The following is a 72089-nucleotide window of genomic DNA, read 5'->3' as shown; positions in this document are numbered from 1 at the left end:
TTGGCCGTAAGATGTAGGTGTGTGTGTGTGTGTTTTGAGTGTATAGAGATTATGGAAAGATGGAAATGAGGATCTAGGGTTTTAGGGAGGTTTAAGGGAGTATCTATACTCTCTTAAGCCCATGGACCTAAGGCCCATCCCATCCTTTATTCCATTTTTAACTATCCAAGTGCATACACTTTTCTTTTATTTAATCTTAATTAAATAGTAACACGCGCTTCAGATCATCAACTTTCTTTATTTATTATTACGAAATTTAGGGTGTTACAAGTCTTCCCTCCTTAAACAGTTTTCGTCTCGACACCTAACTATTACTTAAACAGATTAGGGTAGAACTTGCGCATCTCATCCTCAGCTTCCCAAGTAGCATCTGATCCCTTGCGATGCTTCCATATCACTTTCACCAAAGGTATAACCTTGCGACGAAGTTGCTTCTCCTTGCGATCAACAATCTCTGTCGGTTGCTCAATGTAGTTTAATCGTTCATCAACCTCGATGTCCATCAATGGCACGTGAGACGTGTCATCAGCTAGACATTTTCTCAGATGAGAAACATGGATGTTTGAATGAATTCCCTCTAACTCCTCGGGTAAATCCAGCTTGTAAGCCACTTCACCCACGCGATCTATAATCTTAAAAGGTCCAATGTACCTTGGACTCAACTTTCCCCTTTTCCTAAAACGGATAATTCCCTTCCAAGGAGAGAAATTGAGCATCACATTGTCACCAACGTTAAACTCGATCGGTCGTCGCCACATATCAGCATACGACTTCTGTCTGTCTTGAGCAGCTTTCATTCTTGCCTTAATCTGATCGAACTTTGAAGAGGTTTCTTGAACAACCTCTAGGCTCCCCATTTCTTTCTGACCAATCTCTCCCCAACAAACCGGAGTTCTACATAATCTAGCATAAAGAATTTCAAACAGTGTCATACCAATACTTGAATAGTAACTACTGTTATAGGAGAACTCTGCCAGATGCAGATGATCATCCCAACTTCCTCCAAAGTCTAGAACGCAAGCATGTAGCATATCCTCAAGGGTTTGGATCGTCCTTTCATACTGTCCATCTGTTTGAGGATGATACGCCCGACTGATGTTCAATCTGGTCCCCATGGCTTCATGGAACTGCTTCCAAAACCTCGAAGTAAACCGAGTATCTCTACCGGACACGATTGATAACGGTACTCTATGCTTAGACACAACCTCCTTAATGAACAAACTTGCTAACGTTTCTGACGAGATGGCCTCTCGTATAGGCAGAAATTAAGCACTTTTGGTCAAACGGTCCACATTCACCTAGATTGTATCATGATGCTTTGCTGTAAGAGGTAGCTTAGTTATGAAATCCTTGGTGATGTGTTCCCATTTCCATTCAGGTATCTCTAGCGGTTGCATCTTTCCATAAGTTTTCTGGTGTACGGCTTTGACTTGTAAACAAGTTAAGCACTTAATAACATAATCCACCACATCATTTTTCATTCCTGGCCACCGGTAATCTCTTTTCAAATCCTGGTACATTTTGTTGGATCTTGGATTGATTGAATATCTCGATTATGAGCTTCGTCTAAGATTCGACCTCTAAGACCTCCATGGCGTGGGATCCATATACGGTCAAACCTAGTTTTCACACCATGCGTGTTTTCCATCAACTAATCTTGCTGACCGAAAATTCTCTCTTTCTTTACTAGTCTCCCGTATACCAGCACTTCTGACTGCACTTTGATGATTTCTTCAAAAAAGACTTGAGTTCATAATTAGCTGGTATGACTTTACTGTTGCAATGACTTCCTCATTCTTACGGCTTAGCGTATCGGCAACCACATTAGCTTTAACATGATAGTATTTAATGATGTAGTCATAATCCTTTATCAATTCTAACCACCTTCTCTGCCTCATATTCAATTCCTTCTATTCGAAGAAGTACTTTAAATTTTTATGATTCGTATAAATGGTGCACTTAGTACCATACAGATAATGCCTCCATATCTTGAGAGCATGCACTACTGCTGCTTGTTCTAAATCATGCGTCAGATAATTATTCTCATGGACTTTCAGCTGTCTAGACGCGTAAGCTATCACTTTTCCTCGTTGCATCAACACGCAACCTAACCCACGATGCGAAGCATCAGTACAAACAACCAGATCCTCGTCACCATTGGGTAAAGAAAGGATTGGAGCTTGCGTGAGTCTTTTCTTTAATTCCTCAAAGACTTCTTCTTGAAACTTTCCCCAACTGAATACTACTGACTTTCGGGTTATACCGGTCAACGGCCGGCTGTCTTGGAGAACCCAGCTAACCCTAAGAAGCTTCGTATATCAGTCAGATTCTATGGAGTCTTCCAATTCGTTATCGCCTCTATCTTAGCTGGGTCCATGGTAATCCCTTCAGAAATAATCACGTGATCTAGAAATTGCACTTCTCGTAACCAGAACGTGCATTTCGAAAACTTAGCGTACAACTTTTCTTTCTTCAGAGTCTCCAACACCTCTCTCAGATGCTCGGCATGATCAGACTCGCTTCTGGAATAAATTAATATATCATCGATGAAGACGATAACTGACTTATCCAACATTGGCCGACACACCCTATTCATCATATTCATAAATGTTGTAGGAGCATTCGTTAGACCAAATGACATCACGAGGAACTCGTAGTGTCCATATCGTGTCCGGAACGCTGTTTTAGGGATATCTGCCTCTTTCACTTTCAGCTGATGATTGCCTGATCTGAGAAATATCCTTGAGAACCAACTTAAACCTTACAGATGGTCAAACTGATCATTTTTCCTTGGCAAATGATATCTATTCTTTATCGTAAGCTTATTCAGCTTGCGATAGTCTATGCACATTCTCATACTTCTATCCTTCTTCTTCACAAACAACATTGGTGAAATCAATGTGTTGTTTCGTCATTGTGTCTTTCAACTGATCATTGTGTTTTTTTTAAATAGTAATAACGTTGTTGTGTAATAATATGTAAATATAATGAAAAATACCAACAAATTATCTAATATATTAAACACAATGATGAATACATATTACACAATAACCTGAAACGTAAGCCACAATAATGTATACATATAACACAATGGCTTGAAACGCAAGACACAATGGTAAATACATATAATACAATGATCTGAAACGTAAAACACAATGGATATTACACAATGACTTGAACTTAATACACAACGAACATAATATTATTTTTCTCAACTTAAGTGGATGTTGAGCACAATGACTAAAAGAGAATAATAAGTAGAAAGACAAATGTTGAGCATAAAGACACAATGACGAACAAAAAGACACAATGATTTAATCTTTGTTTTAATTTTTATCTTTAATATGATTACCAATTGAAAAACATAATGACCAAAATCTATAACACAATGCGTAGGAAAACCTAATTAAAAACACAATTGACAACCAAATAACACAATATAAAAAACTAACTAACTTTTTTTTATTTTTATATAACAATATGATATTCATATTAAAGATAAAAAACGATTGTTATTATGGTAAAAAAATTTCTAAAAATAATGTCGTGTGAAAAAGTTATAGACGTTTTAAAATGATGGAAAAATTGACATGTGCCTTGCATGTGGAGAGAGAAAGTCATCATAAGTGGTTTATTACCTTCATGTCTTTCAAATCAATTCTTATTCTTAAATTAATCTCCACCATCCAAATTTAAAATCAATGGATTAGATTCATTCTCACCATTCTCATATTTGTTGTACTTTGTATTGTAACTTTACCCTTGAGTTTATATATATTTGTTAATATAAAACGGAATCTTAGATATATGTAAACAAAACCTTTCTATATTCTTTCAAGGCACCATATTGCTTTATTTGTAAATGAAGACTTCTCATGTATTTGATCGAATTCATGGGTGTGGGTCTCATCAAATCCAGACTGCTCTTAAATGGGTTATAACATCTCATTAAATTAAAATTAATCTCATCAAATATTTGATATAAAAATCATATAAAATAGAGATATACTAAAAATTAATATCCATTTAAAAAAAGATATTATTTGTAATTAAAAAACAGTTTTATTGTAAACAAATAAGCGGGTCATGGATCTTACCAAACACATAGCTTTTAAACCTGGTTATAACATCTCATTTATTTGTGAAACCCTTTTAACTAAAAATCCTAAATATATTATTAAATTTCTTATAATAAATAAAATTAAAAATCAAAAAATATATATAAATATTAGATCGAATAATGTAAAACAATCCCCGTAATATGGTCGATAAAAACTAGTAATATATATAAACGAACCCTCTTAAAACCTAGGTGACGCCATGTGGTTGCTCCCCACCCCCTCTCAAGCCACCAGATTGTTTTATTTGTAAATCAAGGTTTTTCATGTGTTTGACCCTCTTTGTCCGGTATGGGGCTTCTAATGAAATTGGATAACCCTCGGGTCATAGCAACTCCTCTTAACCTTGTCCCCTTTCCTTTGTCTATGAGACCTTCCTCAAAACTCACCTTATCGCTGGTGTGCATTGTAACAGGGAGAAGATGGAGCCAAGGTTATGGTGGATTGGAAGTCTTTCTCTATTTTCACAATTGCAAAACCTTACCTTTCAATCAACGATCGATTTCATAGCTTCAACATCACATTAATTGTGCCCTAATTTTGAGTCCTTCTTTCTTTTTTTTGCACGCGTCAGTTTTTTATTATGTTGATTTCAAATCAAATTCACTAGGTAAGTTTTATCATTGCCGCTAATCTGTGTAATCTAAAAATTGATTGGTTGTTACTATATTGATGATCGGCCTTTGTTAACTATTAAATATCGATAGTTCTTTGTTCAATTTGGTTTTTTTGTGAAGTTTTAATGGTTTTGGATATATATACAATTTTTACCATTGCCTATTCGTTCAATTTCAAAAGGTTTTGTCTATTAGTGTTCTGATTAGGGTTGTTTTTCGTTATGCCTATGTTTGCTATTAAAAATTGTAAGGCCACGGTCCCGGTACCCTACTTTGGCGTTGGATTTACTTATAAACACAGTTCTGAATATCAGAGTTAATTAAGTGTAAAACTTAAACATTCATTACAAAACATTCAAAACTTGTCTTTAAAACATAACTTAAAACATGTCTTTTAGTTCAAACATTAACAGCTGAGTCTTCAGATGGCAGCTTCTTTTTTCATCTGCCATGTGTCCCCCTTCAAGCCAGCTGTCTCATCCTACTCTCCTGTGTGCATACTAAAAGTCAGCTACGCTGAGTGAGTTCTAGTTAATTAGGCAACATACATTACATTCACATACTTACATATATACATATCCGTAGATACATATTACATACTTAGTCTGTTACCTTTATTTCATTCGTGCATACATACTTTCTTTCTTTCTTTCATACTTTCATACATTCATTATACATACATAACTATCTTTACCATCTCATATATTTTTAGGGTCTGGTCTATTTCTTCTCTATCTCAGATATTATTAGGGTCTGGTCCCTTCCTTCTCTATCTCAGATATTATTAGCGTCTGGTCCCTTCTATCTAATCAACCATCCCTACGCATCTTCATACATGCATTCTATTATATAATTTCATATGTATTCTTACTCATTCATACATCATTCATGCATCTTATATAAGACAAACCATTCCTGGCGATACGTGCAATACCCGAAGATTGTTCACGTACCGGCAAGCATACATTCATAACATTCATACATACCATCACATCATCATCAAGGCATACACTTACCATTCACATTGAGTATGCACACATCCCCGAAAACGTAACAAGGAAATGGGGCTAGAAACTCACATGCGTTCTGGTTACGTTCACCGTTAATGGTTATTCCTTTCTTTAGCTGTGCGCGACTAATTTTATAACAATTACATGTATCAATTAACTATCGCTACCCATATCATGTTTCTAGTTTAATTATAACCCTCAACGAACGGAGTTCTGGTAGCAACGCCCCTGGCAGCAGGTTTCTAGGGGCGACAGCCCCTAGCGAGGTCCAAGGGGCAGAGCCTCTGGCTGGGGTTAAGCTGCCAGGTCAGCTTGGAAAAATTTTATTTTCATTAACTGTCTTAACACAATTTCCATTAGAATTCTTTAATAATATTTCATTGCTAACTCATTAATCCTTTAAGGTTTCTTTCATCAATTAATAAAGTCCAAGGGCTATTATGTAATTAAATCATTCTTTTCTAAGTCCAGGGACCTTTCTGTCATTCTTTCAAATTCTAATTCGTTATACTGTTCTCAAACGAATGGGGGCTATTTCGTTGAAACTGTCTTTCATAACGAATGGTCTTATTCGTTACTTCATAACTAATTGAACTTTATAACGAATTAGCCTTTATAACGAATTGGTCTTTATAACGAATGATCATAACGAATTGTTTAACGAATTAAGCTAATTCGTTATTCTTCCTTAACGAATTGACATAGCGAATGATCCTAACGAATGAGGGCACATTCGTTAGTCTTCCGTAACGAATTACATAACGAATTTGTTACACGCGCCTAGGGTTAGGTCAGAGAATGTCAAAAACATTCTCTGACATACTTAACCTCGTACGCCGCCTTTCCGGGGCCGCCGTGCCGGAAAACGGGAGGTGGCCGGAAAAACGTATTTTCGCATCGTTTTCCGTCCCCTTCTATCTCCATCCGAGCTAGGGTGACCCCTAAGCTCGTATTTTGACCGGTTTATACCCGATTCCATCCAGATCTCGTGACTTTAATGGATGAGGGTGTCGGCTCGTCGTTTCACGACTAGATCTAGTGGGTTCGGATCCATAAGATATCATAACATCATTACCTCGGATCGATGCTTGGTTTTTCTTCTTGGTTTCGGTTAGAGAAAAAGTAGAGAAATGGAGCTTAAGTGTGTGTTTTGGATGGTGTATGGATTGGATGAGAATTAGGGAATTAATGGATAATTAAGGTATTTATATCATAAGTCACTGGCTTAAGCCAATGGTGTTTCTTCTTTCCTTAATATTCCAAGTCCATTACCCATTTTTATTTAACTCGACACTAGCCCAACTCATAATAACACATATTTTATTCTATTAATCAAAGCGGGAAACGGGATGTTACAAAGATCGTTTGAGGATCATGATGCTGATAACAACATCATGACCGGATAAGATGCTGGAACTTTATACCCTTCTAAATCATGTACATTTATTATTATTATTATTATTATTATTATTATTATTATTATTATTATTATTATTATGATTCGAGTGGTTTGTTACAAAGAAACTCTAATCTATCTTGAAGAAAGCCATCGCTGCTATTCATCGATGTTAAAAAAGTCCGCTTGTTACAAGTACTATATTTTACATCTATTAATCTTTGTTTCTATAGGTTTGACCACATCATGATCCGTCTTGATTTTAAGTTAGATGCTTTACCGATCAACTCCAAAATTATGATCTACAAATTTTTGTTTAATTTTAATCAGACGCTTCAAGCTGAAGTGAATTAGGTTTTGTTTATTTTCAAAGTTTAAGTATCATATTATTAAATGTGGTAGCTTTAATGTTTGGGCTAAGCACTTCAATATGGTATTCTTGTGTAGTTTGACTTTGGTGATCAACCACGTTATTTTTAAAATCTTATTTCATACTGATTGCTTTTAATGTATTTTAGTACTTCAATACTCCAGTGAACTTTGCGTTTAATTGTCAAATAGTTTAATTGATGCTGATTGGATACAGATTATTTTAAGGATTTACGAAATTTTTTTTTATCTCCTGATGCTTATTTTGCAACGTTTTTTTACATCCATTTGTTTGACTTTTAGATTTACGTGGTTTTGTTTGATAATAATTTCTTAGATAATGACACTGTTGGTGTCTGAGTCCAATATTACTACATGTTTTACTTATTTTTAAGTTTAAGTATCTAAATTGAACGAGGGTGTGATTTGCAGTTCTACAAATATATGAAGAGATAATATAATTTCACATATTACAAATGAAGAATTGTTCTTGCTACTTGCGTTGCGTGATATTTCTTTGAAGTAACAATCTTATGAGAGTTTCTTGGTAATACACTCAAGGTCAACTGTTTATACTCTATATGTATTACGTTTTTTATGATGTGCTCTTGGGTATATGAGTACCTTTGTATTTTGGTAATATGTAGTTTAAAATCTTTGTTTACATTAGTCTTTTGATAATTGTAGTGTCAAACGTGTGTTTTGTCTTCGGCAAAGATCGCCAAAAAATGAACAACGAATACATTTTTTTGTGAGAAAAGACATGCTTTTATAAGACAGGAATAAAGTCTCTATAATCAGGTAAAAAAATAGGTATGCAACTTTGTTTTAGCTTTGGATATTTACTTTTTCTTTGCAACAATAGTATGATCATAACCATAATTTGTTTATAAAAAAATTACAAAAAAAAAATAATCAGTTGCAGGTAATACCAACTTTCTATCGCAAAAGGATCCCAAATGTAACAACTCGGGTTTTCGAACTTATACTTTTACCCGACTCGGTTCAGTGATCAGGTTATTTTTATAAAATATATTAAGTTTATCGAGTTAAATTAATTATTTTATTGATATTTAATTATTTATAATTTAATCTTTTTTGCTTTTACATAATTAGCCCAAAATGTAAAGTTTCTCTCCTCTTGTGTCCATACTCAAACCCCAGGGTCCAAATTGTAATTTTTATTATAACCCATATCACCAAACGGATACCCATGATCCAGACCCGTACCCACTTTTGTTTTCTTGAACCCGAATTCAACAATCAGTTAACTTGGACCTTAATATTCGCGATATATATGTTAATTGATCTCGTTAATATATTGTTTACTTTGTTTTCGGCCTAACCAATGATTCTAACATGTTAATTATATAAACATCGATTCGTTTTTCCTAAATACGTGACCGACATATTATAAATCTTGTTGAACACGATAATAGACGAGATAATTTAATTAAATCACAATATACGATCTTTAACCCTTGGCCGACATTAACCCCCTATTTAATTAAGTTATTTTGGCCATTTACCTACTCGTTCGTCACCTCTCATCGCCGGCACTGTTGCGTCTAATTAAACCCTTCTCTGATCATTAATCAAGGTAACTGTTAAGTGTTTACGAATCGCGATCACTTAAAGATCAAAAGCACTAGAGTTTAATTGATTAACTATATCAGATTTAACCAAATTGAATTCGTTAGGGTTTGTTTATGATCCTGTTCAGGTCGCCTTAATTTTTAAATTTGGTTTCTAAGCTATAACGCATGTGCTGGTTAGACCAGCTGGTTAATATGCTGGTTACGGAGTGGCATGTCGCGGGTTTGAGTCCCTGCCACCCCGTTATGCCTATTTTTTTTGTTTGTATATTTTTGTTTTTAAACAATTATATTAAGTTTTAATAATAATAATTATTATTAAATAAATTATTTTATTAAAAACCGACTATTATACTTGTGTTTCTCGTATCTCTCACCCGTGTATGAACGTATATGTGTAATTAGTTATACATATATGTATATATACGTATATATAATATCACGTAAACTAATATTTTTGGTTTAATATAGGGAAAATGTCATAAAAAACCAACCAACTTTCTTAATTTTCTCACAAAAGTCCTTCTACTTATTTTTGCTTGTTAAAGTCCCCGCACTTGTTATTTTTAAACAAAAATGTGAAGTTACCTGTGATAACAGGTTAATGACCCACAACTCATTTTTTATATAATAAATAAAAAAAAATTACACTGTATAATTATTTCTTCTTCTACCTCCGACACCTACACCACCGTGAATCCACCGTCTCCACCATACTGCTCGTCACCTACCACGTTCATGTCATGTCCACCATCTTTGTTCACCAGAGTATATACGTATCTCTCACTCTCTTAAACACACACAAATGCCATTCTAATTTTATGTGGTCATAAATCTTACAAGGCTCTCGGTCACCAAAACCTTTCATCTCTTCTTTTATTACTTATTCCATATACATTGTCCCCAAATTTGCTTTAACTGAGCACCTTTAAGAATCCAATTTAGAGAATGATTCAATCAACGGCTCGATTCCGTTGTCGTTTTACAGTGCGCCGGAACTAGAGTAGCTTAACATTTCACATAATAATATTTCCGGCAAAATTTTTTCGGGAATTGCAAACAAAATTCTAGTAAATGTGACAATTGATTTGTCATCTAATAATATGACAGGAGCAATCCCAGAACCCGGCGTGTACTTCAACCACAATGAGAGTTCAATCGTCGGAAACCGCGAGCTTTGCGGGAAGTCGTTAAAAAAATCTCTGTGCAGACCCGTCCTCGGTTTCCACTCCACCCAAAGTCTCTTCCGATTCCAGATATCCGCCGCCATCTCCGGTTTCCCAAGAACGATCCCCTTATCTCCTTCAACCATTGCATCATCAAAATCCAAGTTTAGAAACGGACACAATTGTTGGAATTGTAGCCGGCGTCACTATGAAAATGATATTAAATTGACATAGGTAATCCCTTATCTTTTAAAGCCATGAGATGTGTGACGGGTAGTATGGTGGAGACGGTGGATTCATGGTGGTGTAGGTGTCGGAGGTAGAAGAAGATATAATTGTACAGTGTAATTTTTTTTATTTATTATATAAAAAATGAGTTGTGAGTCATTAACCTGTTATCACAGGTAACTTCACATTTTTGTTTAAAAATAACAAGTGCAGGGACTTTAACATGCAAAAATAAGTAGAAGGACTTTTGTGAGAAAATTAAGAAAGTTGGTTGGTTTTTTATGACATTTTCCCTTTAATATATATATATAAATATATATATATATATATAATAGGCAAACTTTGTATATATTTATATACTTTAAATATATTATTAATTATGATTAAAAAGAATATAATATGACTTAATAATAATTATAATTATCGAGCTTCTTAATCGATCTAGTTCATTAACTTAGCGTATCCGCATTCTATTGTTCTTATTAGGCCTTATCGTCAACACGTGATTTTCGTGAATCGTCGTTCTTATTGTTATCTATTTTCCATGTTCGCCTATTGAGGTGAGTACCACATTCCCCCTTTTAAAACTCATTTTATACTGTTTTGGAGACGTATGCATTTAATATTTATTTCCCTACTATTTAATACACAAACTGCAACTATTATTCATTTCACGCCCCGGCATTTCCGCCGTAGGTTGGGGTGTGACATCAAACGCAGAAAAATATTCTTGATGTTGTTTTTAGTAGAGGGAAACAACTTAGGATCGTATACTATGGCATTTTATCATCAGATCTCATAAATGTTTTAAAAGAAGATCAATTTTGGAACAAATATCTTCCTTCATCAATACAACAAGTTCGGAAAGTTAAACATTAAGGTGTTGGTTCTCACTTAACTGATGCAGGTCATAAATCATAAACGTTCCAGTTTTAACAAGAAGCGTATTTGGTTGTTGATTGAGATTTGGTCATAGTGCACGTTCTGGATTTGGTTTAAATTTAGACCATAATATTTAGCTTTGTCTTTCAGAATCAGGGAACATAAGGTGGCATAATGGGATCCTTGGTATTTCAAGGTATCTTCACGTTACTTTGTTCATGTTTGCTCATAAAAAAGGGCATGTTCGTGTGCATTCATGCCCGTTCATTTAAAATCTAAATGAACAACTAAAATTGAAATGAAGAAGTCTAATATATCACAATTCATCCAGAAAACACATCAAATTAGTGGCTTAAATTTACCTTATTCATTCAGACGAGCCCTTTTTATGTTGATATTTATATAAATATAACTACTTAGGTGTTTATGAAACATAATCGGACAAAAATATATCAACGTAAATAAACGAACATAACCGGATGCTTACGAACGTAAATGAATGAACAAAATACATGTTCATGTTTGCTTGTTTTTTTAAGTAAATGAAGATAAGCAAACTTCCAGCCGAAAAGTTCATGAATGTTCGATTCGTTATATGTAAACTGGTTGGAAATTCATATAGAATGTATAATAAATAGCATATATCTTTAGAATAGTAACTATAGATATATTTATATAAACACTTTTAGAAAAAGTGCTGGCTTTCCAAGCTTTTAACAATACTAGAAGAAAGAATAAAACAAAATCATAAACGGATCAACTGGGTCACATGGGTTAAAAGTCATCTAGGATTTATTCCATTGTGTTTTTGTAATCATGCTATCGGGTCTGCCCAGTCTGACCTAACCTTGATATAAATTTATGAATACATTGATAAAAGATGAATGCTATTTTAGAAAAATTTATCCTTATATATATAGTAGCTTCATTGTATCATCAAAATATAATTCTTTTGATAGAGAAGATACATCGGGTATACACAATTTCTTTGTGATCATGCTTTGTAATTGATTGTTTATAAATGAATCATAACTTGGATTATATTAAGGGGCATTTACATATATCCCCTCAATAAGTTTCCTTATTACATATTTACCTAACCCTTAAAAAGCAATTACATATTTTCCCTCCTTAAATCACATATATTATATATTCCTTCATTTCATTAAAATTAACTTAAAAATGACTATTTTACCCTTAATGAACTAATTAAAGACTTTGTTACATATTTCTCCTTCTTAATAGCTAAATTACATATATCCCCAATTTAAAACCAAATCAAGTCGGTGTTAAGACTAACATATCGAAGCTAATCAAATCAGTTGGAGACGATTTTTTTTACTCATTTCCAAATACAAAAAAATATTTTTCACATAGTTTATAGGTAGAATATTTCTAACATAGGTGGCATACCAACAAATTTTATCACATAATATTGTATAACAAACACATTCATTCACGAAATCAAAAGAAGAAAACTAAAAAAGATGTCAAATGTTTACATCATTCCAATAGTAGCTTCCAAACATATCAAAATGATTAAACCAACATTCAAAATTGGTCAAGCCAACATTACAAAACAAAAGAAAATTATGCATTTTATGCTCGTTTCATTTTACTTGTTGAAGGTTGATCTTGACTTTCCGTATTTTTGCATGTCTTTGCGCGGTGTCCATACTCACCACAACACTTGCATTTTTATCTCTTTTTAGTCTCGTCATTTGGTTTGATTCTATTCTTTCTTGGTCTTCCTAGTGGACATTTAATTGCAGGTGGGTGTATCTTCTCCTTGGTATCTATATGCACCCATTGATCCTTTGTAGGCATTGGAGTAACACTTGAAGCATAAGTGAAATTGCACTTCTCAATAGTAAAATCAGAATCAGCATCTATCTCCTAGAGTGCATCCCTTGTGAAAATGATAAAAACTGCTGCATGCGAACATGGAATACATTTAATCTGTCAACGCCGACAAGTACATGTTCTTTCATCAAGTGAAACCTCCCAACTTGACCCATGTGTTGTACTTCAGCTCGGTTTTCATCACATCTACAAATCTCATACTTACCCAAATCCTACACAAAACATTCAAAATATATTAAAAAAAGTTCACTTAAAACATTCAAAAAAATAGAAAAACATTACACTAACCTTAAAGATTTTTTTGAGATAATTCTTAGTATTAGGTACTAAGGTACCCTTCCATTTTCTAAGAAACGTCATTTTCTTATCAAGTCTTACCATAATCATCTCTCTAATGGAATAAAGTAGGTCAACTACCCAGTTGATAACGCACCTCACCTATCCAAGAATTACATGCCTCCGAAATATTATTGGTAATATAATCACACTTTGATGCTGTACCAAAATTGCCACGACACTAAATCCTATTGTAATTCTCATTAGGATAAGTAAGTGCGTCCTTATTTGCTCCATCAATTTCATTTAACAATCGTTCATGCTCGGTTAAACGATAGGTCCTTGCAGCATGCCATAAGTTTCTAGTAAAGAATTCACCACGAAAATGACGCTTAAAATTACAATATATGTGCCTCATGCATTCTCTATGCTCAATAGTAGGATATACTTGTGTAATTGCAATGTATAGACCTTTTTACATATCAAATGATATAACTAGTCCATTAGGCGTACCAATTGCTTTCTTAAGTAACTCCAGAAACCATATCCATGAATTTTTATTTTTTGATTCTAGCACGCCATAAGCCACGAGAAAGATAGAATTGTTACCGTCAATACCTGTTGCAGCGACTAGTACCCCATTAAACCTCCCTTTTAGTTAATCGGAAAAAAATAAAAAGTCAAAACTCAGAAATTTTTGCTTATGTTAATGCAACATTGTAAATGGAGCAATATTTAGTTTTATTTATGGTCATTGCCTTTTCCAAAATGGAAGCATAGTTAGGTGAAAGTCAAAACTTTTAACTTATGATTTTGCATGATCTAGTAAGCTAGTTTTCAGAATGTTTTTTAATCTTTAGAAAGTCATCCTGGATGTTTAAATGAGTGTTAATATTGGTGATGTTAATAGAAGTTAGATGATAGTATATTGTTTCAATTTGCAGAATACAAGATCCAATGTGTAGATTGATTGACATTGTTTGGTAAGTGAATTTACCTTCAGCTACCCAAAAAGGCAAGTGCAGTACTCTTCGGGTAATTCATGCCCTCTTCTTCAAGAGGCGATTGATTATCTGTATTTTGTGATAGGATTAGTGCTAGTGTTGCTTGTGGAAAATATGAGTTATGTTGATGTGCGGTTACCTGTGTTGTCCGGGTATGCCCTCTTCTTCGATTCTTTGACAATACTTGTTGCGAATTTCCTACCTAAATAAGGACACAATATAAAGAAAAAAACAATCTTACTTTGAAATTAAAAAGAAGTTTGCGATGGACTAACTAGGATTGGCAATATTTAAAAAGAATAATTCAAAATTAGTTATTGATGTGGTAGCTGGTTTACATTCACTTATATTTGCATGTTGTAAGATATCACTAATATATTTTGTTTGAGATAGGAAGAGACCTTGAGAATGTTGTAGAATCTCGACACCTAGGAAGTAGGATAGGTTACCGAGGTTCTTAAGAGAGAATTTGATCGCAAGATTTTGAATGAAGTTGTTAATTTTTTGTGGGTTTGGTCCAGTAATGATAATATCATCCACATAGACGAGGATGGATATAAGAGAAGAGTCGAAGTTATGGATGAATAAAGAGGGGTCAGATATGGTGTATTTAAAGTTTTTAGAGAGAAGATATGTTTTGAGTTCTTCGTATTAAGCGCGGGATGCTTGACGAAGACCATAAAGAAATTTATTCAATTTGCAAACATGAGATAGGAATGTTGGATCAATAAATCCAGGAGATTGGGCCATGTAAAGGTCCTCGGTCAATGTACCTTGAAGAAAAGCATTATTGATATCAAGTTGACAAAGATTCCATTAAAGTGACACGGCTTGAGATAAGATTAATCGAAGAGTAGCGGGTTTCACGACCGGACTAAAGGTTTCAGAAAAGTCGGATAGGTTACCGAGGTTCTTAAGAGAGAATTTGATCGCAAGATTTTGAATGAAGTTGTTAATTTTTTGTGGGTTTGGTCCAGTAATGATAATATCATCCACATAGACGAGGATGGATATAAGAGAAGAGTCGAAGTTATGGATGAATAAAGAGGGGTCAGATATGGTGTATTTAAAGTTTTTAGAGAGAAGATATGTTTTGAGTTCTTCGTATTAAGCGCGGGATGCTTGACGAAGACCATAAAGAAATTTATTCAATTTGCAAACATGAGATAGGAATGTTGGATCAATAAATCCAGGAGATTGGGCCATGTAAAGGTCCTCGGTCAATGTACCTTGAAGAAAAGCATTATTGATATCAAGTTGACAAAGATTCCATTAAAGTGACACGACTTGAGATAAGATTAATCGAAGAGTAGCGGGTTTCACGACCGGACTAAAGGTTTCAGAAAAGTCGATGCCTGGTCTTTGATGGAAACCTTTTGCTACTAGACGGGCTTTAAGTCGTTCAAATGATAAATCGGGTTTATATTTCGTACGAAATACCCATTTTCTTACGACGAGATTTGGGGCCGAATTTGTAGGAACAAGCATCCAAGTTTTGTTGTTCTGTAATGCTTGAAATTCTTCCGTCATGGCATTGCGCCAAGATGGATGTTTTAGAGATTGTGTTATAGTTGATGGTTTGCTTAGAAGACCATTTATGGCATAATAAAATTGAAAATCTGCATTGTAGTAGCGTGGATTTGGTTTACGTGGTCGGGGAAAGTGATGGGTTGATTGGAAGAGACACGTTGAGTGGGAGGAAAGGGTTGGGTTTAAGGAGAAAAAGAGGTTGAGGATTGGTTTGGAGTTTGAAGTGGACTTGAAGTAATTTTCGGCTGGGATGTGGAGTTTGATGGTTGTTATTCATGATTTGGTGAGATGTTAAGATTGATTGGAGTGTTGGAAGATGTGGTGGGTATAGTTGTGGTGTGTTTAGTTGGTAATAATGAGGATATCTGGATTGTTTCTGTCGAAGAATTTGAGTTGGTGGTGGAGATGATAGGTAAAGATATAGGTAACCAAGATGTGAGGCTAGGAGGTAACGATGTTGTAGTGTTTGTGATGAGGTTATAAGGGAACTCATTTTCAACAAATTTAACATGCCTAGATGTATATATTTTGTTTGTGAGAGGATCTAGAGCATAATATGCACTTTAGGAAGGAGAGTAGCCAATAAAAATACAAGGTTTTTATTTTGGATTGAGTTTATGTGTATGGTAAGGATGAAGCCATGGGTAAAAAAGGCAACCAAAACTTCGTAATTGATTATAATTTGGGTACTTGTTAAAGAGACGGTGGTATGGTGAGGTATTTTGGATAGTTGGTGTGAGAAGGCGGTTAATAAGATAGGTGGAGGTGGTGAAAGCAAATGGCCAAAATTTTAAGGGTAATTTGGCATGACATAGAAGGGATAATCCGGTTTAAACAATGTCTCGGTGTCGCCGTTCAGCATAACCATTGTGTTTGGGTGTATGAGGAGGCGATGTGAGGTGTTATATACCTCGAGATTGAAGATGGGAAGAGAGTTTTATGTATTCTCCGCCATTGTCAGAGAAAAATTGTTTGATAGTGGTTTGAAAATAGTTTTCTACTAGGTTTGAAAACGAATAAAAGTTGAGAGAGAATCAAATTTATTTTTCGTGGGTTCATCCACATATATTCTGTGAAATGGTCTACAAATATGATGTAATAATTGTATCCATCGAAAAAAGTAATTGGTGAGGACCAACCATCATAAAATATTAACTCAAGAGAAGCATTAGATTGATAATGGTGATTAAGGGGAGTTTATGACTCTTGTTAATGTCACAAGAGTTACAATTGTTATTGGGAATAGAAATACTAGAAATAAAGGACGACAAAAGTTTCAAAGTTTTAACATTTGGATAACCCAAAATATGATGCCATTGTTTTGATGTTTAAAGAGAGAACACCGTGGGCTGAGGTGAGGATCTGAGTTCATATACAACGTTGCTTGTGATTCCTTTTAGGAGGCGGAGTTTGGAAGCCCTGTTCTTTATGACACAAAAACTATCAAAAAAATTTAATTGAAAAAGGCATAAGCAAGAAATTGAAATAATGTTTGGAGATACAGATGGGACGCAAAGAACGTGTTTTAGTATGCGAGGGGTTGATTTTGTGTGAATAATTAGTGAACCGATATGAATTATCGTGAGGGACGAACCATCACCAATGACGAGATCTTCAGTGCCATCATACAGTGCATGGAAGGATAATACACTTAGGTCATTGGTCACATGGTGTGACAGCCCACTATAAAGTAGCCAATTCATTGAGCCGTTGTTTTGAACTCTCTAACATGTAAGCATCCAGTGATTGCTTTACCATTCTATGGAACTCTGAAGAGGAAGATGAAGTATAAGGGATGGATGTAAGGTTTAGTAATGGTGTAATTGAAAGGAGGGGAAAAAAAGAAATAATGGAAGAATTTTAATTTGTTGTAGAAATAAAAATTGTATTGGAAAGCTCGGATGAGCACTTTTAGGCTTTTGATACCATGATAAGAATTGAATATTATTGTTTATTGCATGATTCACAACTACAAATATTATATATATATATATATATATATATATATATATATATATAATGGTCAAAGACTTAAATCAAGGAATACAATAAATATAAAAGATGGTTACAATATTGAAATAAATGAGTTGAGAGAATTGAGCACTTGCTATAGATGAGGAGATCTTTGACCAAGGTTATTCATAATTCAAATAATTTGAATTATTATTTACTTTTAATAAGCAATAACACATCACTTATCTCATAACACATGATCATATACATTTTTTAAAAATTGCAATATCAAGAAAGCACCAAGGTTAGTTCAAACCCGTTTCTTCATTGGGTACAGTGACGTAGATCGATGTCAAAATGTTAATAAAAAACATTTATAAAATACCTTTACTAGCAAGGGAATCAGTGGAAAGTGCTAATCAAACTCATAATTTATTAATTATTAACCTAAGTGGACAGACGATGTCAAACGGTTTGAATGATTAGTTAAGTGAAAACACTGTTTCTTTTATTTGTAAACAATTATGAGAGAAGTAACCAACACCATGTTTCAGGTTGTAAAACAAACTATACCGATTGATTATATCTATTTGGAAAACTCATTTGATTATACCTATAATCAAATTACTAGATATTTGACATTGCTGATCATCAAAACTTAATCTGAACAATTGGCTTAGTTGAATAATAACCTAACTGATTACTAGTTATACGGTTTGATAAATGTAATTGATTTAATGGATAGATATAAACAAGTCAATGACTCCAAGAATCTAATCCTAAAAGTTGATGACCAAAAATCAATTAACTGATAAAATCACAAAACAATCAAATACAAAAAGTTGTTGAATGCACAGACACACGCAAAAGATTAATCAGCCTAATGATTAGTCAACTCTAGTTTCAATGTAAAGATTCAAAATACAAAATGTATTGCTTACAAACACAACCCTACTCTCGGAGATGGTCACAAGTGTTTTAGCCTTGTATCTTCATCTTGATAAGCTTGATTATGGAGTAGAAGGATGAAAGCATGGATGATTATGGTGATTCAAAGGTGTTAGGATGGTGGAGAATGGCCTCAAAATCACCCAACTATGTTGGGGTATGGAGAATAATCGACTTAGGTGTTTGTTCCGGGTTATATATGGAATGAAATAATGAAAAACTAAAAATACCCGCTAGACCAACCGTAGCCTATGGTTGGCCACCAAGCCTATAGTGGGGCCGTAGGCTATGACTTTGAGCCACTTCCTTACGGTTCCCATCTCCACCGTAGCCGGCTACAGTACCAAAACATCATTTTCTTTCTAAAGTATTCATTTCAACTTCGTTTTCCTTCCTATTTGCGGCCACGTCTTCGTATTTCAACTCTATCATATGATACATCATTACATTCATTTCCACTAAATCCTTAAAGCTCCAAATTAGTTTCTTTAAGATTTGATCACCTAAAATTATTAGAACAGTAAAAGTATTTGTATTCGATACATATCGACAAGTAAAACATAGGACATTAAACACTATAAACACGTGATTTTAACCACCCATAAGACGTGAATAATTATAATTGGTACGTTGTTTTGATTTGAAGCGTTCATTCTTATACTAGTGCTACGATAGCTCTACGTTTTGCTACATGAAGTAATTCACATAAAATGAATTCAATATAAAATCAAATGACAACCTTAGAAATTAATTGGGGGGAGAATACTGAGATAAGGGGTAACTAAACTAAACTCGTAATAACATTCAAGCCAAAACAAAATATAAATAAACAATAATTACCTAATTTCAAAGAACCATATAATACAAATTTCAGTTAAAAAAAACTTTGTTGCTATGATGCTTGACGATGTTTAGGAAATCAATTGGGTTACAAAGAAGCAAGAACGATTTAGGGTTTATATGAATACCGGTTTGAGTCGTTCAATTAGGGTGAACTGATTAGTTTTCTGAAGAACGGATTGTATAACATCGGGATTTAGGGTTTTTAGAAAATCGGTTCAGGTGACTTGAAACGTGGCTGTGAAGATGAAGCTGTAGAGGGACAATGATAAATGCCTAAATGAATGGTCCAATAGGATTTATGTGGCGCCAAACTTCTTGTATACATAATTTAGATAATATGTGGTGTCTATTGCTTTAGCTTATTAGAGCGTGTTGTAACATCCCCAAAATTTCAGTCCAAGTTTGACAAATTAATAAAGATAAAGGACCAAAAATATTTTCAATATGAATAATAAGAAAATAAAATAAGGAAATAAAAATATTTTATATTAAGAAAACATGGAAATAAAAATAATTCCTATGGTAAGTCTTCCCACATGAAGGAAATAAGAAAAAGAAACTCCATCCTACATGAAAGGATGTAAGAAAGTGGAAACATTACACTTAGGTATAAATAAAGAAAATGGAATCCATCCCATATGGAAAGTAGTAAAGAAATTGAAGCAATTTATAAGTAAGAAAGTTTCCATAGTAATATTCTTTTACATGCGCCTAGTGCTCCTAACGAAGGGTGCGGAGCACCCGACGCGCAAGGGCTCGGGCGAGGACGAGGATGATGGCGATGGCTACGGCGAAGGGCGCAATGTGGCGCACTTTGCACTTCGTACGCTCGCATTGCCGCGAGCCGCTTTAGAGCTGCCTTAGTATTTTTGAACAATGAGACATAGACCCAGACGAGACAAGCTACAAAAATATAAGGGACTAAAAATGAAAAATTGTATCCAGGAACCCATCACGATACGTGATGAGTCCAAGAACAAGGCCATCGAGGTACGCGATGGTCCGTTATGACTCAGCGACACGTGTCGCATCCGGGTGACACGTGGAAGATGTGTCAGGCCACGTGGCGACACGTGGCACTCTCTGACCTAAATGAGTCATCGCGATACGCGATGACCATAAAAAGGGTCCATCGCGTATCGCGATGGATCCCAATTTCATATTATAAATAGAGGGGTCACGACTCATTCCACACACACACCTCTCACTCTCTCTCTAAGTTACTTTCTCTCTCTACATTGTTTTGCATGTTGAGCATCGTTTAGCGTGCCGAACCTCATAATCCGGGCCAAATACCCGATATTTCCTCAAAGTGTGTGCCACCCAAAAGTAACCGACATTCTGCCTCGAAGTACGTGCACGACCTGGAAACCACCGAACGTCGCCTCGTTTTACGTGCCAGTCTCGTTGTATGTGCCAAGCTCCGAAGTTCTGACGATTTAAGCTCGATACGCGATATAGAGTAGAAGTGCTGCTCGATAGATTTTAAATATCTAAATCCAAATACCCGTGTGAGGTAAGGGTTTTTTCTAAGTTTTGTCTAACCTTTATTACAATTAAGCAAATGTTATAGTCAAAATGTTGTTTCTTTATGATTAAGAAATATAATATTCATATAAAAGGATATAGTTAAATTAATGTTTCTTCTTTAAGAAGAAACTCAGTATAGATATTTTTTCCTGAAGAAGAAACATAACATATAATTGGTAAATAAAGAAAATGACGAAAGGTCCAAAAGTTTTATAAGCAAATGATTTTATTATGGTTAAAGCTATACAAAACAGACTAAAAGTCTAAAGCTAGATCATTGATCTAGTTATTTATACAAAGGTTATTCTCGTACTATAGTTCAGAGGTAACAAATCAAGAAGTAGAAATCAGAAAACATGAATCAGTATCAGAAACTGATTATAAACAGAAAAGGTGAATATGCCCTAAACTTCTTTTAAAGTCAGAATATTTCCATAGGATTTACGAATCCTTAAAACTTTGTGTTACAATAATAAGAAAAGAACACTCTGATTAAAAGTATACATGTGTCTGGATCCATTCATACATGGTGACTCGGAGTTCCCCGAGGCCATGCATATAATCAACATGCCTCTGAAAGTCTACGGGACTGTTTAGAGAAATGATAATGTGTATATAATTAATTGTACATGTACTTAGGGTAATTTTATCTCAATTGAGTTGGGTGGCTAATAAGTAGTCACAAAGGTATTATTATTGATTTCACAAAGGTATTGAAAAGATTTTTACAAAGAGTCAGCGTCATTCACCAGCTGTTTGCTGACGTATTTTCTAAACATTTTACACGAAAACAGAGATGTTAGAACAAACATGTAAGAAAGAATAGAAGATTGGAGATATTGTAATTAAATGCTATCTAGTGGCTCAGAAATTTTGTATTAAAATATTATAAAAATTATGTTTTCTAAAGAAAGGTATTTAAAATATCAAACGGGTATTTAAACCCAATTTTCCAGATATAATAATATTTTATTCAAGACTTCCGCTGAAAAGAATATATTTTTTTAAATAAAGCTTTGTAAACATTAAATGGGTATTTTAACCTGATATTTTACAAATGAATATTTTATATTAAAGACTGTTGCTAAAACAAACCCGCAACTCTGATATATTTACAAAACAGGTACCCACTATTGGTTACACGCTTAGGACCTAAGTCGGGGCGTGACACGTGTGTAATGGATGGAGCCCATATGAGAGATTTTTGTCTCATGTGGTTCCACGCCATCATAGGGGCGTTTTGACAAAAATGAGTGAGTGGATGGAGCACCAACCAATCGTTATCTCATTATTATTTTTTTATTATTATTTATAAAAAAATCAAATAAATTACCCACCAATCATCTTCCACCAATTCCCTAATGGCGCCCATAGATCGCCGGGGGTGGTGTTCCCGATGCTATATATAGGCTCTGATGCGTGTTGTGCGTGTGGTGAAATATAAAATATGGTAGATGGAATGATTTGCTTTTGCACAAGATCGTGTTTTAAATTTATAAAGTGATTTCTACAATGACTAAACACACACAAAATAGGTAAGTTTACCTATCGTATATGTAGAATAGTATTGGTAAGAACCAAGTATCGATCAGTGGACACAAATGTTTCTAATAATAAATCGTTGTTTTACTTTAATCAGAGGTTTTAATCATTTTAGGGTTAATTTTTTTGAACTTTTTATAGAATATGAATACTTATATATAATATATAGGTGACCAAGGCGAGAGATTCTAAACGAGTAATTCAATTATATGAAGGTTACCATCTAATATCAAGAATCCACTCCATTTTAGCATTGATAATTAATATTCAAACATGTGGTAAACTTGTCGTAGCACTATATGATAGATAGCTCCTTAAGCCTTAAGTGAGCATCTTTGGCACTAAGGAGGTAACATGCGCATTTTAAAGTCCACCCTTTCCTAATGTCATGCTACCTCAATGATGTCAATTTAAGTTGGCAGGTAGTTTCGTAAAGTAGAATGATTAGGATTGACTTCGATTTCTTAAATACCAATTCTAACAACTTCGGGTGGTTGTAGTTTAGTCACAAAACCTCCCCTTGGTTGATTTATGTAGGTTATAATTACACATTCCGTTAACATATGATTTCTTTAACTAGCGTGATATCCTAAGAAAAGCCATTTTCGGATTACCAAGACTCAGAAAAATACATCATAACTTATATCTCATCATTTCTAAGTACAATATAAGGATCCATGTTTAGATAATGTATCAAAGTATTTCTATCTTTTAAGAACATGAATCGATCATGAACGATTGCCAATATAATTGACAATCACCAACTTTGAATTAGTATTTTAAGATGGTGAAACATTTCCCATCAAAAGATAATTGTAAGATAACCATGTACTTTACTAGACTACACCACATGTTTTAAATAATCATCTTGTAAAACAAAGCTTCTTTATAGATTTTAGATGGTAAATGGAGTTTAACTCATAATGAGCATGGTGATTAACATTAGGATGGATGATGATAACAAACACATGATTAAACTAGAACAATCTAACCAAATGTAGATGAATCTTCCTTCTTAATGATGATGATGACGGTTGATGGTGATGACCTCCAAGCCTTCAAACTCTTCACTAGATCTTCAATATGAGTGTTAGTGTGTGTTTTTATAAGAGAAAACTGGATAGAACTCTTTTCAAGGCACACCAAATGAGTGCAACATGAGCCACTATTTATAGGCAATCTGGAGTGTGAAGCACGACCCCGTGCTTACGTGGGCACGCCCCCGTGCATTTTAGTGACATGTGCTAAATTCATTTTGTCTTTTCTGGTAGATGACCACGACTCCGTGGTTGTAGGCACGGCCCCGTGCTTTTGTTCCCAGTTTTTGTCTTTTTTTGTAGATTTTTGTTTTTTCTGGTGTTCAGAAGCATGGGGGCGTGTTTCTTGATGCATGAGGGCGTGTTTCTTTGCTTTTCTTGTGTTTTCTTCTGTTTTTCTTCGTCTTTTCGCTTGTTTCTTTGTTTGGGGCTTGGTTTCACCTGAAATTACATTTTATTATGATAAGTAGCCTTTTGTGCTATGTTATAATTGGTTTATTGGATTTTGATAATACAAACTTTGGTCTATTGGCCGATATTAATCCCAACTTAATAAATTCCCTAGATTAATCCCAAATTTCACTCTATTGGCCTCCACTGAGCCTTTTCTTAACAAGAACTAACCCTGTTAGTTTTAGGGTAAAATATGTCATTTCTACAAATTAAGGGGGACAAACGAAAAATGTAAATTAACTTAATAACTCAACGACACGGGCGCCACCGACACCACGACCCTCGACACCGCCGCCACCACGATCGCCGCCGTCGACACCGCCATTACCATCGCGACCTCCGCCATTGCCTCCACCCTTACCACCGGTGGCGGAGGCCGTAATGGTGGTGGTGACGGTGTCGACGAAGGGGTCGTGGTGGTGGTGGTGGCAGTGTTGAGGGTTGTGGTGTCGGTGGCGGTGACCGCGGTGGTGGTGGCGCCCATTTCGTTGAGTTTTTAAGTTAATTTGTATTTTTCGTGTATCCCCTTCAATTTGTAGAAATGACATATTTTTCCCTAAAACTAACTGGTTTAGTTCCTGTTGAGAAAAGGCTCAGTGGAGGCCAACAGAGTGAAAGCTGGGATTATTCTAGGGAATTTCTTAAGTTGGGATTAATATCGGCCAATAGGCCAAAGTTTGGATTATTAAAATCCAATAAACCTTATTTAATTGAAATTGCGGTTTTTAGAGATTATTTAATGCCGAAAAGATGTATAATTTTATGTACATCAAAGATCCCCACACTTGAACATTTTTTATCCTCAAGCAATCTTTTTATAAATATTCTCTAAAACCAGCAAACTTGGATTAAAGCCATCCCTTAAGCGAGCTCCAAGAAAATGGAAACAAGATAACCAATCTTAATTCGTATTAGTGATAAATAAAAAGGAAATTTTGTTTTTATGAGTTTCCGTTTATGCAAAACGTCACGTTCTCACAATGTTCACTCACACTCGGTTTTATATCTGATCATACTTGTGATGTATGTATGTGAACACTCTTAGTCAGAATGCAACCTGTGATAAATAAGTTTGTAACAAGTTCAAATCTCCACATTTGTGAAGGGTGGCAGTGTTGAGGGTTGTGGTGTCGGTGGCGGCGACCGCGGTGGTGGTGGCGCCCATTTCGTTGAGTTTTTAAGTTAATTTGTATTTTTCGTTTATCCCCTTCAATTTGTAGAAATGACATATTTTTCCCTAAAACTAACTGGGTTAGTTCCTGTTAAGAAAAGGCTCAGTGGAGGCCAACAGAGTGAAAGCTGGGATTATTCTAGGGAATTTCTTAAGTTGGGATTAATATCGGCCAATAGGCCAAAGTTTGGATTATTAAAATCCAATAAACCTTATTTAATTGAAATTGCGGTTTTTAGAGATTATTTAATGCCGAAAAAATGTATAATTTTATGTACATCAAAGATCCCCACACTTGAACATTTCTTATCCTCAAGCAATCTTTTTATAAATATTCCCTAAAACCAGCAAACTTGGATTAAAGCCATCCCTTAAGCGAGCTCCAAGAAAATGGAAACAAGATAACCAATCTTAATTCGTATTAGTGATAAATAAAAAGGAAATTTTGTTTTTATGAGTTTCCGTTTATGCAAAACGTCACGTTCTCACAATGTTCACTCACACTCGGTTTTATATCTGATCATACTTGTGATGTATGTATGTGAACACTCTTAGTCAGAATGCAACCTGTGATAAATAAGTTTATAACAAGTTCAAATCTCCACATTTGTGAAGGGTGGTATAAATAAGAAGGTAATATGGGTTGGCTCTTGGTTGAGGATGGTAAATACAACGTTTTCTGATTTTCGGAAATTCTGAGATGTATTTGATGGTTAGCTCTTTCTCCAATTTTTTTTAGAGACCTAATGACTCTTTTAAGGTCAGATCATCAAGACCAGTTTTATCGAGGATGTGGATCAGTTCTTCCTCAATCCTGTTCTGAACATAACTTCCAACTCTAGTGGATCGTTCGGCTTTGAGCCTAATAGCCCCCACCCTCATTAGTTCGGTATATTCATGCTGAGACTGAGTTTGAGTTTTTCTACATCTTCCTTCGTTGGACCAGTTTCCGCAACTTAAGCATCGTTCGTATCTTTTTGCTCTTCTCTTCATTGCGTTTTTGGAAATTCCACAAAATGGTGGCCTTTGTTCGTCTTGGCGCCACTTTTTCCTCACCTCATTGCTAAAGAGATAGATTCTCTCCCTAAGTTCTGGAGGCAACCTGGGTTTTGTGAAGTGTATGCAGCAAAGGAAATTGAAATCGAAAGAATGCATTTCTAGTTCTTTAGGGTCTGCCGGTAAAAGACCAGTGTTGTATTTTACCGGTGAGATGGATAAAGTGGTAGCGTTTTGGTTAAGGTTTTTAGGTTTTGTAATTTGGCGAATGGTTTGATGGGATTATGACAATATTACCTTCTTCCTTATACAACGCTTCGTGTGGTCTTGAAATGAATAATTGCAACAAGTTCTAAATCACATGAAACATGTGACTCACTCAAAGCTTCCGAAAAAAAAATATTTATATGGCATGAGGTTTATCTCACAGTAACGGAGGAATTGGGTATTAACGTCATATTTTGCATAAATTTATTCTCAACATTACAAAACTTCTTTTTACTTTTTCACTTTCCTTTGGTTACTGGAGTAGTAATTGGTTATTTGCGGAAAAATTTTCTTAGATTTCTCTTCAGGTTTTATAAACATAATCTTTGTTTGCTGCAAAAATATTTGTTTATTAGAGAATTTTTATAATTATTTGAACAAACAATTGGTCAAGTAATTGCCCTCCCCACACTTGAATCTCACATTATCCTCAATGTGGAAAGATTCATGAAAATATAAAATTCTAATTGAGTATAGTGGGTTAAAATGGAGAGTTAGTTCCCTACGGGTTAACAAAATTTTGACAGAGCGTCCCCTGTTTATCGACCGTTTTCCTGTTTTTGTACATGTATAAAATAAAACTGCAAACAACCACAAACAACCAAGCATAATTTGCTGAAAATTGGGTATGGAACCATCCATCCTTGCCCTATCGGGCTAAATTAGTACCTACCATAACGTCTTGGCACCTACGGCCATAAAAGTGTCCAACCAAACCAACAAATAAACAAGTACGACAGAAAGTAAATTGTTTAAAACACACACAATAATAATGTCATAAAGATACTACCAAACATGCCCATGCCCGTACCAAACCTACCAGTGCCGCCAGTCATCAGTTACTCGTTTCCGGGTCAAATGGTCCCCACTGCCTATCCATGCGATAGCCCAACCGATCAATCTCTCTCCTCGTCTCCTCATACTCTGATGTTCTCTGTGCATCCGAGGCTGCAATCTGGCTTGTGATCCTGTCAAATGAGGTGGTAGTGTTAGCTGAGAATTGATAGATGAGTCCATTCAGACCCTCGAAAGAGTATCTGCTATCGTGTGACGAGCTGGGACCGGCCCCTGATGAAGATGGGCCTCCTCGCTGATGGTAAGTGCGGCGTCGGTACTGTCTGGGCAGTGATCCTCTCCTCTCGTGCACGTCCTGAAGCATCATTTCTGCAGGGTCTTCAGGGTCCCAAACCTGGTTATATTTGTCACAAAATCTCCACACATCTGGGTTCTACCCAATTTGCTTAATCATCTGCATGCTTTCACAATAGTCGAGGCTGAGGGCTATCGGATCTGGCCTTCAGGTCCCTTCTCTGTCCACATTGTAGGCTGTATAAATGTTATAGATCCACGGGCCACGAAAGATGGGGGTATTTCCTTTGGCAGCTGCATTTGTCGTGAAAAGTTTGCAGAATAACATCGTGATGTTGCAATGTATGTCATTCTTCATGCAGTACAGTACCCAAAGATCTCTCAGGTTAACAACCCCCTCACTTTGGCCTCGAGCCGTGGCAGTGTGACTAAGCAGACGGTGAATGTATCTCATAAGCGGGTCACGTAGTGCTATTCTCTTCGAGACTCTTGCATTGTATTCTTCAGTACCATAACTCAGTTGTTCCCAAGCCTCTAATCGTGTGTTTCCTGCTTCAGCTTCATCATCAGCATCTTCATCTGCAAAGTTTGTTTTAGCATTAAACCAAATGTCTGAGTCAGTTTCCTCAGTCGTGTAGATTCCCAGATCAACTCCCAGTTGGGTGACAGAAGTTGTGTGCCATTCACCCTCACATCTAAACTCGGTTGCATCTTCATCCCACATATCAAATTTCTTCTTCTTTATGCTGAAAGAGGCCAAAAACTCCTTTGTCAGTTCTGTCACTGCCTCTCCCGTTCGTTCAAAGACCCTTCTCCACGGTCCTTTAACAAAAGTCTTGTATCGGGCCCATTGATTAACTTGGCGCAACGTGTTTCTGCAAGCGTAGAAGTTAGGTTCTGGAAATCGTCTGTTTAGGTAGCTTAGTCTTGCATTAGCCTGTCTGTCCCTTGCACTTCATCCGGTAAAGACTAAAAATGCATGAACATCGTCTCCATACTCGTCCATCTGCAATTTATGCCCAAATTAGTCAAAATTCATCAAAAAAACTTTCAATGTGCTGGAACAGAGAGCAAAGTACGGCGGCGTTCTTTCAAAAGCACGGTACCGTGCGGTTGCTGCTGTTCATCTCCTTTTTATTTTGACTTTTGGTTGACTAATGGTTGACCACGATTCGTGTTGTTTTGGGCACGGCTCGTGTTTTTAACACTAATTTTTTTACCCTATTCAGATTCGAACCTTCGTTTCTAACCGGTTATAACAATTGGGTTTTTTAATTTGTTGGATATTCATATCAAGATCCAAAACCCGAATTGTTCCTTTCAATTAAACCTTAACAATCAAACATTCAACAACCTATTCATCCTATACTAATAGAATAGCCCATATTACTTTCGGGTCTAGACCCGATTTGGTCAATTTGAGAGATTTTAGGGTTAAACTAAACCTATAATGATGAATTTGAACAATATAATCGTTAAATTAACATACCTTTGGTTCGGAATTAAGATTTGATGAAGGAACTAGTGCAATAGGGTTTGGTCGGCGGTTTATCGTTCAAAAACAAATTTGGTGTTAGGGTTGATGGTTGGAAAAAGTTATTTTAATAATTTTAAAATCGTAACTGCTCTGGTGTTAAAAGCACGGCGCCGTGCTTTTGGAAGCACGGTACCGTGCTGCATGATGCAATCAGTATTTCTTTTGATTTTGTTTATTTGTCGAGCTGGTTCGTTTTTGATTGATTTTCTTTGCTGGTTAGTTTAAGATAGTAATTAAAAGTCCTAAATTTCATTAACACATAAAACATAAAGGCATAATTAAACATAATAGAAATGAAAAGTACAACAACAATCCTAGATTCTAACACATAAAACTAGCGGGAGAAACTTCAACGTGAAACAAAGTCGGGACTTCAACGACCACCATTCCCGAACAAGTCTTGAATGTGTGGCGGTGCTTGTTTGGCTTCCAAGAGCTCGGCAAGCTTTTTGTGGAGCTTAACGATTTCTCGGTTGAGAAAGTTGAGCTTGGAAGCCACATCTTTGTGGCGGCTATCCATAACATGGAAGTTTTCGAACCTAAGCAGTTCGACTTTGTTGATTAGCTCGACTACGCGAGCTTCGGTTTGAATGTTGCTTTCAACTTGGTCTCTCATGATGCATTGTAGCCTCATGACCTCCTCCTCAAGGTATGAGGAAGATTCATGTTGCTTGCCTTTCCTCACTGGCCTCCATTCAACCTTCTTGCTTTCCATTTCAGTAATGTTGTGTTTGGTGTGAATGGAATTGTGAGTTTATGCATGCATTATATAGAGACTGGAAGTCGAACACGACCCCGTGCTTTTGGAAGCACGGCCCTGTGCTGCTAGGGGAATAAATGTTTCTGAGTCAGAGAATTATACGGAGTCGGCGCTTATCATGCTGAAGATTCTAGGGTGACCACGGCCTCGTGCTTTTGGAAGCACGGCCCGTGCTTTTTGTCACAAATAATTTTCTTTTATTTTTCAGCAAAATGCAAGAGTTGGAATTCTTAGAGTGATGTTTAGTATTCTAATTTAGAAGTTTAGGCATCCTAAAAATTACTTTTTATTAAAATTAAAAGGTCCTAAAACAAATACGGGATAAGCCCGGTTTTCCTAGAAAAAAGAAAATGTTTGGGTTAAGCCCGAAGTTCCTAGCACATTGTGTGTAATGCACTTGTTTACACATAAAAAAAGAAAATTAAGTTTCCTAGATGTCCCCGAAAGGCTCTCCTCCTCCGAATGGTCCTGGTGGTGGATAGTACGTGAAACCGAGAACTTGAAACTGGAGTTGTTCATTGACGTTTCGAAGTTCCATTTTCATGTTTTCCACTGGTTCGTTGAGTTGAACGAGGCGCATTTCAGCAAGGAGATTCATTTCGGTGAGTTCCTTGACGAGTTCTTGAAGTTTCAATAGAAGCTCGGTTTTGGAAACATGGCGCCCATCGTTTCTCGGGTGTCGAGGAACGGGAATTGCTTCACTCATTTCAGTAGGCATGTTGAATTTTTAGAGAGAATTGTTTTGGTTTTGATTGGTGCATGGAATGCAATAGCAAGAGGTGCATTTTATAGACAACCAGATACCTAAACATGGCCCCATGCTTTTGGGAGCACAGCCCGTGTTTTTGTTCTGACAATTCTGTTACAAGCCAGTCTGACTGAGATTTTTGCAGCGAAGATTCCGGTCCGCAATTTTTGGCACAGGACCGTGCTTTTGGAGGCACGCCCCGTGTTTTTGGAGTTTTATATATTTTTTTTAAATGTATTTACAAGGTCTAGTTTTGTGAAGGTCCTGGCCAGACCTCGTTTCCTTAATTTCCTATTCAGGGAGTTGGAGGGTTACCGCCTCCAGAATTTCTTCAAATGGTCCATCGATATATGGTTTTAACCAACGCCCATTTGCTTTGAACTTTTGGCCGTTTGAATTTGTAATCTCGATTATCCCATAATCAAAGACTGATTCAACTATGTATGGGCCTGTCCATCGTGATTTCAATTTTCCCGGAAAAAGACATAAACGTATGTTGATAACAGTACGCGATAGCCAACTTGGAATTTTTTGTTCCTTTTTAAATGAGCTTCGTGCAGGAGTTTAGTCTTTTCTTTGTAGACCGGGAATTTTCATAGGCTAATGTTCTTAGTTCCTCGAGCTCGTGAATTTGATCTTCCCGGTTTATGCCGGCGGAAGTTAGATCAAAGTTTACTGCTCTGAGAGCCCAATAGGCTTTGTGTTTTAATTCTACTGGTAAATGACATGCGTTCCCGAAAACGAGCTTGAAGGGTGTCGTTCCTATGGGGGTTTTGTAAGCCGTCCTGAGGGCCCACAAAGCGTCATCTAACTTTTATGTCCAATTTTTGCGATTCATTCCTATAGTTCTTTCTAAAATCTTTTTAATTCCTCGATTTGAGACCTCCACTTGCCCACTATTCTGAGGGTGATATGGTGTTGCCAGTCGGTGGTGAACCCCATATTGTGCTAAGATTTTGTCCATCAGAGCGTTACAGAAGTGGGTACCTCTGTCGCTGATTAGGGTTTTGGGAGTGCCAAATCGTGAAAATAACTTTTTCAGAAATCTTACAACTACTCGAGCATCGTTAGTGGGAAGCCCTTGTGCTTCTACCCATTTAGATACGTAGTCGACTGCTACAAGGATGTATTTATTTCCAAACGAGTTAGGAAATGGGCCCATGAAATCTATTCCCCATACATCAAAGATTTCACAAATTTGAATGCCTTTTTGAGTCATCTCATTTTTGGATAAGATGTTCCAGGCTCTTTGACAAGCATTGCATGCTTGGATCAAAGTATGTGTATCTTTGTATATGGTGGGCCAGAAGAATCTTGCATCGAACACTTTTCCGATCGTAGTGGCGGTACCGTGGTGTCCACCAGTTGGTCCTTCATGGCAGTGTTTGAGAATATCTAGGGCTTCATTTCCTGCTACACACCTACGCACAACCTGATCAGCGCCTATCCTAAACAAGTATGGATCTTCCCAGAAGTAGAACTTAAGGTCGGAGAAGAATATCTTCCGCTGTTGATGAGTAAGTCCTTTTCTTAGGAGTTTACAAGCTAGGTAATTTGAGAAGTCGGCATACCAAGGACTTTCGTATTTCTCCTCTATGACTGCTTGGATACGCATGAGAATTTCATGTGGTAAATTATCGTTGATAATTTTCTTGTGAAATTCTTCTGAAGCTGGGCATTCTAAACGTGAGAGGTGGTCTGCGGCGACATTCTCTGCTCCCCTTTTGTCTTTGACTTCTATGTCGAATTCTTGTAGTAGTAGGATCCTTTTGATAAGTCTTGGTTTGGCATCTTGCTTATTGAAGAGGTAACGTGTTGCGGCATGATCGGTGTAAACTATGGTTTTGGAAAGAACGAGGTATGATCTAAATTTTTCAAAGGCAAAAACTACTGATAGTAACTCTTTTTCTGTTGTGGTGTAATTTTTGTGTGCATCGTTAAGAGTTTTACTAGCATAGTAAATTGGGTGAAACTGTTTTTCCTTGCGTTGTCCGAGTACGACTCCAACTGCAAAGTCACTTGCGTCGCAATGATTTCGAATGGAAGGGTCCAATCGGGTGTAGTCATGATTGGTGCGTTGACAAGTTTGTCTTTTAATATGTTGAATGATTCAACACATTCCTCCGAAAATTTGAATGGTGCGTCTTTCTCCAGAAGTTTGGTCATAGGTCTAGCAATTTTGGAGAAGTCTTTTATGAAGCGGTGGTAGAAGCCTGCGTGACCTAGAAAACATCTAATGGCTCTGATTGAAGTTGGTGGTGGAAGTTTGGATATGGTTTCTATTTTGGCTCTATCAACTTCTAGTCCGTCTTGAGAAATCTTGTGACCGAGAACAATGCCTTCCTAGACCATAAAGTGGCATTTTTCCCAGTTGAGCACTAGATTTACCTCCTCACATCTGGTTAATGTTTTTTCGAGGTTGTTTAAACAATGATCGAAGGAATCTCCAAATACTGAGAAGTCGTCCATTAAGACTTCCATAGAGTTTTCGATCATTTCATGAAAGATGGCCACCATGCAACGTTGGAAGGTGGCTGGAGCATTACATAATCCAAATGGCATTCTTCGGTAGGCGAAGGTTCTATATGGACATGTAAATGTGGTTTTCTCCTGATCTTCAGGAGCAATGCGAATTTGGAAATATCCGGAGAATCCGTCAAGAAAACAGTAGAACATTTTTCCAGATAATCGCTCAAGCATTTGATCGATGAAAGGAAGTGGAAAATGATCTTTTCTTGTGGCGTCATTAAGCTTCCGGTAGTCAATGTAAACTCGCCAGCCTGTGATGGTTCTCATTCGTATCAGCTCATCCTTCTCGTTCATTACGACCGCCATTCCTCCTTTTTTGGGTACTACTTGAACGGGACTAACCCAAGGTGAATATGAGATCGGGTAGATCAATCCGGCATCAAGTAGTTTGATTACTTCCTTCTTCACCACATCTTGCATGTTGGGATTGAGACATCTTTGATGTTGGACCACGGGTTTGTATTCTTCCTCCATGAGAATTTTGTGAGTACAAAAGGAGGGACTGATGCCCTTTATATCCATGATCTTCCATGCTATAGCTTTCTTATGGTTTTTAAGAACCTTAAGAAGTTCTTCTTTCTCTTCTTTAGAAAGGCGAGATGAAATAATTACTGGGAGTTGAGAGTCTTTTTCTAAAAAGGCGTATTCGATATGGTTTGGTAGTTCTTTTAACTCTAAGGCTGGTGGTTCTTCGGTTGATGGTTTTGATTTTTCATTGCATTTGGTGATTTCATATACAACTTCTGATGCTTCCAGATAATCATCATTGATATTCTCGTTTTCTAACATGGGTATGTTGAGTTTTTTGTCTAAGACTTGTGTTTCTAGCGGTGTATTAATGGAGGAATCTCACATATAGCAACTTACGATGGAATCTATAATGTCAACACAGTATAATGTGTCATCGTGATGTTGCGGATATTGCATAGATTTTCCTATGTCAAAAGTGATTGCCTCGTTAATGACCCTGAAAGTGAGTTTGCCGGTGCAAACATCAATAATAGCGTTTGAGGTGGCTAAAAAGGGTCTTCCTAAAATCAGAGGTACACTTTTGTCTTCCTCCATGTCTAGGATTACAAAATCTACTGGGAAAACAAACTTGTCAATTTTGTTTAGAATGTTTTTAACAATGCCCCGTGGGTATTTAACATATCGGTCAGCTAATTGAACGCTCATGCGAGTGGGCTTTGGTTCTCCTATCTCTAGTTTTGCAAAAACCGCATAAGGCATTAAATTAATACTAGCTCTTAGGTCAGCCAGGGCATTGCTAACAGACAAATTTCCTATGAGACAAGGGATAGTAAAGCTCCCTGGATCGGTCATTTTCGTTGGCAGCTTGCTTTGGAGGACTGTTGAATATTCTTCACTTAAAGTGACATGAGAGAGTTCCTCCAGCTTCCTTTTGTTTGTCAGCACTTCTTTGAGAAACTTGGCATATTTTAGCATTTGAGCGATGTCTTCGACAAAAGGGATGTTGATATGGAATTGTTTGAAGAGTTCTAAAAACTTCCCGTATTGAGCTTCCAATCGTTCCTGCTTCAGACTTCCAGGGTATGGAATAGGTGGAACATAAGTTCGGATTGGCTCTTGGGTTGTACGGTGCCTGTTGGGGTCAGTCTTTCCTGCGTTTCATTAGGGGACTCCTTTTCCGTAACTGGTCCTGAAGTTGGTGAGGTAATAGTAGTTGTACCGCTTCTGAGTTTAACAACGTTAGCTGTTGCATTCGGGTTGGTGATTGTGTTGCTTGGAAGAGTGTCGGGTGGTCTTTCGGATAATTTTCGGGCAATTTGTCCAATTTGAGTTTCGAGATTCTGTAGTGATGCTTGTTGACTTTTGAGATCGGATTCATGTTTTAATAATACTCCGCTGATATCAACAGCTCGTGATTCGGCCTTCTTTTCTGCTTCATTTGTTTTTGTCATGAGTTGGATTAGCATTTCTTCGATTTTCGAGTAATTTGGGTTTTGATGGCTACTAGAACTTTGATCTGGAAATTGGGGTTTTGGTTGGAAGGGTTGATTTATCGGTCTTTTCTCGAATCCGGGTAGGGGTTGAGTGTTACCTCCGTCTTTCCAGCTGAAATTCGGGTGGTTCCTCCATCCTGGATTGTAGTTATTGCTGAAAGCGTTGTTCTGTAGAGCAATGAAATCGACTTCTTCCATGGCCATAATGACTTGTTTACAGTCATTCGTCTTATGATTTCCTCCACAGGTGTCACAGGTGAGTCTGGTTTTTGATAGCTCGGCTTGAAGTTGTTCGAATTTTTTTAGAAAGGGCTTCGATTTGTGCTGTGACAAGAGTGTTGGAATCAACGTGGTGTATGCCTTTATGGGTTGGTGTAGATCTTGGTGGGTTGTAAGCGAAACTATTCTTTACGGCTTTCTCCAGGACTTCAAATGCTTTGTTAGGTGATTTGGATCCCAGGTCTCCACCAACGATTTGGTCGATGGCTTGTTTGTTTTGACTGGATTGTGCGTCAAAGAAAGTTTGTACTTGTAACCATACGCTCAGTCCATGGTGTGGGCATCTTCTCAGAAGACTTTTGTATCTTTCCCATGCTGCATATAACGATTCATCATCAGCGGTCCGGTATCCGGTAATGCTAGCTCGGTATTTGGCAGTTTTATCAGGCGAAAAATATTTAAAGAGAAACTGTTCAACCATCTGGTCCCAAATGGTGATGGAACCATAGGAAATAGATTCTATCAATTCTAGGGCTTGGCCCCTTAGATAGAAAGGAAAGAGTTTATCTTGATTTGATCGTCTGAACAGTTTTGTATTTTAAAGGTTCCGCATATTCGTAGGAATCGAGATGTGTGAGAAAGAGGGTCTTCGTCGAGGAGACCATGAAATTGAACTGAATTTTCCACCATATGAATGGTGCTTGATTTGATTTCGAAATTTTCGGTGATTTCGGGTGGAGCCACTCCATTACCGTAACCTTCGAGAGTTGGCTTGGCATACTGGCTCATATTCGGCTCATTGTTCTGGGCCGCCATCATTTCTTCGGTTTGATTTTCTCCTGATGTGGTGGCGTCTACTGATTCGTCTTTGATTGCTTCGACGGTTTCTGCAGTCCGTTTACGTGCTCGTCGACGAAAGAGTCGTTCCGGTTCAGAAATTGGAGAAACAAGCTCAGGCTCAAGAGTAGATGGCATACATGGGACTAAATCAAAATGAACACTAAAGTAAAAGTTAGCTAAAGTTAAACTAAAGGTTAGTCTAAGTTAATCTACGAGTTAGGCTAAGCTATTTTAAACTAAACTAAGGTCTAAGTTAATTAAGCTAAAGTAAAGGTAAGGTAAATAAAGGTTAAAATTAGGCTAGCTGCAAAATTATATAGTTAGTAATTAATAAAAACAATGAAAGTTAAAGTTTTTTTTTTCAATTATAAACAATGATTAAATTAAAACTTGGATTGTTCTTATAAACGTACTGTGTCCCCGGCAATGGCGCCAAAAACTTGATGGGTGTTGTGCGTGTGGTGAAATATAAAAGATGGTAGATGGAATGATTTACTTTTGCACAAGATCGTGTTTTAAATTTATAAAGTGATTTCTAGAAAGACTAAACACAAACAAAATAGGCAAAGTGTACATATCGTATATGGAGAATAGTATTGTTAAGAATCCAGTATCGATCAGTGGACACAAATGTTTCTAATAATAAATCGTTTTTTTACTTTAATCGGAGGTTTTAATCATTTTGGGATTAATTTTTTTGAACTTTTTATAGAATATGAATAATTATATATAATATATAGGTGACCAAGGCGAGAGATTCTAAACGAGTAATTCAGTTATATGAAGGTTACCATCTAATATCAAGAATACACTCCATTTTAGCATTGATAATTAATATTCAAACATGTGGTAAACTTGCCGTAGAAATATATCATAGATAGCTACTTAAGCCTTAAGTGAGCATCTTTGGCACTAAGGAGGTAACATGCGCATTTTAAAGTCCACCCTTTCCTAATGTCATGCTACCTCAATGATGTCAATTTAAGTTGGCAGGTAGTTTCGTAAAGTAGAAAGATTAGGATTGACTTCGATTTCTCAAATACCAATTCTAACAACTTCGGGTGGTTGTAGTTTAGTCACAAAACCTCCCCTTGGTTGATTTATGTAGGTTATAATTACACATTCCGTTAACATATGATTTCTTTAACTAGCGAGATATCCTAAGCAAAGCCATTTTCGGATTACCAAGACTTAGAAAAATACATCATAACTTATATCTCATCATTTCTAAGTACAATATAAGGATCCATGTTTCGATAATGTATCAAAGTATTTCTATCTTTCAAGAACATGAATCGATCATGAACGATTGTCAATATAATTGACAATCACCAACTTTGAATTAGTATTTTAAGATGGTGAAACATTTCTCATCAAAAGATAATTGTAAGATAACCATGTACGTTACTAGACTACACCACATGTTTTAAATAATCATCAAGTAAAACAAAGATTCTTCATAGATTTTAGATGGTAAATGGAGTTTAGCTCATAGTGAGCATGGTGATTAACATTAGGATGGATAATGATAACAAACACATGATTAAACTAGAACAATCTAACCAAATGTAGATGAATCTTCCTTCTTAATGATGATGATGACGGTTGATGATGATGGTTGATGGTGATGACCTCCAAGCCTTCAAACTCTTCACTAGATCTTCAATATGAGTGTTAGTGTGTGTTTTTATAAGAGAAAACCGGATAGAACTCTTTTCAAGGAACACCAAATGAGTGCAACATGAGCCACTATTTATAGGCAATCTGGAGTGTGAAGCACGGCCCCGTGCTTACGTGGGCACGCCCCCGTGCTTTTTAGTGACATGTGCTAAATTCATTTTTTCTTTTCTGGTAGATGACCACGGCCCCATGGTTGAGAGGCACGGCCCCGTGCTTTTGTTCCCAGTTTTAGTCTTTTCTTGTAGATTTTTGTCTTTTCTGGTGTTCAGAAGCATGGGGCGTGTTTCTTGAGGCATGGGGGCGTGTTTCTTTGCTTTTCTTGTGTTTTCTTCTGTTTTTCTTCGTCTTTTCGCTTGTTTCTTTCTTTGGGGCTTGGTTTCACCTGAAAATGCATTTTATTATGATAAGTAGCCTTTTGTGCTATGTTATTTAATAGAAATTGTAGTTTTTAGAGATAATTTGATGCCGAAAAGATGTATAATTTTATGTACATCAGGCTCCTTGGTTTGGGATGACGCCCCACTACAGGTGATCTTATGTCATGTTCGTAGCTTTATGTTGATATTCATGCTAGTAATGAAAAACAAAGTACATAGTTTTTTTGGTATTTTTTAATTCAAGTTAAGTCTGTTAAAGTGGGTAGAATTTTATTATATCTAACTAGGCTTTTACCCGGCGCGTTGCGCTGGTGTAGGTTGGTAAAATCCGAACAATGGTAAAATCGGAGTATTTCAGTCTTAAGCTTTGAGGCGGTAAGTCGATGCGACTTCGATTGGTTTCGGTTACGTGCATTATTGTAGCGAAACTAAAAGAAAAAAAAACAAAAAATTATAAAAATTAAGGTGGACCAATTGGGCGTCGTCTGTCGGTAAAACTCAAGTGTTGGTAAAACCAATCCTAGTCAATCCCGGGTGTTGAGGCGTCTAGTCTACGTAAATTCGGCAGGTTTCCGTCAAATTAATTACGCTACCGGAACTAAAACAAGAAGAAAAAAACAAAATCGAAATTCTATCGATTTTCGTTGCGTTCATTATGTTATGGTACTAAAACTAAAACAAAACGCAGTGAGTCTACACGAATTTGGTCGGTTGATGGGTGTCGAATCTAGAAAATAAAATAACCCAACCTAACACACTAAAAATAGTATGAGCCGAAGTAAGATTTGTATCCTTAGAGATACGATTAAATTTATGATACCAAAACGTTCTTAGGTGCTGATACAACTGATTTAAAAAGGGGGTTTTGGTTTAAACTTAAACTTAATGAAAGGCTTATTTTATAAAAAATGTGAACTCAAATATTTAAAACTAATTCCAACACTAAGGAAACTCTTGATTCAGTTCTAGCTTATGATCATTAACAATTATGATGCAATGAGTTTTAGTTGAACGGTTTGTATCAATACTAGACTCCACGATGTTCGGACATCCACTCTATCTAATGTCTAGCACACGTTGTTTGGTGAGTAGAGCCAACCCGCTACTCCATGCTCACGTCGTTCGAATCTTAGTGTGCGGGTCGCGTGATAGAAGTATTGATTAAAATCAAACTCTCACGCCATTCAGAATGTTTAATTAGATTGTATGATTCTATAACGAGTTTAAACTCCTAGACAAACGTAAACCGTTATGTGTTCCTTTTATCAAAACTTAAAATCTGATTAGGGTTTTAATCTTAATGAACTTTATTAGAAAAATTAATAAGTTAATCAGGTTTGTTAAAATTTTAATATATACCGGAATGAACCATCTATAAGATCAAGAATCACACAAACAAACCATAAAAATAAATCACACAATTGTTTCACATAAATTTCGAATCAAATCAAACCCTAGTATCAAAACTAAAATTGATTTAGTCGGACATATTGGCCAGGCCAATCAAACCAAATACAAAGCAAAACACAAAAATAAAGCTTACGAAACCAAAATAACCAAATATTGTTCTTGTTCTTCGATATTGCTGCCGTCCAAGATTCTTACACACCAGAGCCCTCATGCGTTGATTTATTTAAGTTCACCAAATGATGCAAGTCTTGGGCCCGCTAATTCTATGGCCCATCAATAAATTAAAATCGCCTTTTGTGCCCATCGTCACACATTCCGTAAATCCAAAACAGATTTCTTTTATTAGAGTTGGTATTTGTGTTTCTTTTCCAACAATTATTGTTTTAACTCCAATTTGCATTTAGGCGTCTTTCTTATGGGTATAGAGGTAGGGCATCAAAAAGACCCGAATATTCTTAAGAATCGCCCGCGGGTGAAAGAGGACTCCCTCAGAAGTTACCCGCGGAGCATATAAACCACCCGTATAACTCAAAATAGAGGAAGAACTATAACAAACTCTAGAGACTATGTGCGGCTGGATTCAGACACCCTCAGAAGTCATCCGCAGGGTACTATTCCCACCGCAAAGATGACTAGAAGGTGACGTCAGAGGACAGCATTAATTAACCAACTCCGTTCTAGAAGATTTACCAAGATCCTTTCTTGGAAAGCACGAGACGTAACAGCCAATAGAAGAAGGACAGCTGGCGAGGTTGTTACAACCATGCACATGGCCAAAATAGCTCGTCCTATCATGTGTGGACACGTGTCCAGGTTGTTACAACCATGCATATGGCCAATATAGCTCGTCCTATCATATGCGGACACGTGTCCAGGCAGTTACGAAAGCATCTTCTGGAAAGGGAGAGCTGGACCAATCACATTCCCTTATCCTTCGACTATAAATACCCTCTATCATCTCCATGAGGTATTCATTCACTCCCCACTATCTACTCTATATACATAAGTACTTTCTATCCATCAGAATTGTACTTATTCTCACGCCGGATGGTGGTTACGGGAAGACCCCCTCTTGTCCTTCCCGTAACGAGCTCACAGTGGTTGTTATGCAGTTTTTCGTCATTAGACTTGAGAGATCGGACTCGTATCGTTAGTTTGGTAATTGTTTGACCCGTACCATGTGGACTCATTGATCTAACTTCGAAAGGATTAGATCTGTGTTTCTTCATTGGCGTCATCCGTGGGACATGTGACGACTATGATTCGTCGAACTCGTACAGAACCAGATCTGGTAATTCCGCTCCGACGAGGTTTCTCTGTCATAATCTCATATCTGAAGGAGTCCAATCTCCTGAGGAATGGTTGCGCTTGCAATAAGAGAATGCTCTGGCTAAATATGAACGCATGATTCGTGAAGAGCGAATTCATGCTCGAACTTTAGTTTATGATGATTCTCTTTCGAGATCTCCATCACCTCCTACAACAGTTCGAAGGAGCCAGATGCGGGATAGCCTTCAGACGAAAAGATTCTCTTATGGTGATTATGAAAGAAGTAGACGTGATCGTCCTCGCACAGTCATGCGCGAGCCTTCCTACAGAGTCGAGTATGAAAGCTACGACCCAACATATCGTCCGAGTTAAGTTCGTTATTTCAGTGGCGATAGCAGAATCCATGGAAGATAGGGAACTAGTCGCTCGCGTGTGATAGTTCGCCATACTGAGTATCACGGTGATGCGAAAGAAGATTTCACAAAACCATATCGTCCCGCAGCATTTGCCGAGAATTCAAAGTTCACTCCACGCATCGCTACCGCTCCATTCCCTGTCAACGTGAAGATTCCTACTACCTTAGGGAAGTACAACGGAATGTCGGATCCAAGCGATCACCTGTTCAATTTTGTGGTAGTAGGATGATTCAGTGGTTGGACTCTTCCTTACTGGTGTCACATGTTTGCATTAACGCTGACGAGAGCGGCCCGCGAATGGTTTGAAAAATTGCCAGATGGGCAAATCAAGAGAGGGAATGATATGGTGGCTAAATTCTCTCAACATTTCAGTCAGCAAAAGAAGCACACTCGTGATCCCTCAGAGATTTTGGACGTCGTTAGACGCGACAATGAGTCTACTGAAGACTTCATTTCGCGATTTAATAATGAAAGTTTAAACATTAGGGGAATTAGTGAAGACATGTGGAGTAATGCTTTGATTCGTTGCTTGACAGGCAAAGATGGAATGCCCAAAGCATGGGACGAGATTATGTCTGCCGCAAAACTATTTGCAAGGACTGAAAAAACCTTAGGGTCTGAAAGTCCTAAACAGACGCCCAATGTAGAATTTCATAATCTGCGGCCGTATAGACAAGCCAAGGGAACAATCTGGTCAAGACTCCAACCCTCTGCGGATACATCTAAACAGTTCGATGCAAGATCATTGAATGGTAACAAAAACAAAGCAAGTGCTTCAACGCAGAATTCCAACAATTGGACTCCGCTAACAAAGACTCCCTCAAAAATTTTGACCACTGAGAACGTGAAATTCAATAAGCCTCAGCCGATCATGAAAAGAACATTCCTCAATCCCAAAAGGCATTATATGTTCCATGACGACATCGGTCACAACACAGATGAGTGTGTGTCCTTGAGGAACGAGATCGAAGCAGCAGTCAAGTCCGAAAAGTTAGAACACTTGGTGAAGAATGTAAGACAAGGGTCTAACAAAACTTCCGCACAAGAGAATCAAGGCCCGCCTAAAAAGCAGGTCAGAGATTTGAATGTTCATATGATTCAAGAAGGGCGAATATGTGGTAATAAAAGTCAAGAAATTGATGAGAAGAATGGAAGAGCGAGCCCGTAATTTTTCCACGGATTAAAGGAGGTATATGCAACAAGAATCCGCTGATAATCACTGCGCTGATAGGGAACTACCGCTTTCAGTACGACTTCTTTGACACTGGAAGCACGTCAGATATAATGTATGAGAAGTGTTTTGAGCAGCTGGATGAAGAAGATAAGGCAAGGTTAAAGCCAATTCATGAACCAGTGTCAAGCTTTGGATATGAAGTAATGGATCCGCGAGGACTAATCTCTTTTCCAGTCACACTTAGTGAGGAATTCATTCACGCACTAAGGATGTGGAATTCCTAGTTCTACCGGCCAAGTCAAAGCATGATGTCATTTTGGGACGCGAAGCAATTGGCGATTTTAATGCTCATCCTTCTACAACTCATGGTGCGTTAGGAGTTCCAACCCGCACTAGAGTAGCAATCAACCGCATAAACAAGCATTGCTTCACGACAGAAAGCTCAAAGGCAAACAAAGCACCGAAGCAAACAGAAAGATTCGAACCAGAAAAGTGGGTGTTAAAAAAAAATTTCAAGATCAGACAATCACAATTGGACCTGCTATCTCCGAGATAGTAAGGACGTTTCTGAAATAATTGTTAGCAGCAAACATGGACATTTTTGCTTGGCAACCCGCAGACATGACTGGTGTCCCGTGGAGGATCGCGGAACACAAGCTGCGGGTGAATCCGGCATTCACGCTGATTGTCCAGAAAAAAAGGAAGATGGGTCCTGAGCAAACCAAGGCTATGAATGAACAAGTCCAAGATCGGTTGAAAGTTGAATCATTCGTGAAATCCAGTATCAAACGTGGGTTGCAAATCCAGTCACCGTTCTCAAAAGCAACGGAACATGGCACATGTGTATCGATTTCAAAGACCTAAACAAAGCGTGCCCAAAGGACTATTATCCGTTGCCGGAAATTGACTTGAAAGTTGATGCAGTGGCTCCTTTCAAGTTCAAGTGCTTTCTCGATGCCTATAAAGGCTATCACCAGATCCGCATGGCAGCGGGTGATGAGGATAAACGGCATTCCGCACTGATCAGGGCACATTCTGCTACAAGATGATGCCCTTCGGATTAAAAACCGCGGGTGCCACATATCAACGATTGATGGATGAGGCTTTCAAAAATCAAATTGGACGAAATCTGGAGGTGTATATAGATGATTTCGTGATCAAAAGCATTGAGGAAGATCAAATGTTACGAGACATAGAGGAAACGTTTGATACTTTGAGGAAGATAAATATGAAGCTCAATCCCAGCAAGTGTTCCATTTGGGATGGAAGAAGGAAAATTCTTAGGAGTGATTGTAACGAGCGCGGGATTTAAGGCAAATCCGGACAAAATCCAATCTATTGCCTGCATGCCTTCACCTTCTTCCCTCAAACAGGTGCAAACACTTAATGGCAGGCTCGTCGCTTGGAACAGATTTTTAGCTAACCACGCAGCCAAGTCTTTTCCCTTTGTGTCAACCCTAAGAAATTGTTTGAAGAAAGCACATTTTAAGTGGACCGCAGAAGCAGAACAAGCGTTTTTGGAGGTCAAGAAATGCTTAATGGAGTTGCCTACTCTGACAGCACCACATGCGGGAGAGCCACTGACTTTGTACTTGCCAGCATCTGATATCGCCTTTGGGGTTGTACTGCTGACAAACAGGAAAAATCTTCAAACGCCAATTTATTATGTCAGTAGAACACCAACAGAACCAAAAACTAGATATTCAATGCTTGAAAACTAGTCTTGACATTAGTCTATGTAGCCAGTCGCCTCCGCGGATACTTCCAAGGACACCCACTCAACATGTTGACTGGGTCTAAAATGAAAAAATGTGCTGAGTAAACCTGAGTTATCTGGGAGGCTAGAAAGTGGGCCATCGAACTGGGAGAACACTCTATTGAGTACAGACCTAGACCCGCGATTAAAGGTCAGGTTCTAGTGGACTTCGTAACAGAGGTCCCGCCGAACAAAGAACAAGAGTGCTTGATTGAACAGAAAATTCCAATACCTCTTGAGCATGATCAAATTCGGTCATTATTCACATACGGAGCTTCAAGTGGTGAAGGTTCAGGCGCAGGACTCAGATTGGTTAATCCCGAGGGCCATGAATTTACATATGCCATAAAGTTGGACTTCAAGAGTACCAACAATGAGGCAGAGTATGAAGCTTTCTTAGCAGGACTGCGGATAGCCAAAAAACTTGGGGTAAAGCATTTGGAAGCGTGGGTAGATTCAATGCTGATTGCTGGACAGATTAACGGAACTTACGAGGCAAAAAATGATGTAATGGCTTCATACCTCTTGCAAGAAAAAGACTTGATTCTCCAGTTTTCATATTACAAAGTCATCCACATTAAACGAAGTGAAAACAAGTCAGCAGATGCTCTTAGCAAATTAGCTTCAACGAATTTTGAGCATTTTGCAAAAGACATCCGCATTGAAGTTCTCAATCGTCCTTATGTCCCGCATCATCAGGTGTTGGTCATACAAACCGGTGTTCAATACTAGATGAAACCAATTGTAGCATACTTAACATCAGGGGTACTCCCGGAGGAAAACGCAGCGACTCGGAAGATCAGACACAAAGCCCTAAACTATGAAGTACAAGATGGTGTTTTGTACCGCATATCCTTCCTTGGCCCACTCTTGAGATGTGTGGACGCCGAGGATGCAAACTACTTGATAAGGGAAGTCCATGAGGGCATTTGTGGTCTTCACGCGGTTCCAAGAATGGTGGTGGCCAATCTCATGAATGTGGGGTACTATTGGCCGAGAATGCATATGGACGTAGTGAAAGAAATCAGAAAGTGTGATTCATGCCAGGACCATGCTCCCAATACCCTAAGACCAAAGAATGAGTTAGTGCCATTAACATCCGCATGGCCGTTCCAGAAGTGGGCGATTGATATCATGGGTCCATTCCCAGAAGCCCCGGGACGTGTTAAATTCTTGATCATGGCAATCGATTATTTCACTAAGTTGGTGGAGGCCAAGCCAGTCGCCTCTATCACTGTAGCCAGTATCAAGAAATTCTTGTGGGAGTTCATCATTTGCCGTTTCGGCCTCCCGCAAGAATTGGTCAGTGACAATGGAACCCCGTTTGCGGATGGTGGGCTTCAAGTGTGGCTGAAAGAACTTCAGATCACTCAAATATTCACATCAGTAGCACACCCGCAGGCCAATGGTCAGGTCGAAAGGACCTGATGTGTTGAATAACACACTTATATTTCCTTGCAATTTTATGATGTTTTAAGGATTTAATATCAAATTTATGTAAGTTTAGGGGGTTAAGTGCAAAGTTTTACAAAGTTGAAATGTTTTGTGTAGGTTATGGAAAGATGTGGAAAAAAGGCAAGAAAAAGAGAACTTGGAGGGTTTAATTGTCAAAGTTTCAAAGTTTAATCAAGGCCCGGTCCAAGCCCACAAGTTAAAAGCCTTATATTATATTATATTATGATAATTAATAATGTTTTCCAGCCATTATCTAAGTCCCTAACCCGAAATACACAAAACCCTAACATCTACATCAGATTCCGATCGGAATCTGCTGCCGCCAGCAAGAAAAGAAGAAAAAAAAAGGAAGAAGAGGCGGCTATGGTGTCTTGGACGGCTGGAAAAGAAGAAGGAGACTTGGGGCTGCTTCTAGGGGCTTCAAACACTCACAAATCTCAGCCATAAACCTTTAGTATACATCTTTAAACTTTAATTATTGTCAAGAACCCTAACTTTGATTGATTTGGTCTTTTGTTTTACATTGTTTTGCAATTGTTTGATAGATTGACTTGTTATTGATTGAGTTTGGATCTTGAATGAATTTTATAATGTTTATGATGATGTTTGTGATGTTTTTATTAAGTGTTTGCTGCTGTCCAAAATCTATGTTAGGCTAAACTTGTTTGTTCTACCTAGGATAGATGATTGTTGAGTAGTTTTGACTTGTTTAATGGATTGTTAATGTTCAAGACTTAAATTATTGATGTAAAGTTTAACTAAACCATAAATTAGATTGTTTGTGATGGCTGTGTTTTATTTGTGATTACTTATAATCCTCTTGCATTAATTAATTGAATCGGTTTTGATTAATTGATTGCTTGTTAAACTCTTTACTTGGTGTTTTGGGTTTATTTGCGGGATGCGCAACCGTAGGGATAAGTGGGTAATATATCATCTAAAATCAGTTAAAATACACCTTCTTTGAGACCGAGAGGTGATAAGAAGTAATATTGTCTCGTTGCTTTTACTTGTTAGAATTAAGACCGTGCGAGAGCGGGTTTTGTCTTGTCAAGTTTGAGTGTTTATGTGCAATTAGTTGGTTTAATTTGGGTTGAGTTAAATTGTTCCTCTATCCTTGATTGCGTAGTATTCGTCTCCATTAGGATAGTGTGTCGGTGAGACCGAGAGGTGAGTCGTCATTTGAACACGTTAATAATTGTTTTTCCGGTTTGTTCTTTAAAAATCAACTAAAATAAGTTAGAGTTTGTTAGAGCGACTGAGAGGTAATTTGACTTTCTTAAACAAGTTTTGGTTGTGTCATCTTTTATAACCGGTGTCTTGAATATTTTCAATCCGTTGTCTTGTTATTTCTGTTAACATGATTCATTCCTATGTAGACGTTTTTATTCATTGAATTTAAATCAAAGTTTTCTTAAAGTATTAAGTTAAGTAGTTAAATAAAATCTTAAAAATTAAATAAATATTATTTTGGTAAGTCTTGGTTAGAGTTTTCTTAATCATAAACGTTTTCACGTGTCTTTAAGTTCGACATCCGGACTTCCTTGATGCTATACTATTTATGATCGGTACACTTGCCGGTTTTGTGTGGTTTCTATAGGATTTTCGTTTTTATAAATTTAAAGCTTAATTGTGATTCGTTCTTTACTTATATTATACATTTTCATACATCAAGACCAATCGAGCTATTAAATATGGAATTAAGGTAAGATTGGGTACCAAACGAACGGGATGGGTAGATGAACTACCCCATGTGCTCTAGGCTTTCCGCACTCAAAAGAAGACAGGCAACTCAGAAACACAGTTCAGTTTGACATATGGCACTGAGGCTATGATCTCGGCTGAAATAGGGGTTCCATCCGCAAGAACACTTTCCACTGATAACAATGAATAGGAGTTGTGGATGAACCTCAATCTTATCGAAGAAAGACGAGACTTATCACTCATCCGAGAGCACAATTACAAGCGTCAATTGCAAAAGTATTATAACTCAAGGATTCAAAAATGTAGTTTCGATGCGGGAGATTTTGTCTTCCGCAACAACGAAGCGTCAGGGCAAGAACAACCAAGAAAGTTAGCCCCAACTTGGGAATGGCCTTACAAAGTAAAGGGAGTATTATCAAAGGGCGCCTAAAAGTTAGAAATATTGGACGGGACATAAATCCCTAGAACTTGGAACATCGCCCAACTAAAGAAGTGTTACATGTGAACCAGTTTAGCGTTACTTTTATTCCTTTTTTCGGCCTGCGTGCCCTGATAGTTAGCAACAAATGACATTTCATGTCATTGCTTGTAATATAATTAGACCTGCGTGCCATGTTTATGAAAGTAATCAATTAAACTATAGCAAGCTTGTGTCTAAGTTAAAATTATTCCTGGCATGCGTGCCATAGAGGACGTAAGTGTCCTTGGCAAGCGTGCCAGAGAGGACCTGAGTGTCCTTAAACTTTTATTCACGGCCTGTGTGCCAGACGTGACCCGCATATCACTATACTTTTATTTCTGGCTTGCGTGCCAGAGGTAACCCGCATGTCACTAAACTTTTATTCGTGGCATGCGTGCCAAAGAGGACCTGCGTTTCCTTAAACTTATTACTCGCATGTGCATCAGAGTGGACCTGCGTGTCCTTAAACTTATTACTGGCCTGCATGCCAGAGAGGACTTGCGTGTCCTTAAACCTAACTAATAACCTCAGGTAATCCTTTATTGACAAATAAGAGGATCCTAAGTCTAACACTTATATTATTATAAGACAAAGTGCAACGAATAAAACTTCTTATATTAAGTCAAAAGGGATTACAAAGAAAACAGATTACAAAAATATCATTATATCTATTCTATGGATCTCTATCAGCTGCGTCTTCAGGGCCTTGGATCTGTGAGGATGGAGTATCCGGTTTTGGAGAAGTCGGAAGAGTGGATGGCGTTTCTTCAGATGTTTCTTGTAAGTATTCCTTTAAACGGTGAACGCCATCCCCCGCCGCAGCAAATTCAGGGAGAATGGCCTGAAAAGGAACGACATATTATCGTACTCTTTTATGTGTCTGTTATACTCCCCTTCAACATCAAGTCCCTGCAGCGGATGCTCCTCAATCGAACGATTGGCCTCCGAATACTCCAATCTCTCCTTAAAGCCAACCAAGCGACCAGCTTGGGATGAGGTGTTGAGCAAGATAGCAAGACTATCCGTCAACTCAGGTCCTTCCTTGATATGCTTGATAACCTATTATGATGACGACACATGCAAATATCAACAAGACTTGTTTCTACAAAGAACAAAGGCAAAAGGTCAAATACAAAGGAGCACAAAAATAAAGTGAAAATTTTTGCATAAATTTACTGGAAAACTCCCTCATGCGATCCTTAAGGCTGATCTTTTGTTTCTTAAGGCTATGAGCCCGGTGTTTCTTCTTGACTGGCTCCTCTTCGGCATCCGCGTGACTGACTCCCGCGTCACTTGCCTTAGAGGACTGATGCTTCCTCTATCGTTCTAATTCTGCCAAAGCACGCATGACAGACGTAGTTTCAGGAGCATCATGAGAATTATATTCTTCGCGGGATAATGACTCGTCGCTTGAAGACAAGAGCACGATCACCCCGTCGGAAGTTAAAGCATTTAATGGAAGAGGATTCAAAATATACGCACCTATATGAAAAATCGCTTCTGAAACCACCGGTTCAGCACGCACTTTGGTGGGGAAGAGGAAGCGATCCTGGGTTTTTTCCAGAATGGGCAAGCCCTTCACATCGCAGATGCGTTTTTACGGACAACCCACATCATCTAGAAGGGCGTCTAGCATTGACCCTTCACCTGGAAAGAACGCAAAGATGTTAAATAAACACTTCAAACAAAATGTCAGAAACTACGAAGATTAGAAGACTTACTCTCGTCCACATTCTGGAAAAATGGCTCTAGTTCCGGGTATGGCCACAAACGGCTCATACCCGCCCACACAAGGGCCTCCTCCAGAATGGCCTGCCTCGGTGTGGGCTTCTTCATCAAAGTCTGAAACCAATCATGTTCCTCATGAGAAGCAACAGGCAGCTCCGTAACCTTTTCGTTCGCCGGACAGCGAACCATCGCTATTGGCACAACGTCCTCCCGAATCCAGAAGAACTTTGTCCTCCACTCGTACGCGCTACGAGGAGGCTCGGTGCCAATAACCCTATTGGCGATGGAGGCGCAGTTGAACCATCTGCCACAGTTATGCATCCTGTAGAAGACTGGAAACCGGTCAATCCTAGGCACAAGGCCATTCACCCCACATACAAATTTGAAATGGCGAATCCGCATAAGTCCGAAGGGATGCAGCTGGGAAAGATGAATCCCATAACCGTTGAGCAGGTTCTCCAGGAACTTGGTTATCGGAAACCTAAGATTCACGTGAGAGAAGAAGTCTGCGTAGACGGTCATCTTGCCAGCAGGAGGCTTGCGGGTAACAGACCCGGCGGCGGGGAACTCCGGTTCCCATTCCGGTGGAATCCCACGTGTATTACTAGTCCTATCAAGTCAAATTGTTTCCAACTAACTTCTATGGTATCGATATTCAGGGAAGATGATGTCTTTTTTATCACCGGCCATTATTTCAGGAGAAAAAGAGAAACAACGAGAAATCGTGTAAAACTTGAGAAGTTTAATCGGAGATTCGGGAGAAAAAATTGAGAAGAAAATGGAAAATCAAAGGAGTTGAAAGTTCAAATAGAAGATAACCTCCTTTATTTCATGCGATGGGAGTTTCGACAGTGGAGAGAGAAAAAAATGGTCCACTCGGAGTACGCCGCGTCATGTGGGAAAACCAAAAAAGCGAAAAAGGTGTACAATCAGGTACAGTTCACAGCCGGCATTGACGTCACATCAACTATTCGGCGCCTACAAGCTTGTCATGTTGTCCTTTTTCATGTTTATCTTCACCACACAAAAATATCTCCACCCAACTTGAAAAGTTAAAAAATTCCCAGAAAAAACCTTAAGTCCAGAAATTTCACCCGCATAAAACTTCATGCGGAAGAAACAATGGACTGGGGGACTTATAGTGGTAGGGCACAAAAAAGACCCGAATATCCTTAAGGACCACCCGCAGGTGAAAGAGGACTCCCTCAGAAGTTACCCGCGGAGTATATAAACCACCGCAAAACTCAAAATAGACGAAGAACTATAACAAACTCTACAAACTATGTGCGGGAGGATCCAGACACCCTCAGAAGTCATCCGCAGGGTACTATTCCCACCCACAAAGATGACCAGAAAGTGACGTCAGAGGACAGCTGTAATTAACCAACTCCTTTCTAGAAGATTTACCAAGATCCTTTATTGGAAAGCACGAGACGTAACAGCCAATAGAAGAAGGACAGCTGGCGAGGTTGTTACAACCATGCACATGGCCAAAATAGCTCGTCCAATCATGTGTGGACACGTGTCCAGGTTGTTACAACCATGCACATGGTCGATATAGCTCGTCCTATCATATGCGGACACGTGTCCAGCCAGTTACGAAAGCATCTTCTGGAAAGGGACAGCTGGACCAATCACATTCCCTTACCCTTCGGCTATAAATACCATTTGTCATCTCCGTGAGGTATTCAGTCACCCTCCACTATCTACTCTAAATACGTAAGTACTTTTTATCCATCGGAATTGTACTTATTCTCACGCCGGAGAGTGGTTACGGGAAGACCCCCTTCTTGACCTTCCTGTAACGAGCTCACGGTGGTTGTTTTGCAGGTTTTCGTCATTGGACTTGAGAGATCGAACTCTTATCGTTAGTTTGGTAATTGTTTGTCTCGTACCCTGTGGACTCATTGATATAACTCCGAAAGGATTATATCCGTGTTTCTTCACTGGGTCAATCCAATTCAACATAATCTATCATTTAGCCTTGTTTCGTCATATCTCAACCAAATAGTGGCATGGCCATTTTTTTTGCTCCTCATCCGTCTGTTGTTCACTATCATATTCTAGATCTCTCCACACATGCAAATACAATAAAAACAATCCAAAGTAGATTCCGTTCCACAAAACGAGTGCTTCACAAAAGAATATTATATATGTACGATATGGCGAAAATTGAGTGTTTAAATGTTATAAAACCCGTTTTTGTACCAGAAAGAGTTGTAATGAGATCATAACTAGCATTTTATTTTTCATTTATTTGAATCCGGGATACACCGACACGTGTTATAGAGATTATTAATATTCCGTGTCCCTTTAAACTCAAACTCGTTTAATCCCAACCAAATACTTTACGCTCAATAATATACAATATTACCAACATTGTTATCTCGTCCCCAAACCTGACACCAGTGACCAAAACTTACTCGCTTCACGAATTATTGAAGATTTCCAAAACCACACTTGATGCGACCATGCACCCTAACCATAGCATAATAGCTATTATCTTTTAACCGCTTATTTCTTTGGCTCTGATTATGAAGATAAGGACTTTACTCCCTTTATGATCCCCATAACCATTGCTCGTGATTTTTTTTGTCTTTCTCTTTATTGTTTTTTTTTCTATATGTATTTCTAGGAGGTCAATTTTTCACCTCTTTATCTTTTTCCGTTTAATATTTATGGAGGTGCTATGATACGGTGGCGTGGTGTGTGATAGACGAAATACAACTCAACCGATTGTAGTCGAGATTTAATCTTTTACCACAAGCATTAGGATGAGAAACTAAACGCATATATTCATTATAAGGTTATTTCGTAAAGAATTGGCGTTCATAAATGAGTTGAGTCTATCAACACATCCCAAATTATCTATGTTTTCCTCCCCCAGGATTACTATTTCACATTTAAGCTTTGACATGCTAGTTTCCTATCATTTCTCATGTGCAAACTTGAGCATTGTCGACGCGAATAGCCGTTTAAAAATTAAATTTGAAACAAAATAATATAAACTAGTTGGTCCAATAAAACTCCGCCAAGTGGACCAATCATATGCAATCTGACATCAAACTTTTCAATTACTATATACATACATACAGAGGTGAGATCTAGAGAGAACTCTTCTTAAAAAGAGAACTAAAGAACTAGTAAATAATTATTTTTAACTATTTAAAAAAAATAATTTCTGATTTTTTTTCTTTCCTCCTTCTAATAAGATGATATTGTTACTAAAAAAATGTCGGTGTAGTGCATATGTGCACTAATGCCTATTGCATATATACAATAGCGTTTTATTGCATATAATACAATATAATTGCATTATACAATACACACTATTAAATATATGCAAATACAACACTAATAATTGTATGCAATACACACCATCGTATATATGTAATACAACACTAATACACATATGCATATATCGATTTTTATTTATTTTTGTATATAATATAACACCATTGCATATATACAATACAAACAAATGCATATATGCTAATCAACACTATACATATAAAAATACACATTAGTGCACATATGCATTAAAAAAATCGATGAATTACAACAAGTTTTTTTTTAATTTTATTTATTTATTTTTTATTTTTATTTTTTTTTTTTGTGATGAAGAATAACAACATATAAGAAGTATGAAAGAAAAAAAATTAAAACTATTTTTTTAATTAAATTAAAAATACTTGATTATTACTTCTTGAGTTCTCTCTTTAAGGAGTTCTCTCTTGATCATTTCCCTATACATACATATATATACACACACACACATATATATATACATACATTCACACACACACACACACACACACACACATATATATATATATATATGGTAAGGATCCTAAGAGAACTCATTGAAAATTGAGAACTTTGATAATCATTTTGAGCCACAAAAAAAACCTCTAAAAAAATATTTAACAAAAATTTTTAAAAAGTAAAAAAACCAAAATTCTTATGTTTTGTTCCGGTTTCATAAAACAATTCGTATTATACACATGTGTATAATTTCATTTAATCTCTAATTACGCAATATACACATATGTACGTTATCATTTACCTTAAATTGTGTGTATGTGTATAAAAAAACATGTATGTACATATACGTACATATTACACATATGTGTATAATTTAGCTAAACCGAGACATTTTTTTATGAAACCTGGATGATAAATAAGAAGTTTGATTTTTTTATCTTTTTTTTTTGTTTTATGATTTTTTAAAAATTTTGGGTTTTTTGTGGTCTAAAATGTTTCTCAAAGTTCTCAATTTCAACATAGTTCTCACATAATCCTGATCCTATATATATATAAAAGAAAGCTCAAAATCTTATGTGTCGCGATGTAGGGCTCCCCCTTTTTATGGAAGTCACCAGATTACTTGATTTTTGAATGGAGGCTTCTCATGTGTTTGACCCGAATTCACGGGTATGGGTCTCGTCAAACCCAGATATTTCTTAAACGGGTTATAACATCTCATTAAATTAAAAACTAATCTCACCAAATATTTTATATAAAAATCCTATAAAGTATGGATATACTAAAAATTAATATCTGATTTAATTTAAAAAAGATATATATTATTTATAATTAAAAAACCAATTTTATAGTAAAAAAAATAAACATGTCTTACGTCTCATCAAAATCATATAGCTTTTAAACCGGGTTATAACATCTCATTTATTTGTGAAACAGTTTATCATCAAACCATAAGTATATTATTAACTTTCATACAATAATCTTTTTTAAAAAGTAAATAAATATTAAAACAAATAATATAAAACAACCAACTGAAATGTAAACTCAAATGATGCTATTTTAAGTTTGTGTTCATAACATTGTTCGGTTCAGTGCTACTTGACAGAAACAACCTGATCCGTATACATTTGGAAGTGTGATAGAATTTTATTATGGGTATGTTTAGCAAAACTAGTTGTTGGTTGTTAGCTGAAAGTTGGAAGCTGAAGGCTGGAAGCTGGTGGCTGAAAGCTGGTAGCTGTAACTTTTAAAATATTTTTAGGTGTTTGGAATTGGCAGAGTAGCAGAAACTTTTGATAAAACTAGCTGGGTGCCCACGTGGTGCGGTGGAATGGGCGCACAACCTAACATCAACCGCATAATCAGTGTCGGTACATTATTCACCTAATGACAATGCATACATAACACGAATGTAGACGTGTAATTTATGGAAAGGCAGTAAACGTGAAACTGATGTCGAAAATCAAGAAAAAAAAGCTGAAATATACATTAATTTCAAGTATATAATTTTTTAAACTAACCTATTTTGATCTGAATCTCATTATGAACAAGCATTGTTATAATCTGAAACATGTTCTGACCTGACCCCATTCGACTCAAAAGCGTACCGACACGAACCAAACTAATTTAACCATTTTTGTATCGACTCATTCTGACCCTAATTTGGTCTTACACATGACTTGAGCTCACCTGACTCGACTTGTTACCGATCCTAACCGATCACGTAGTTTGTTAACTTTTAAAGATAAAGAAGTATAACAATATCATACTCAAATTAAAGAGAATAAAATGCTCACTTTTATTATGTAATTTATTTAAAAAATTTATTAACGTATGAAAAAGTTACGACCCCTTAAAAAGTCGTGAGGGTAGTTAGTTTTAAAAAAGGGTTAAATGTGTAACTATTATATAAATTAACAAAAGTTTATAGAAGTTTAAATACCAAACTTATAAATTCAAATGTAAAAGCTTGTAGCTAGCTTTTCTCTCAAACGCTAGTAATAATAGGGTTCAAGTATGAAACTTTTTCTACCAACCTAAAAGCTAGCTTTTCTCTCAAACGCTAGTAATAATAGGGTTCAAGTATGAAACTTTTTCTACCAACCTAAAAGCTTGAAGCTACCTTAACCAAACAAAGCTTTTTATTTAATATGAGTTTTTTTTTTAAAGTTTGAAGCTGTTAAAAGTTCCTTGCTAAACATATCCTAATTCTATTAAAGTGAAGTGTAAGTTCAAATAATGTTGTTTTAAGCTTATGCCTATAAGGCTGACCGGTGCTAGTTGATCGAAACAACCGGAGTTTTATTTATTTCAACATGGCAGCATATTCATAACACAATATATTCATCACAGCACTATTACAACGTCAGCACTACTCAGCGTCCACAACAACACAGCCGCCAACCACAAATACAACCACCGCCGCCACCCAGTTTAAGCAAAAGCACGGTCTCTCCTCACCGGAGCTTTAAAGAAAAGCTTTTTGTGCTGCGTTTGTATCACCTTCTGCACCTCCTTAGCCGGAAAACCAAAAGTCAGCTCCAACGCCACATCTTCCCATTGACTCATCACATTATCCCGCCCCGCTAGCGGGAAGCATTCGTTTTCATCTGAATTCAACCCGAAACCTACCATTTCAAGAGTTTCCTCACCGAATGCTTCAATTACAACAAGAAGACCAGGCGGAATTACAACCACCATCCCCGGTCTCAATTTTGAGCTCACTTTTTGATAGCGTGGGTGAATTTCACCACCACCGGAGGCTTGCTCGGACAAGTGAGGGCACGCCATTTCAAAATGACCGACACCGTTCGACACCAGAGTTGCCTTGGTGTTGTAAAAGGGTCCCGCCATTGATCCCTACAAAAGTAAATTTATTTAAGATTATAAACAAATTATAGATCGTGCGCTCAATTTTCAAGAGAAATCAAGGAAACAAACAAAAGTAGCCAGCAAATTTCACTCGTAAGACCAAGACCACCCATAGTGAGAGAAGAAGTATACCCAACAAAATCTCACTCATAATTTCACTATTAAAACCACCTATAGTGGAAGGAGTGAGAGGAGCCAGGAGAAGCCGATGTATGTGGGGCCCACTCACCTCTATCAATATTTTTTTTCCTAATCAGTAAAATTGTGACATATCTTCCTCTAATCTCCCCCACTACTACATCCATAAAATACAATTCATTTTCTTGTTAAGTGACATCACGTGACACTTCTTCCATTTCCCCCTACCACCATGCATGGTCTAACAAACAATTTGTGAGGTTTTGAGATTGTTTTAAGTTGTAAAATATAGTAACTCATATAATATAAGGTTTAGATAAACCAAACAGAACACTTAGCAGAATCCAAATATATAGAAATCATATTAGTAGACTATGCATAAGTGCTAAGACAAACTATACTAGTAATAACTATAATAGAGGCAATGAAAAACGCACCCGAGTTATGTTGTAGTATGAAAAGGCGACGTTGATATCTCCTAGAGCAGGAAAATCTTTGGAGTTAACCTCGTGGGGGATTCCGTTCTCGTTTGCCACTGACGGTTCTTTCTTGTAGATACTTGTATGTCTACCCTTCTCCTTTCGCTCACAGAAGAGCCATAACCCACCTTCATCTTCTCCGGCCAACGAACTAATTTGCTCAGGCGTAGCTTTCCTAAACGCCCCTTTGTTCTACTTTCTGCTCCCCGAACATCCTCTCTATCGATTCCCGTTCAACCTAAGACAATTCAAAGACATATAACTTGAAAATAGTTATTTTATAACAAATATACGTATCCGGTACTAGTGCTATCCAGTACTAGACGGATAGTACTAGTACTGTCTCACTTATAGAGGTATGACTCAAAACGGATCCAGTACTATCTCAATAAAACTTACTTCAAATGCAGCTTCAAGAACTTCGTGACTGAACGCGTTGAAGAAACCACGTCCGGCGCCAGGGCCGGCCCAATAGGCCAATTGGGCTAAGCAAGGGCTTGAGGCCCCCTAAATTATAAGGCCCCCATTTAAAAAAAATTATATATCTTATACAGATAATAAGCACCGATGTTAGGACCTAACAGTTAGGTTTTAATGGAGTCGGAGAAACAAAACGACGCACGCGTGATCGATGATACTGATGGACTGCTGGAGATTCACTAACCAAGGATGGAGAGATTGGACAACAACAACACTCCATTAAATCATAACGGTAATTTTTTTTATTATTATCAACAATTAATGGATCTAAATCTCTAATCAACTAGTATAAACTAACCCTTGATGCGAATTAACCCATCAGACATACAACAATCGGCTGTGACGACTGACGAAATACCCATACAACATCTGTGAGCCTGCTGCCTGTGACGGCTGACGAAACAAACAATCGGCTGGCCTTTCACCTCTGTGCAATCAGTTACTGACTAACTCCCTAAGCTTTCTGGCTTCTACAATCAGTAAACGAATCGGTTAGTTTTAAATTTTTAATTCAGCCTGATTATTGCTCTATTGTTTGTTTGCTTGTTTAGATTTTTAATTGTTTAGACGGTTTACTGTTGAGGTTAATTTTAGATTTCAGCCTATTTCCCTATTTGCCTACTTGACATTTGTGCTTAATTGTATATTTGTATTAGAATAGAATTTGTCTTAATGTCACACCGACACCAAACATACGAATCCGGTTATGCAAAAAAACAAAAAAGACTTAAAAGGGAGGCTTTAGTTCAATCACAAAAATGAGCTATTTTAAAATTTTTCACATCCCCAAAAACTACAAACAATGAACATACAAATGACGATCATCCTATAGATAATGACTTTATAAATGACGAACAACCTACAAGTAATGAACTTACAAATGACGAACAACCTACAAATAATGAACCTACAATTGATGAGTTAACAACAAGTGACGATGAACCTATAAATGATGATCAACTTCCAAATGAGAATCAAGCTAAAGAGCCTCCAAATATTGTTGACCCAAGTCAATGGAATAATATCAATAGTAATTTAAGGGATCTAATGTAGAAAAAGGCCCGGTAAAAATTTATGGTTACAACTTTCCAAAAGATGAATATTCAAGAAGCTTTAATACTTCTCTTTATATCCGAAAGTTACCGAATGGAGAAAAAATAGAAAGAAAATGGTTGGTTTATTCTATAGAACTAGATAGAGCATTTTGTTTTTGTCGTAAGTTATTCAATATGAATCAATGTATAAGTAAATTAGCATATGAAGGTAGTAATGATTGGAGAAATCTTAGTGCTAAATTAAAAGAACATGAATTAAGTAATGCGCATATTGTCAATATGAGAACATGGATGGAATTAGAGATAAGATTGGCGAAAAATAAAACAATTGATAAACAAACTCAAGATCAAATAAATAAAGATAAAGAACATTGGAGAAACGTGCTAATAAGAATACTCGTCGTTGCAAAGTGTTTTAGTAAAAAGAATATAGCATTTCGTGGGAAGAATGAAAAAAACTATGAAGAAAATAATGGTAATTTTTTAGCTATTATCAAGATGATTGCGGAATTTGATCCAATAATGCAAGAACATATTCGACGCATAAAAGACAATGAAATTCATAATCATTACCTTGGACACAAAATGCAAAACGAATTGATTTGTTTGTTAGCAAATGAAATAAAAACTAAAATTATTAAAAAGGTTAAGGAAGCTAAATATTTTTCAGTTATACTTGATTGCACTCCCGATGTAAGTCACAAAGAACAAATGTCCATTTTCTTACGATGTGTAGATGTTTCATCAACTCCGATTCAAGTTAATGAATATTTTATAGGATTTTTAATAGTACATGGTACGAGTGGTAAAGGCCTTTTTGATGCCATTATTAAAGAAATTAGTAATCTAGGGCTTGATGTAAATGATATTAGAGGACAAGGTTATGATAATGGATCGAATATGAAGGGAAAACATCAAGGCGTGCAAAAATGATTGTTAGACATTAACCCTTGAGCATTTTACACACCATGTGGTTGTCATAGTTTAAATTTAGTAATTTCTGATATGGCTATCTCTTGTAACAATGCTGAGGATTTTTTTGGTGTATTACAACGTGTTTATTGTTTGTTCGCATCATCCACTAAAAGATGGAATATTTTACTAGATAATGTAAAACATTTAACTCTTAAACCATTATCACAAACACGTTGGGAAAGTCGATTAGAAAGTGTTAAAGCAATTAAGTTTCAAGCTTCGCAAATAAGAGAAGCATTATTGGATTTATATGAGGATAGTACTGATCTTAAAACTAAAGATGATGCTAAAAATTTAGCTACGGTACATTTTGAAAAATTTGAATTTTTATTAGCGATGGTTATTTGGTATGATATTTTGTTTGCTATTAATATAGTTAGTAAAAACTTACAAGCAAAATATATGTGTATTGATGATGCTATAAACAACTAAATGAACTTATTTGTTTTTTTAAAACTTATAGAGAGGAGGGATTTGAAAAGGCTATGACCGTAACTAAACAAATATGTCTAGATAGTGGTATTGAACCTGTTTTTCGTGAGAAACGTATTATTCGTAGAAATAAAAAGTTTGATCAAAATACTAATAATGAAACTTTAAAAACTCCTATCGAATGTTTTAGGACTGATTATTTCTTATACATAGTAGATCAAGCTATATCTTCACTCACAAGTAGATTTAATCAATTTAAAGAGTTTGAAACTATTTTCGGTTTTTTGTTTAGTATAGAAAAGTTAAAATCGTTCGATGAAGAAATTTTAAAAAAGAAGTGTATTAATCTTGAGAATTTTTTAAAACATGATGACAAGGTAGACATTGATGGTTTAGATTTATTTCAAGAACTAAAAATGCTAAGGGATATGATAGATATAGAATCTGACACACTTATAAACATATTAAATTATATTAAAAAGTTTGATTCTTTTTCGAATACTTATATTGCTTATAGAATTGTGTTAACTATTCCTGTGACCGTTGCTTCTGCAGATGGTAGTTTTTCTAAATTAAAGTTGATAAAAAATTATTTAAGATCTATAATGTCACCAGAAAGATTAAATGGTTTAGCTCTTTTGTCGATCGAGAAGAACTTTTTAGGAGAAATTGATTATGATTATTTTATTAAACATTTGCATCTATTAAAGCTAGAAAAATAAATTTCATATAAATATTATTTTTTACCGACACGAAATAACTTTAAAAAAAAAATTTTAACTCTGCCGACTATAAACGTTTGGTTTATTATTGCCGGTCCCAAACCCGGATAAAGGAGGAGGGTTTATACTTAAAAAATTTGGAAAAAAAAGGCCCCAACTTGATAGTTAGCTTGAGGCCTCTGAAAACCTTGGGCCGCCACTGTCCAGCGCTAAAGATCTGAACAAGAGATTTAATCAAAAATCCACATTTAAATACTCAATAATTCAAATTGGTCATTTGTAAATGTGTAATTTTATTTGTTCCCCACCTCTAATTCACCCCGAACGGAGACGGAACGTAGAATCTTGGCCAAAACAAGCCGTTCATTGTCATCGGTGTTCACTAGATACACGGTGATTCCAACCGGTACTCGAAAAAGATCTCCCCCCTTAACATTAAAACTCTTTCTTGAATTTCCTTCGATCATGGTAACCCTTCCCTGACCTGTAAAACATCAAAACACGTTAGAATAGTATAATCGAATATTCATGGGAGGCTCGGTGATACGATCCAGGAGACCAGGCCCATAATTGACCCGTGGCTTGACCCGGCAGCAACCCAACCGAATAAGAAGGAAGAATGAGTCCATGCAGTTTAAATTGTTTTCCCCACGTTGCATTTAGTTGTTTTATATTTCTTTCCATGTTGCATGCATTTACTATGTTAGTGGGAGTACCCACCTGCACATTTGTTTCCTTTTGCTTAAGTTTAGGTCATGTTAGTTTTTATTTTCCTTTATATATTGTAATGTTTATGCATTAAAGAAAACTAGAGAAAATTGTTTCAAATCCTTTGTCTTCTTTCTTGGAGTTTTGCCTACTCTACAGGCAACCCACCACTCGGAGGGTGTGGGAGCCGCACCATCGGCCGGGCACATAAGTTTCGGTGGCACAAACTATTTTTATACGTATTAATATATATGTTTTTTCTGGTGTTAAAAAAAAGTTATTTACAATGGTTTATGAGATAATTACATGCTCATTATGGAATTTGCTTATAATAAATCGGTCGAAACAAGTTTTATCCATATACACTAGCGAATAAAAACCTACGGGCCTTTTTATTTTGGCTCGGCCGAGGTATTTAAATTCTTGGAGACGGTCAAACGAATAATAACGTTCAAAGTTAGCAAAAATTTGTACCGTTTAAAACGTAGTTCAGCGCATCGGCATCCCAATGACTCGGTTGAATGAACGTTCGAGGTTCGACTTGAAGAACCCCAGCTCGGTATTTCTCGATACCCCTGAAAATCTTGGACTGATCGGTGAACTTTTGAAGAAACCAAGCGTTACCGCGTTCGGTTTCTAGTTGAGCCGCGAAGTGATCAAACACATAAGGATTGTTATTGTTGTCGTTACTCCAGCCTTGTTCGGGTTGGGTTGTGGCGGCGGTTTCTCTTTCCCACTTGCCCTTCTCTTTATGGTACTTCTCGCAGCTTTGCGTGCACCTCGGTTTGTCTTCTTGGTCGGTACCGATGATCTGCTCGCACTTCTTCTTGCAAATCACCATTTCCTGGTTCGGGTCACTCGAACCAGAGCTTGTGTAAACGAGAAAGGTGGCTAAAAATAACAAGGCGGCAACGCAAATCTTGCCTTTAAACCCCATCTTTTCCGGTTTATAAGTTTGAACGGAGAACCATCGTGTATAGTTATTTATACAGTCTTCGAGCAAATCAGCAGTTGAGGTGGCGGATGAGAGGATGAATATATTTGACAAGTGTTGAAGTTGCTACATACGTGTTATGTTTTTTTTTTTTTTTTGTTTTTTCTTTTAATAATTTTCATCTATGATTTATTGTGTAAGAGTAAACTATGGTTAGTCTGAACATACCGACAAGGCCAATACAATAACATTAACAATGGTTTGTCTGGTCTAACAGTCGATGGTCAATGCCATGTCGATACTAAGTCCACACATAATATGCTAAAAGATAAAATAGTTATATTAGAAAATTCTTTAAACAAGATAATTATTTTTAATTCAATATATATTAGGTATACTTGCATGATAAACAGAGTGTGTTATATATAATAAATTGATGGCCTTGGGAACTTTGTCCCAACGTGTAGTGGAAAGAAACCGACAAATCTCATTGAAGATACTCAAATGCACCTTACATTACAATGAGATTTGTCATTTTTTCCAAACTGTCGATACCAATTTGTTATAAAATCAACTTTATATTACATTTAAAAGCGAAAAATACAGTTTCAATATTTTGTTTTAGTTTTTCTTCCACATATATATGTTACAACAATTATCGTCTACTTAACTTCTTTATCAAGTTATATGCTTTTAAACGTTATACAATACTTTCTACTTAACTTCTTTATCAAGTTATATGCTTTTAAACATTATACAATACTTGCAAAACAATTTACAAATAGTAGTATAACTTAATACTTTTAGATGTGTATGCTATCCTTATGCATTAGCCATGCTAGTAATCTCTGCATCGTTCCAATTTTATTGGATGTCCCCGAAAATATTTCTTGCAGGATCAATCCCACTTGATACTGATTGAGTGTTAGTTTTATTCAAAGTTTTGTAATAAATTTAAGTTTTTACACACAACATATTTCCTTGATTAAGCTATATTGATATGTGAAATTGAAAAAAAATTAAAAATATATTCAATATAAATACATATATTTAACTGGAACACACAACGTACCAGATTTGCAACCACTAGAGATCCTAGTTGAATGCCCATGAGGAGGTTGATACTCACTGACGTGCTCAAATAGTAATAAACAATTAATACATGTACAAACTAGTTTTAAATGTATAAGACCTAAGCATACTAAATTAAGCATGAAAACAAACAAGCGTACCTATTATGTGTATAGTATAGTGAAGGTATATGTTGGATATCAACCTGTGGATACATTTGCTAATGATACTATATTATCATAATGCAACATAAGTAGTCTTATATGTAGTCTTGAGTAAAAGTTTATTTTAGTAATCATGGAAGAAGACAAGAAACTAAATACATAAGCTAAGAGTGTAGAAGCAACAAATGATGAAGTAATCATTTAGAATCAAATTATCGAGAATGAGCTGACACAAACATTGATATTATCTATAAAACTATTTTAGAACTTAATCTAATAATACTAGGTGAGACGCTAAGATGGATTAATACTCGACTAGGTTAATCCCACTAGAACAAGAATTTACGGCTATAGCTACACTCACGTTAAACCCATTCCAGCGAAACAAAGTTTATTATGAACACTTGTGATTTAAGGTTTCTTAATTTCATTCTTACAAGACTACGAACAATTGCGATTTATGACTCGTACAAACCAGTTTAAAAGAACATAACTAGGTAGCTCACATGTTTTAATGATTATTTACCTAGTTGTCTATTATTATTTAGGTTTCAAGCCTAGGTTAAAGGACATCAACATAAACTAGAGTCTAGATATAGTCCAGGTCAAATCTAGTTAGAATAACTTAATTGAAAGACCGGCCTAGTCCGCACAACTCAACAACAATCAATTAGCCCATGCAATTAAACACATCATAAGATAATATAACAAACCATTAAAATCCACCTACATATATAAATCAAAATCCAAAATATCAAGTCAACTAAGAATCATCTCGATGCTATGATTATGGGAGAGTGGTCTTCTTTTAATTTTGATAACTTGAAACGTATTCTTCGCATATTTTACTTGTGTTCGGGGCTAAAGATTAATCTCCATAAATCAGTGTTATTTGGAGTAGGTGTAGAAGATGGTGAGATCGATATCCAAGCTGGTTTCATGGGTTGTAAGCCGGGTAGAATCCCGTTTTCTTATCTAGGGATTATGGTGGGTGCTAACATGAATAGGGTGGTTAATTGGGAACCGGTTGTGTCCAAGTTCAAGAAGAGGCTTTCTAAATGAAAAGTTAATTCGTTATCTATTGCCGGTCGGGTAACCCTTATTAAATCGGTGCTGGATAATCTTCCCACTTATTATTTTTCGCTTTTTAAGGCACCCAAGAAGGTTATCAATGATTTAGAAGCTTTGATGAGAAGGTTCTTATTGGGTGGTTCGGATGAAGTGAGGAAGATGTCATGGGTGGCTTGGGAGGTAGTCACCAAACCTATAAAAAAAGGGGGTTTAGGTATCGCTCGTTTAAAGGTTAATAATCAAGCGCTGATTACTAAATGGCTTGGGAGATTTCTAAATGATCAGCACGCGATATGGAGAAGAGTAGTGTTGTCTATTCACGGGTCATCGCGCTGTTGGGGGCTTACTCCGGTTAATAATGGGGTTCCCGGGGTTTGGAAGAATTGTGTTATGTTTTGGAACAAATTTAAGGTTGATGGTGTGGGTTTTAATAGAGTGATCCGGGCCACAGTTGGGAATGGTCGCCAAGTTCGGTTTTGGATGGATTTGTGGTTGGGTTCAGCGCCGATTATGGACAAGTATCCGTCCTTATATGCGGTAGAAAAACATAAAAATGTCTTGTTAGCAGATCGGTTGGTGGTCACTGGATCCTCTCGTCGCATTGTGTGGAATTGGCTTAGAGCTCCTTGCTCCCAACAGGAGGTGATCGAGAAGCAAGAGTTGGAAGATCTCCTTCAAGGGGTGGTGATGGCTGACCGTGAAGATTCATGGTCTTGGGCGGTTGGTAGCTGCAAAGAGTTCGAGGTTTCGACGATTAAAAGATGGATGGTGCGGTCCGTTGTGGATGCTGGGAGTTTCGGTTTTCAATGGAGCGATTGGGTCCCGAAAAAATGTAATATTTTTATGTGGAGGGCCGTTCTGGATTGTCTTCCAACCAAGGAGGCTTTAGCTAGACGTCATTTGCATTGTGATGATCATAGTTGCGCTTTATGTGAGAGTAATGAGGAATCGCTCGAGTACTTGTTAACCGGGTGTTTCATTTCTATGGCCGTTTGGAATGTGATTGGTTCATGGTGCAACATCCCTAGATCTTTTGTTTTCCATGTCAATGATTTGGTGGAAATGCATAAGGTTAGTGGTGCGACGGGGAACAAGAGATTGATTATTCATGGCATTGTCATCATTACTTGTTGGAGGATTTGGCGGGCTAGGAATGAAAAGATTTTTTCGGGCAAGAACACTAAGGTGGTAGAAATGGTTGCGGATATAAAATCTTTGGGTTTTCTTTGGTACAAAAATAGATCTAAGATAGGGGTAGTGGATTGGAAAAAATGGTGTTTATTTGATGTAACGTGATTGTTGTTTTTGGTTTTTGGCTTTCGGCGTCTTTCTCCGTCTTGGTGATAGTCGTTGGTTGTGTTTGTTTTTAATGAAAGTCAATTTTCAAAAAAAAAACTAGAATCATCTCATCTAAACAATTACTAAGACATTTAGCCTGATATAATAATCAAATTTTTAACAGCTAATAAAATATGTTTATTTAGTATTCGTATGATAATTCTCAAAACAATCCTTTTAATCAACTAGTTTCCACGAACGTCTATCTTTTTAAAAAGGGATTACTCTATAAATTAGTAACCAAGTTTGAAAGTTGTTCCAATCAAGTCATTGATAAAAACTTTTGTTCCAATCAGGTCGTTGAATTAGGTCACTGATAAAAACTTTTGTTCTAATCAGGTCATTGAACTTTCATTTTTGTTCTAATCCTAGATATTTTACCTAGATAGCTGGTAATCTAGGTTTTTTTTTATTTTTCAATGTTTTTACTTTGAATAACAACTTATAAAGGTTGTGAAAATTAGTAAAAATGCGAAATATAATTTTAAAATTCCGAAAATTTGCAAAAAAAATTCGGAACATTGAGGTTCGAGTTAGAAAGGGTCAAGGTCAGAACGGGTCAAAACGGCTTTCGGGTCAGTTTTTTTTTTAACCAACGAATCAGCATGTTTTCAACACGTTACAGCTCGCTTTAACAGCAAAGCTTGTTTAAGCGATTTTTTCAGTTCATTTCATTACTTAACAGCTCGTTTAAGTGATTTTCCAGTTCGTTTAAGCACCTAACAGCTCGTTTAAGCGATTTTTCAGTTCGTTTCAGCATCTAACAGCTCGTTTAAGCGATTTTTACGTTTGTTTCAACACCTAACAGCTCGTTTAAGCGGTTTTTCAGTTCGTTTCAGCACCTAACAGCTCGTTTAAACGATTTTTCAGTTTGTTTCAGCACCTAACAGCTTGCTAAGTGCTGAAACGAACTAAAAAACCGCTAAAACGAGCTGTTAGGTGCTGAAACGAACTTAAAAATCGCATAAACGAGCTGATAGGTGCTGAAACGAACTGAAAAATCGCTTAAACGAGTTGTTAGGTGCTGAAACGAACTTAAAAATCGCTTAAACAAGCTGTTAGGTGCTGAACAAACTGAAATATCGCTTAAACGAGCTGTTTGGTGCTGAAACGAACTTAAAAATCGATTAAACTACCTGTTAGGTGCTGAAACGAACTGAAAAATCGCTTAAACGAGCTGTTAGGTGCTGAAACGAACTGAAAAATCATTTAAACGAGTTGTTAAGTGCTGAAACGAACTGAAAACCCGCTTAAATGAGCCGTTAGGTGCTGAAACGAACTTAAAAATCGCTTAAACGAGCCGTTAGGTGCTGAAACGAACTGAAAAATCGCTTAAACGAGCTGTTAGGTGCTGAAACGAACATAAAAATCGCTTAAACGAGCTGTTAGGTGCTGAAACGAATTGAAAAATCACTTAAACGAGCTGTTAGGTGCTGAAACAAACTGAAAAACTGCTTAAACGAGCCGTTAGGAGCTGAAACGAACTTAAAAATCGCTTAAACTAGCCGTTAGGTGCTGAAACGAACTGAAAAATCACTTAAACGAGCCTTAGGTGCTTAAACGAACTAAAAAATCGCTTAAACGAGCTGTTAGGTTCTTAAACGAACTGAAAAATTGCTTAAACAAGCTGTTAGGTGCTGAAACAAACTGAAAAATCGCTTAAACGAGCTGTTAAGTGCTGAAACGAACTGAAAAAATCGCTTAAACGAGCTTTTGCTGTTAAAGCGAGTTGTAACGTGTTGAAAACGCGCTGATTCGTTGGTTCAAAAAAAAACTGACCCGAAACCTGTTTTGACCCGTTCTGACATTGACCCGTTCTAACCCGAATCTCAATTTTCCGAACTTTTTTTTGCAAATTTTCAGAATTTTAAAATTATATTTCGCATTTTTACTAATTTTCGCAACCTTTAAAAGTTGTTATTCAAAGTAAAAACATTGAAAAAAAAACCTAGATTACTAGCTATCTAGGTAAAATATCTAGGATTGGAACAAAAATGAAAGTTCAATGACCTGATTAGAACAAAAGTTTTTATCAGTGACCTGATTGGAACAAATTTCAAACTTGGTTACTATTCTTTGGAGTAATCTCTTTTAAAAAACACACAAAATGTCCACTTCAAAAATGGCAGACATGCACTTTAATTTCATTTGCTATCCATCTGATTTGTAATAAAAAAACATTCACGTGTTAACTAGGCCGTCACCACTTTTCATCTACTATCCATCCCTATTCTAATAAAAAAACATGTTAACTAGATTGGTCGATCCAACCATTTTCAAAATATTTGGAAACATCACTTTAGATGGCCTCGGGAAGAGCATAACTAGCAGCGGCCGTCAGAGCAACCGCCTCGTCGACAAACGTCGATACTGGAGCAATCAATACACAACATAGAAATTGCTACTTAAGTTGCCGGAGTAATCAATACACAACACAGAATTGCTACTTAAAAACCAAGCTACCGCTATGTCGTACTCGTACACTAAGGTGTCGTTTGTTTTTCAGAGGTAAAATGCCTGCAGTCTACGAACCACATCTGCAGGTATCTGTAACAGAAGAGGTGGACCAAACCTCTGCAGTCTGCAAAAGAAGATTATTTTTTTTAAAGTCTGCTGACTGCTAAAATCAAACAGAAAATTTTAAATTAGCAAAAATTTAAATGAAAAAGTACTTCAACATCGAAAAATTTAAATAATATTCAAATAACACTGAAATAATATTTATAAAATCACAATAACATTTTTTTTACTTTGCATAAACAATGTTGTTTCATAGATATTATGTTTAAAACAATGTTGAAGGTGAATTGTGAAAGTTGAGAACAATTCCTCTTCTGTATCTATTCTTTCTTTTGCTAACATATAACAATATACAACAGAGATGAAAATACAAAGAAACTTGCTTTAGGGTGAAATATTATGTTCAAAAAGCATCCTCTTTTAAAGCCTAAATGTCCAATCCTATAATCCTAGGTTCATTCTCGTCAAATCTCATAACATTATTTCTTTAGCATAAACATACATGATCATTTGTAATATGGAGAGATCACATCTGTAGATTGCTAAAATAAATGCTAACGTCTGTAGATTGCTAAAATATATTAGTTATGGCGTACAAACTGTGGTAGTGGGTGGCGGTGGTGCTGGGTGGTGATATTGGTAGTGGTGGGTGGTGGTAGATGGTGGCGGTGGTAGAAGGCGGTGGACTATGGTGGTAGACGGTGGTGTCGGCGGACAATGGTGGTGGCGGACGTTTGGTGGTGGTGCTGGATGGTGAGTAGTGGTAGAGGGTGGCGGTGGAAGAATGTGATGGACAGTGGTGGTGGTGGAAAATGGTGGTAGACGGTGGTGGTGGACGGTGACGGGCATTGGGTGTTGGGGTGGACGTTGGTGGTGGCGGACGGTGGGTGGTGGTGAACGGTGGGTGGTGGTGATAGTGGACAGTGGGTGTTGGTAGGATGTGGTGTTTTACCTTTCTGCTGACCTTATAAGATTTCAAAGGTGGATATACCAAGTCTGCACAAAAAAGATCTTGCGCAGAGATTTTTTAATGAAACGTCTTCGAGAAAACAAACAGTCTGCAGATAGCAATGTCTGTGCATAGTTTTCATGACGCGAAAATATCACTTCAACAAAGGGTCAAGCACCATTACCGAAAATACAACCACCATTCCGCCATCTTTTCCTAAGGCATGCTTCCTGTTCATTGTTGACTCACATATCTTGAAAGATGTATCCGTTTTATTAGTTACTAGTTTAAGGCCCGTGTACAACACGAGTAATTCTTGAAAATATAATATTTAATAAATAATCAGTATACAAAAAACAATAAACCCGTAAACACTATTAATACGGTCGTTGTACAATAGTTTTTAAAACAATTTTAAAGTAAAAGTAACTATAAATATAAAATATTTAAAAAAAGTATGAAGTAAATATTAAATTAATAAATTTTGAAGCATAATTATAAGAATGATAATTATTATTTTACTATTATAAATTTATTAAAAATGGTGAGGTATAGTAGGAGTGAAAAGTGACAAAAATTGTAGCCTTTTATTAGAAAGTATAGATATAAATATTTATTTATTTAGCTAATTTGGTTGAATCTTCTTTTTACATTTACTCGGAAATTATTATAAGTAGTGGTTGGGTCTAACTGATTTTGATTTTATTTTGAAAGATGGTGGGAGCGACCAATGGAGTTAACGTGTGGATGAATTTTACAGAATTAAAAAACACGAGGATCATATGTGAAAAGTTGCGGTCAGTTGGTTTTTGTAGTGGACATTTTGGATCCAAATTTTGCTTGGAAACTAATTGGTTTTAATTTCCTGACAAGACTGTCAAGTGATTGTTACCGACAAAAACAAGCGCATTTTATTTATTCAACAGGTTAGCATACTCATTACAACGTTAACACTCAACAACCGCAACCATACATAACCTTAACCTTATGCAAAAGCACGTCCACCACCCCTCACCGGAGCTTTAAAGAAAAGCTTCTGGTTCTGCCTCTGTATCACCTTCTGCACCTCCTTCGTCCGAAAACCGAAAGTCAGCTCCAACGCCGCATCTTCCCATTGACTCATCACATTATCCCGCCCAGCTAGCGGGAACCACTCGTTTTCATCCGAATTCAACCCGAAACCGGCCACTTCTAGATTCTGCTCACCGAATGCTTCGATTACAACAGGATGACCTGCCGGGATTACGACCACTGTTCCTTGTCTTAGTTCTGAGCTCACTTGTCGGTAACGCGGGTGAATTTCACCGCCACCAAAGGCCTGCCCTTGCTTTTGCTCTGACAAATGAGGACATGCCATTTCAAACCGACCGATACCGTTGGACACCATCAGAACCTGAGTCGTCTTCGTGTTGTAAAATGGTCCCGCCATTGATCCCTACAAACCTCAAAAGAGTTAACCCATTTTTCCCTTAAAAATTAAGCCGAAATTATATCAACAAATGGTGAAAACCGCACCTGAGTTATGTTGAAGAACGAAAAGGCGACCCTGATATCTGCAAGATCCGGGAAATCTTTGGAGTTAATCTCATGTAGGATTCCGTTGTCATTGGCCACGGTGGGTTCTTTCTTGTAGATACTCGTATGTCTATTCTTCTCCTTTCTATCACCAAAAGGCCATGATCGGCCTTTATCTTCTCCGGAGAACGATTGGATTTGCTCCGGTGTAGCTTTCTTGAACATCCCTTGTTCTCCTTTTTGCTGCTGCCCGAACAATATTCTCCCTATCGACTCTTGTTCAACCTACAAGATTCAAACACGTATAGTCACTCTGTTAGATAATTGATCACTCAAAATAAAGGGCTAGCAGCGCAGCTTGTTGCCCGTTTGTTTTCCTTCTATAAAAGGAGTGACTTACACCAAATGCAGCTTCAAGAACTTCACGACTAAACACATTGAAGAAGGAGTCCGCATTGCCACCTCCGCTGAAGAACTGAAACAAAATTTTAAGTCAGAAATATAGCTATTAGACAGACTAATACTTAAATTGATTTTAATTTATTTTATTAATGGGTTATGTTACACCTAATTAAGTAAGTTTATTAGTATGAGATTACTTAGTTAAGTTTTCTAGAATTACTTGTCATCTCTACATATTATACATGTAACATAACCCATTAATAAAATAAATTAAAATCAATTTAAGTATTTACCATCGACTTACAGTAGCTTTAAAAACACTTCAAATCAAACCGAATCGATTATTTTTAGTTTTTAATCTTATTATTCCCAACCTGTAATTCACCAGGAACGGAGACGGAGTGTAGAATCTTGGCCAAAACAAGCCTTTCATTGTCATCGGTATTGATTAAATACGCGTTGATTCCGGCGGGTACCAAGAAAAGATCTCCCTGCTTGATATTATGGCTCTTTCTTGAATTTCCTTCAATCAGATCTAATATTCCCTGACCTGCAAAATCATCAAAACCCATTACGAACTAGATTCGAATA

General features: G+C 36.8%; 1 protein-coding gene, 1 non-coding gene and 1 pseudogene across 3 annotated transcripts in view; all 3 read right to left on the bottom strand.

Annotated features, from left to right (window-relative positions):
* Positions 1-55937: 55937 nt before the first annotated feature.
* On the bottom strand, positions 55938-62610 carry LOC143622157 (vicilin Jug r 6.0101-like; annotated as a pseudogene). The gene is made up of 6 exons (XR_013151645.1): positions 62009-62610; positions 61135-61310; positions 61013-61043; positions 57562-57611; positions 57121-57400; positions 55938-56533 (listed from the first exon to the last, which is right to left on the bottom strand). The product of XR_013151645.1 is annotated as a vicilin Jug r 6.0101-like (transcript).
* A 643-nt stretch (positions 62611-63253) lies between these two features.
* On the bottom strand, positions 63254-63355 carry LOC143622212 (U6 spliceosomal RNA). Its single transcript, XR_013151654.1, has one exon. It is a non-coding gene; the product is annotated as a U6 spliceosomal RNA (small nuclear RNA).
* A 7097-nt stretch (positions 63356-70452) lies between these two features.
* The window catches only part of LOC143622211 (vicilin Cor a 11.0101-like), a 3465-nt gene continuing 1828 nt past the window's right edge, over positions 70453-72089 (bottom strand). Inside the window, exons 3-6 of the mRNA XM_077093415.1 lie at positions 71873-72048; positions 71497-71571; positions 71097-71381; positions 70453-71016 (exon numbers count right to left, since the gene is read on the bottom strand). Of these exons, the coding sequence (XP_076949530.1) occupies positions 70567-71016; positions 71097-71381; positions 71497-71571; positions 71873-72048 (986 nt within the window). The 3' untranslated portion in view covers positions 70453-70566. The remainder of the gene's footprint in view (positions 71017-71096; positions 71382-71496; positions 71572-71872; positions 72049-72089) is intronic.

This window comes from Bidens hawaiensis, unplaced genomic scaffold, assembly GCF_021521415.1.
Source record: "Bidens hawaiensis isolate Kalapana, Puna unplaced genomic scaffold, B.hawaiensis_p1.1 tig00003058_1, whole genome shotgun sequence".
Taxonomy (NCBI): domain Eukaryota; kingdom Viridiplantae; phylum Streptophyta; class Magnoliopsida; order Asterales; family Asteraceae; genus Bidens; species Bidens hawaiensis.
Note: the sequence above shows the minus strand (reverse complement) of the source record. Positions and strands in the feature narration are given on the sequence as shown.